Below are 71,150 nucleotides of genomic sequence, written 5' to 3'. Positions count from 1 at the left end.
ACCACGAAGCCATGATTAACTCTTCACCACAATTACCAGCAGTCATTTCTGAAGGCCTGTCAGCTCCTGGAGCCAGGAAGAGCAACATCAAACATGGCTCCTACGTGCACCAGAGGAAGTCTGGCCCATTAAGCAGGAGGTGGTTACTGGGTGAGGAGAGGAGAGGTGTGGATGGGGGTAAAGAGAGCTGAAGGTTCCAGGTTCAAGCCTCGGCTCTAGCCCTGTGTGGCCTGGGAAATGTAATTACCCATCCATGACTAGTGTGGGAGGCCCCTCTGGTATTAGCATCTTTTAATAACAAAAACAACAATTTCTTACCCTTGGAAAACCCTGGACCCTTTGGTCCAGAGTCACATCTATCTTGTTCATTGTTACATCCCCAGTACAAGGCCTGGTATACAGTAGGTGCTTAATAAATAATTGCTGAATGATGGGGTGGCCATGTCTTTTTACTTACACAAACTTTTACAAACCTCCTCGCATTTAATTTCATTTTCTCTTCTCCATGATTTCTTTTGCATTTGAATGCCTACACACACACACACACACACACACGTCATGGTGTCAACAGGGACAAACATGCCCATTGCTCCGAAAGAGTGAAGCTGCGTGTCCTCACAAAGAGAACATGGTGATGACTGGAAACGCCATATCACAAACTCCCTGGCATCCATTCTCCCTTCCTAATGGGACCCCAAATGTGCCAACCTGGTGTTTTGGGAGGAATGGACCCCAAATGTGCCAACCTGGTGTTTTGGGAGGAATGGCCCCCCCACACACAACTTCACAGGCAGGTGTCAATCGGTTTAAGTCATTCAACGTGTCACATCCTTCTGGCCACAGTCTTGATTGGGAGATGGACAGATGACCCAAGGCAGGCCAATTGGAGCCAAACACCCTCCAGAACTTTTTGGAGCCACCAGAGAAGTGAACTTTCTCTTTTCTGCTGCATTTGTAGCTAGAAACAGAGTCCCCAAAACTTCTTGAGCCATCTTAGGAACACAAGGGGAAAGACTGACTGAGCATGGAGCTAATATTGAGGCTACAGAACTGAGCATGAATGAGCTGCTGGATCAGGCTGCACCTGAAGGTTAACCTACCTTGGGCTTTTCAGTACCATGAGCCAATAAATTCCCTTCATTAGTTGAGTTGGGCTTTCTACAACTTGTCCCTGCTGAAAAGCAGCCTAACAAACATAAACAGTTTCAACAATATCACCGTGGTAAGCACTGGCCTGTTTTTATAGGACTCTCATGGCCCCCATTGTTATTGAGGTAGATTGTAGGAGAGCGAGAGCAGGGGGACTGCTCCTCATCCTCCAGCTCTACGCATAGTGCCACTTCTCTCCACAGTTTTGGCTGAATAATGACCTCAATGATACCCCCAAATGCAAATCTAGAGTGAAGCCCCAAAGGCTGCTGGGTAAGGGTGAAGACAGAGCTAAAGTATCCACCGTGGAGGACACTGGCCCGGGCCAGCCCAGTCTCCCCAGAAAGGAGCCACATGTCACAAACAAGCTCCTGCCTCTCGGTGGCCTTGAGAGAAAGACTGACTGCGTGGACAGCAGTGATACTTGAGCAGTCCAACGCCTCCATCCCAGCTTTGGCACTTCTGTCCTCCAACTAGTCATATCTCCTGAGTACCACCTACCTACTGAGACGTCTTAGTTTATAAAATGATGTTTTAATTTAGAAAGTTCCTGAAACCTTGGAGTGAACCTCACCCAGTCGATAGAAGTTACAACCAGAGTGGCAGAGGAATATAGTGGAAGAGGTCACTGGGATTTGGGTCTAGGGTTTGGGTTCAAGTCCTGGCTCTGCTGCCGCTGGATGGCGTGATTTGGGGCAGATCACTTAATCTTTCTGTGCTAAGCAAAAGAACGATTCCCCCAAACATATCCATGTCCTAATCCCCAGAACCTGTGACCATGGCAAAAGGAACTTTACAGATAGGATTGAAATTAGGGATCTTGAAATGGGGAGACTATCCTGGATGACCCAGTTGGGCCCAGTCTAATCACAGGAATCTTTCCCGGCTGTGGTCAGAGGGAGACATGACAACAGAAGGATCAGAGAGATGTAAACCACCGCTGACTTTGAAGCTGGAGAAAGGAGGCTATAAGCCAACAAATGTGGGTGGCCTCTAGAAACTGGACAAAGCAAGGACATGGAGCCTTCTGCAAAGAATGTTCACATTTTGATCTTTGCCCAGGGAGACTCACGTGGGAATTCTGACCTCCAGAATCACGAGATAATAAATTTGTATTATTCAGTCACCAACTTTATGGCAATTCGTTGCAGCAGCCGTGGGAAATGAAGATAAACACTAGGCCTCAGTTTCCTCATTTGGAAACTGACCCCCACCACCTCCTGGGAGAACCAGAAGCTGAGAGCCCAGTTCTGAAATCACGAAGTCAGGAGTTCAAATCCAGACTCACATGGGGGGGTGCTCCTCTCTAGCCAGGCTATGCAAGGGGCTCAGCCCTGCGCTTGCCCCTGGGGAAGCCTGTTCCCCACCTGAGTGAGCCATCTGGGCTTAGCACCACCCCAACTCTTCTTTTAGAGCTTTGATGTTGACGGGTCTCACCTGGCTGGGCCAAAGCAGTAAGGATTAAGGGAAGAGTCTTGGGAGGGGACGGAAGACACAGGGGCAGGGCGCAGGTCCTGGCCCAGGTGCCAGGTGCATCCTGTGTGTTAGAGGGATACAAGCTCTAGGAAGCTCAGTTCAGTGGGGCCGTCAGCCAGAGTGGCCATGGACGCTGGGGAGTCTATGATATTGCCCAATGGGGCCGTGACGGTGGAATTCCCAGAAAGGCAGTGAATCTCTCTGATCCTCAGTCGCCCCATATGGAAAATGGGGAGGAGTTCTAGAAACAACTAGCTCCCATTCATGCCTTGGGAAGTGCAGATCTCTTCGAGGTGCAAGGCTGAGTCCGAGGTCTGTGGGGAGGGGCCACGCACGCCCCCAGCCCGCTCTCCTGGGACCCAGGGAGGTGGCGGGGCCTCTCTCACTCTCTGGGAGCTCCGGCGTTTCTTCAGTGTCCCGGTGGCGAGGTGAGACCGGGCCTGGGATTGGAGGAGGGCGTGGCTGGGTCCCTCGGAGCTCGGGCGCCGGGGGCGGAGGCTCGGGCTGCGAATACGCGGCTTAGTCACTAATGCGTTTGTCGCCCGCCCTAATCCGGTGCTGATACCTCGCAAAGCCCTTGCTGCAGGCTCACTCTCGGGGCCGGGCCGGGCCGTCAAGGGTCACGGCCCGGCCGGCGCGCCTCTCTCGCCCAGCTCATGCCACGCGATTCACCCCTTCCCACTCCCAGGCTCCCAACAACTGCAGCCAACCCCTGTCCCACCTCGCAGGCCAGAGCAGGAAGGGCATCGCTGCCGGCGAAAACTGAGGACCAGCAGGAAGGAACTTGACCAAGCCAGCAGGGCTAGACTTCTCTGTGGAAGCCCTGGTCACCCGAGAGTCATCGCCTGCTCCCTTCTTAGACTTAGGCTAGGGCCTGGCACATAGGAGATGTTGAGTGAACCGGGGCTTTTGGGGTCATCCCAGAACTCCACATTGAATTCATGAAAAAGACAAGACTGCCCTGAAGAATTAAGGGGAGAAGTGAGGGGATACAATATGCTGAAGGTGTGGAACAGACCAGTAAAATGTGCCTGCTTTATATGAATATCGGCTGGAAATAGGGACACTAGTGTCTTTGGAACCAGAATCTGCCCATTTTTCATTTTCGTCTTTTACTCTGTAAACTGGAAACTCCTATTTTCAATGTCAAGCACCAGGCTGGCAATTTGCTTGCATATTTCATTTCATTTTTTAAGCTGGAGATTATATTATCCTTGTTTTACAGATAAAGAAACTGAATGGAATCAGAGAGGTTAAGTGACTTGCTGGAAGTCACACAGCTAGAAAGCGGTGGAGCTGAGATTTGAACCCAGGTCTGTGCCCTTTTTCCAGTTGAACTGAATTAAACATCTGTTGAGGGCTTTCAGACTTGAGGTTCTGTGGCTTTGATGTTACATTTAATGTTTTGAATTGATCTTTTTTTAAAAGGGCAAAGTCAGCTCTCCTGAGTCTATCGCCAGCCTCTCTGCCCAGGTCAGTCCGCAGCTTCCAGAAGGAGGCACCACTCTCATTCCCCAGCCTCCTCTGCAGGCTGTTCCTTTGCAGAAAATCTTCCAGGAAACATGAGAGATTTTGTGCACAAAACAGCCCCTTGTCCAGTTTTAAAAGAATGTGAAACTTGAGACTTGGGAGAACTGGGCTATTAGTTTCACGCAAATCAATTTGACAGACTTTTTCTGACACTGTGTGATAGATACTGTCCTGGGACTGGAGATAGAACAATACACAAGACAATTCCACTCTCTGTTCCTCAGCCTTCCCATCTATAAAATGACTAGGTCACAAATGGCAAGATGCATAGCACGCAGGCCATTGTGTCCATTCCAGCACTCATGGCAGACATTGCTAATTGATCACAGCACACTTTCCTTCGGGAACACATCTCAGCCTCAAATATGTAACTCTCAGCACCTGCTAAGCACCAAGGATGGAGGTGCCAGGGAAGATACAACATTTTGCCCTCTCTGGACTAAGGTGTCTCAGGTTCTGCCCAGCTCTGCCATTCAGCTCAATATCTTCCAATTCCCCCAGGACCCTCATCCCTGTGGCTTCCCTACTCCTGGAAAGAATCCTCCCTATGACAGGTGAAACTGTTGGGCCAAGCCAGACAGCGGCAGGACAGAGTCTCTTTGTGCCTCTTTCTTTGTGGTGCCAAGGAAACTTGACAAGCCCCCTAAAGACCTGCTCTTCCAGGCGGTGCCTCCTGACAGGGATGCTTCCCAGCCCTCCCCAAGGAGGCTCCACACATTGGCTACCTGCCCAGCAAGACATTGGCTCAGGCTACAGTTGGGAAAGGAAAGAAGTACTGAAAGTGCGCTGGGGTCCGCCAGACAAGAATCCCATGGAATCGTAGTTTTCCCATATCCATTGTCTTGTTGCGTCCCTCCAAACCTTTGCACATGCAGTTCCCTCTGCTACCCTGGCCCCTGTCTGTCCTATTCATTCCTTCAAACCCTATTCAGATGTCGTCTCCTTTGGAAACCCTTCCTTTCCCTCCCTCTAGGCAGCCAGTACTTCTTGGGTACAGTGTCTATGCTTTTTGTACAAACTTATTTCCCATAACCACTATAGTGGTTTGCATACTTGTCTCTCTCCCTTTCTGGACTATAAACTCCTTGAAAGCAGAACTCTGTCTTAGTCTATCAGGGCCTTGGGACAGAAAGGGATCCCACTAAATATCGGTGGATCTGTTGATCCAACCCCAAACCACCTGAAAAGTTTAAAAACACCCCAAGCTTATGAGCCAGGTGCTAACATCATTGTCCCCAATTTGGAAACGACTGAGTTCAGGCCAAGAGACACGCCAAAAAGTCACCTGCTCACGCCACTAGCCAAGTCAGGGCAAGGATCTGGAAGTCTGAGCTCCTCAGCATTCCAAGGAGGGGAAGTGGTCCCTCCCTTTGATTCTGCTGCTTATGAGTTGGGCAATACTAAGAGTCTATTAGTAATTTTTTCACTGTTTACATTCCGAGGCTGGAGCAGTTAATCCAAGTGGTTAGAGCTAGGTACTCACACTACCATATTCAAAAGTTTGCACCATTTGTTTCAGCAAACACCTCTTAAGAACTCAAAAGACCCAGTGCTAACATCCTTCACAAACAAAGAGCGCTTACAAATAAATAAGAGTAATACTTCAGAAAAATAGGTAAACGGTCTCAAAGAGGGAAGCCACCTAATTTAAAATCAATTCAACAAGTATTCATTGAACAACTACTGTATGTCAGGCGCTGTTCTAGACATTGGAGGTGCCTGGTGAACAAGACAAGGTCCCTGAACTCATGGAATGTCCTAGTTAAGGGAGGTAGGCACCAACAAACAGGTAAATACATCTCATACAGCCTCAGGCAGTGATAAGTGCTACGTGGCAAAGTGAAATAGGGTGATATGATAAAGGTGACAGAGCTGCTCTGGGAGGGTGGTCAGGAAAGGTCTCTTGAGGTGCTGATGTCTGAATGACAAAAACAGGCCAGCCATGCAACAGTCAGAGAGAAAAGCACCGTAGGGGAGGGTCCAGTAAGACAGTGCAAGGTCTCTAGGTAGGAATGAGCCTGAATGTTCAAGAAGCCACAAGAAAACCAGTGTGGCTAGAGAGAAGAGGGCAAGGAGAAAAGTGTCGCGTATGGAGGAGCCAGGGAGAGAGTTGAGATTTGAGTGAGGGGGGACGTCATCGGAAGGTGTGACGCAGCAGAGTGACGTGATCTGCTTGCAGTTTTAAAAGATCACTTTGGCCACTGTGGAGAGTTGACAACAGTGGGGCCAGAGCGGAAGCAGGGAGTCCGGTTAAGAGGCACGGGGTCCAGGGCCGAGTTGATGAGGATTTGGAATGAGGTGGACGCGTTGGGGGTTGGGCTGGGGGGGCAGGTGGAGGTGTAAGGATTCAGGATGTTTAGGGAGTAATTGACAAGGATTTGCTAATAAGGGACTGGATTTGGGGATGAGGGATGAAGAGGAGTGAGTCAAGGATACTGGATATATTTTGCCTTGAACACAGGGTAGACGGTGGTACTTTTTCTTAGATGGGAAAAATGGCAGGGAAGGGGCAGGAGCTAATTTGGACAGAATGTTTTTAATCATAGTCAGAGCTAACATGTATCGAGCTTTTACTCTGTGCCTGGCAGGCTTGCCATCAGGGGCTGTCGATCTTGGCACTATTGATATTGGGGGCTGGAGAATTCTTTGTCGTGGGGCTGTTTGTACATGGTAGGATGTTTAACAACCTCCCTGGCCTCTACCCACTAGATGCATGTACACACACACACACCACAGCTGGACAACTAAAAATGCCTCCAGATGTTGCCCACTGGCCCCTGGGTGGGAAAATGGCTCCTGAATGGAAACACTGCTCTACATGGATTCTCTCATATAACCTCACAAGCACCTTTTGAGGTCAGGCTGATTATCACCCCCATTTTACAGATGAGGAAAGTGAGGTCCAGAGTAGTTAAGTAACTTATCCAAAGTCACGCATTCTTTTTTGGCCAAGCTGGGCTTGAGTGCCCATTAACCATCCATGGGGAGATATCAAGCAGACAAGTGTATGGATGTGATTTGGGTTCAGGGGAGCAGTTAGGGTAAAGAAAGAGCCTCCCATTGGTGTCCAGATGGGATTTACACCATGAGACTAGAGGAGGTCACTTAAGGAGAATGTAATGTCCCCTCTCTTCTTTTGAAGGACTTCACTTCTCCTGTTATCTCTGCTGTCTCCTGCATCACCACTTTCTCTCCCTTTTACCAATTATCCCCATAAGCAAATGCAAGGAGTGTTCCCCTCTGGCACGCCCTCCCCCTCCTGCTCCTGCCCGCTCTGTTCCACTTCGTAGCAATTCCTGAAAGAGTGGGTATGGTTTCTCTCTTCAAAATTTCACTTCCCATTCTCCCCGCCACCCACTGTAATTAAGTTTCCATCCCAACACTAAGACTGTGGCCCCCATGCCACCAAACCCAGGGGTCTCTCCTCTGTCCTCATCTTACTGGCCCTTTCAGCAGACTGCCTTGGACACAACTGGCCTCCCTCCTTCTTAAAGCACTGTCTTTTTTCTTTTTTTCTTTTTTTTTCAACTTTCAACTTTTATTTATTTAAGTGTGTTTTCCAGGACCCATCAGCTCCAAGTCAAGTAGTTGTTTCAATCTAGTTATGGAGGGCGCAGCTCACTGGCCCATGTGGGGATTGAACCAGCAACCTTGTTAAGAGCACCACGCTCTAACCCACTGAGCCATCCAGCCGCCCAGCACTTTCTTTCCGTGGCATCCACAATACCACACTGTCTCAGTGTTGCTCAACTTCTCTGTCCCTCCTCCAAATGTTGAAGGGGCCCAGGGTCTGCTCCTGTGCCCCCTTCGCTTCCCCATTTACGGAGAACAGAAAATATAGATGGCCAGTACATTACATAAAGAAAAAGGCACTCGACCCCAGTTATAAGAAATGCCTAATAAAACAAGTGAGATACATTTGTAACCTATCACAGTGTCAAAGATTCAAAAGATGACTAATATTCAATATAGAGATGTGGGGACGAGCATTTTCATTCCCTCTTGGTGAGAAGGATAAATGGTCTCAGCTTCTTTTGGAAAGCAACTTCTCAGTATCTATCAATAAATAAGTAGAATAGAATGATCAATCCTATACTTTGTCCTAAGCCTTTTTAATAGACATAATTTCAGGTTAACAGAAAAATTGCAAGAATAATACGAAGAATTCCAAGATACCTTCCATCTAAATCACCCAGATTCCCCAATTGTTAACACCTTACTACGTTACTGCTCTCTTTCTCCCTCTCTATATTTTTTATACATTTATATTATTACATATTATATATTTATAATTTCCCCCCCAAACCACTTAGTAGTAAGTTGCCGGCATAAATACTTAATATGTTTCCTAAAAGTATGGAATTCTCTTACACAGCAACAGTACAATTATCCAAAGCAGGGAATTAACATTGATACAATACTATTATCTAATTCACAGATCTTATTGGGATTTCAGCAAAAGAAAATTCAAGATCATGTGTTGTATCCAGTCATCATGTCTTTTTAGTTTCCTTTCATTTGGAACGGTTCCTCAGACTTTCTTTGTGTTTCATGACATTGAAGTTTTTTTCATAGAATGTCCCTTAGTCTGGGTCTGTCTGGTGCTATCTCATGATTAGACATGGGTAGTGTACTTTGACATAATCACATTTGTGTTTCTTTTCCCTCTGCCTACAACGCTGGTTTCTTGGCTTTTCAGCTATTCCCTTCACCTCCTCCGCGAGTCTCACTTCAAATATCACTTCCTCTAAGGAGATTTCCCTGGTCATCCGACGTAAAGAGGTCTCATTTATTTTCTCTGTGATAGCATCCAGCTTCTTTCCTTCACAGTATAACTAGTGACCTGTAGTTACTTTATTTTTTCATGAGTTTGCTTGCTTATCATCTGTCTCTTTGTATAAAGTAAGCTCTATCTGAGCAATGATGACTTTGCCTGATCTATTCTTTGCTTTTTTATTCTGGAGCCTAGTACCATGCCTGGCATACAGTAAGTAGGTGCTCAATAAATATTTGTTGAACAAATAAACAGTGATAGCGAATTAAAGCAAGTGGCAGAATAAGATATATGCACTCAGTAGGATCCCATTTTTGCTGGAAAAATTCATACATAATACATATATTAGGGACGCTCTAGATAGATTGACATGAAAGGGCTAAAAGTAGTCCTCTGGGGAGAAGGATTGTGGGGGAAGGCAAGTTTGCACTTTTTTACTTTATAAAGTTCTGTGTTGATTTTTTCTTTTTTACAACATATATTATCTCTGCAATAATAATTTTTAAATGTTTCTTAAAATGACACACTCCCCCTGGGAAGAGTTCCCCAACTAGTTCCCCTTCCTCCAGTCCCTCCCTGAGAACAGTTCATGCTGTGCAGGGCAGACCTCATGCATTCTCAAGGCCAGGGGCTCCCAGCCCTCTCTCCTGGGGTCTCTCCCGCCCCACTCTCCACAGATGCTGTGGGTAAATAGCACGTGGCTAAATGAGCATGACTCTGGATCCAGGGCCAACGTGCCAGACTCATTCCTCAGAACATTCTGGATTGCTCACATGTCCAGACGGTGGGCTGCTTACACCATCCTTCTGCCTACAGCACCCTTCTCTGTGTTCTGCCTGGCAAACTCCTGCTTGCCCTTTAGGACCCAGTTCAAACAACACCTCCTCTGGGAAGCCATCCCAGCTTTCTCCTGTTGCTCTTTCCTTGGCGCTCCCTTCCTGCTCTAACAGGTCCTGAGTTGAAACCTCAGTTGGAGCGCCTTGAAGCCAGAACCTACCTGTATGTATTTCTGGATCGCAGGGTTCAGCACAATGTAAGCATTTCAGGTATTCTGCCATCAGCCACGAAACTGCAACAGGCAGCATATTCCCTTAAAGGCAAGGTAAGATCTCTGACCCTTCACGCGGTCCACACAATGAGCAAGCAGCACAGTACCCAGCCATAGGTGCATTGCCAGGGTTCGAGAGTAGGTACTCAGTGAGTTTAACTAAATGAACAGGTATGTTTTGGTAAGGATGATTGGCTGTATCCTCAAAGGGATGGGGAGTGGAAGTCCCCCTGAGAAAATAGACTTGAAATTCTCCCACAACTCCAGAGCCAGATGCAATTCCTTTGTGGAAACACCTTGTTCCCTTGTCCCCTTCCCAGGGAGCTCTGTACCCATAGGATTCACGTCACTCTTGGGAGAGGCAACTGGCCGTGGGCCCTAAGCATCTCCATGCCTTCTTGCTGCATATCCCTAAACTGTCAAGTCCTGACTGCTCTTTACCCAGGCCACACACACCATCCCTCAGCACTGTGTCTGAGGTAAGCAACCTGGAGGGTGAGGTGACATGGGCAGGCTTGCTTCCGCTGGCTATAAAAGCAGTGGGTCCCTCAGACTCAGTGTTTCTCCACTGAGGTGTGTGTCCCTCCCACTTCCTCTGGGGCCCCACTTCACAGCTAAGGTAACCGGGATTGGACTAAGAGACCCCAAAGCCAGCACACTGGTGAGGGGCATAGATGAGCTTCTACCCCCAACATCCAAGAGTGTACATGGTTGTGGGTTCCTGTTTGGCACAGTCCTGAAACCCTATCCGCCCCTGAGTTCCTCCCCTAGGGAGCTGAGCTGGGCCCCAGTATCCTAGCTAGACATTGAAAGCACCAGGAGCTCCCCTCCTCCGACAGAGATGTCAGCCAACGTGCATGAGGTGGCAGGAATTCTTCCCTGCTCACCTGGAGGCAAACCAACTCAGCCAGAGCAAATAGACTGCAAGTCCACGCATCCAATGACCGATTCCCCAAGGAATTATGGGAATCTCCAACCAAATTATGGGAAAATGTGATGTTTTAGACCAGGGGTCAGCAATCTGCAGCTCATGGCCACATCTGGCCCACTGCTTGTTTTTCTACAGCCCATGAGCTACGAATGGTTTCAACATTTCTAAGCGGCTGGGGGGAAATCGAAAGAGGAATATACCATGATGTGAAAATTGAATGAAATTCAGTTTCCAAGTTCATAAATAAGGCTTCATTAGAACATAAAGACTCCCATTCATTACCTACTGGCCATGGGTTCTCTCACCCAGTAACAGCCGAGTTGAGTAGTTACGGCAGAGACTCACCGCTTGCATCCCTTTGTATGGCTGCTTGCGCACGACATGTCACTGTGACACAGCTATGTGTTGACAGGGTGTGTATCTCCGTAGTTCAGCCTTTTATTTTTGTATTACCACTGCACATGCATCATGTCAAACAAGAAAAGTGGACTTCAAATGCTGCACTTTTTATTGTGGTGAAATACACAAAACATAAACGCTTGCCATCTTAACCATTTTTACAACAGACAGTAAAGTTCCTTTCGGTCCCCAGAACTCTTCCCCTTGCAAAACTGAAACTCTGTCTCTATTAAACACTAACTGCCCATTTCCGACTCCCCCACCCCCTGGCACCCACTATTCTACTTTCTGTCTCTGTGAATCGGACTACTCTAGGTGACTCGTTAAGTGGAGTTGTACAGTATTGGTCCTTTCGTGTCAGGGTTATTTCATCTAGATCAATGTCCTCAAGGTTCACCCATGATGTAGCGTGTGACAGGATTTCGTTCCTTTGTCAGGCTAAATAATGTTCCATTGAATGTATATGCTGCAATTTGTTTATCCATTCATCCGTTTATGGTCAAATGTTGCACTTTTAAGGTTCAGTGGAGTGTGTATTATTTTGTTATAGAATTAGATGGCAAAATGTTGTCCTTGTTAGGCAATGACAATATGTCTGTGCTAAAAGAATATATGTCTTGGTCCATAGCACCTGAAATAGTTACTATCTGATTGTCTATAGAAAAGGTTGGCCGACCCCGGTGTTGCTCAATCCTGGCTTCATAGCAGCCACGGGGCTGGACTGCAAATTTAACTTCATTTCATACTGAGGTGGGCATGGTTTCCTTTTCAAATACAAGTCCCAAAGCACGACCTTTTATCTGCAACTTTGTGTGGGCTTCCCACAAATGTGCGTGACTCCTTCCTCTTAACCGTGCCAACACAAACCCTGCACCTGGCCCAGAGCGAGCCCCGGCCTCCGCCCTCGCCCCCACCCCAAGCCATCCCTGTCCTTTCTTGCCCGGTCTGTCATTCTGCATATATTTCCTGATTCCCCTTCTGTACCCAGCCCTCGGGAAGCTGACGGGTTGAGAGGAGGTGGGGGGTGATGCTTAAGCACCAGGCCCCACCCACACACTCAGCATCTTCCTGAAATTAATCATAGAATCTGTAAATTACAGGGTCTGAAGCGCAAAGGATCTTCAGCAGGTGTGAATTAAAGAGCCTCCAAGCTTTTAAGCACTTGGGTTAGTAGAAACTTAGCATGAAGAAATGCAGGACATTAGACCATTAGTTAAAATGTTAGGATTAGGGGATCTTTGGGTACTAAATTGTTAATAAATAAAATTTTAAAAATTAACATGTTAAAATAGTGGACTTGTTTAACCTGGGTACATTAGAACCGCAGATTCCCTTTTTTTAAATTAAAGTTTATTGGGGTGACATTCGTTAGTAAACTTACATAGACTTCAGGTGTACAATTCTGTATCACATCATCTATAAATCACATTGTGTGTTCACCACCCAGAGTCAGTTCTCCTTCCATCACCATATATTTGTTCCCCTTTACCATCATCTCCCACCCCACACCCCCCTTACCCTCTGGTAACCACTAAACTATTGTCTGTGTCTATGGGTTCTTGTTTCTCATTTGTCTTATTCTTTTGTTGTTTTTGGTTTATATACCACATATCAGTGAAATCATATGAGAACCGCAGATTCTTAGGACAATGGAATGTCAGAGTGTTCTGGTGGAAGGGACATTCTAGATGGTCAGGAACCCACTTCTTACCTGGGGCAGGAATCCCTTACCGACCCTGAGAAAGCCCACCTGTCAGGGCTGCACTACGGAGGGTCAGCAGCCTTCCTCTCTCTGCCTGACTTCGCTCTCGGGGTCTCATTGCCTGAGCTTCTGCAATCAGCCCTGCTTTCCACCCACCCTCCACATGCTCCCTGAAGACACCCAGAGCTGTTTCTGTCTTCGAGCCTTGATCACATGGTCTCCTCTGTCCGGCTTGCATTTCCCCTCTCTCCTCACCTCCCTACCTCTCCCTATTGACAGACTAGTCACCCGTCACCTCCACCAGGATATGTCCCCTCCTTGCCCTGTGAGCAGACGTCACAGCCCCCCTCTATCCTGAGGTGAACCTCAAGCCTATACGTCACTTTCATTCTTGGGGCCTCGCTCTCAACCTCTGCAAAATGGGAAGAATGAAAGTACCCCCCTCTCAAAGGGTTGTCGTGGGAACGAAATCAGAGAAGACAGAAAACACTTGGTCTAGTCCCGGACGCATAATACTATTAGCCGAAGGTCCTGGGGGACAGTCTGGCTCCAGGGTACTTGCTGGCTGCTCCAGGCACACACAGCCTTCTTGGGCAAATGCAGAAACAATTGAACACGGTGTTGAACTTGAGCCCAGAAAAAGGCAGGGAGGTGCCGTCCTGGAAGACTCTCTGTTAGAAGATGGATTGCCTTTGCCAGGAACCATTTAGATGGTGATGAAAAATGAGGGTCAAGTGTTGGGTGAGGCCAGCACATGATTTCACCCCATCATTGGATGAGTGACAGGTTAGAGGGAGGGCCTGGGGTAGAAATGCTGGAGTGTTTTGTGCTGGTCTGGCTAGAAATACCTGGGGCACTCACCTGTCCCCTGTGAGCTTACCACATACATCCCCTTGGTCTAAACCAACGTTACGACTGGACCAGCCCTTGTGGTTCTTATTACAATCACAAGACACCCTTCAGCAACAACCATCAGGAAACTCTGAAAACCAAAAAAGATTTATCACTTCGAGGACCTGGAAATTACATGACACACCTGGGGCCACACAGTGAGGTCACAGGTACAGAGAGAACACAGGCCTGGGGTTCTGTTCATCAGGGTCGAGGTCGAGGGTGGGGACCTAGGGTTTCATGGGCTCACTCACTACTGGTGAACTTAAAACATAAGAGCTGGAATTTAAAGTGCAGGAAGAGTAAAAAACAAGTAGCCCAAAGGGTCAATTGTCGAAATCAACTAAGATTTCTAAAACCAAGGGGCCCAAAGCGGGGTGGGGGGGGGCCTGGCTTTTTATCTAGTCCTGTGTCTGGCCATGTGTTTCATGGAGATAGCCATCTTTGAAGTGGATGCCTCAGCAATCAAAGCTTCAGTCAGGCACTTGCATTACGAAAAAGAGAAAGCCCACCTGTCAGGGCTGCACTACGGAGGGTCAGTCTTCTAGTCCAGTGGAGGGTTAAGATTTGAGCTCTGAGAAGTCACCCCAACAAGCAAGGAAAGAAACTGCATTTATTGAGCACTTACTGTGTGCCTGCTGTTGCATTAATTACTTGACGTGGGTTGGTTTGGTCCTCACCAAAGCCCAGTGTTCAGATTGAAAATGTAACAGAAGAACTATGCAGACCTGGGTCCAAATCCAGCTCTACTACTCCATGGCTTGTGTGACCTCAGGCAGGTCACAGTTTCCTCTTCTGTAACACAAGGATAATAACATTAAGCTAAACCAACTAAATTTGTCAACGTTCGACTTTTTTTGGCCTATAAAAATAGCAATTTCACATGATTCAACCTATGAGTAAAATCTACCATGGCAGGTTACTGGGAGGATTAAATAAATTAATCCGTTTAATTTCCTTGACCCCAGTGCTTGGTACATAGTAAGTGCTTGAAAAACAGTAGCTCATCTTATTTAATTGTCTTCCTCGTCCTCATGGAACATGAAAATACTGAGGCTCAGAGAGGTTAAGTAACTTGTCCAAGGCCACCCAACTGGCAGGCAACAGAGCAAAGATTCAAACCCAGATGCAAATCCACCCCTCTCTGGAGTGGGTGGGACAGGGAGCAATGCCCAAGACGGTGCAGCTCAGGCCTTCCTTCCACATCGACCAGCTGGATGCCGGGAGCTGGGGCCCAAATTATTCCAGTTCCATTATCTATCTACTGGGTCCCCCACCCCACCTCCAGCTCCCTCCCCACAGGCCTGAGTCATAACCAGCTGAGAGCAGGTGACCACAGCCTGGAGGGCACCCTGGATGAACATGGGGGTGGGGTGGGGGAATCAGACAACCCGGCAGGCAGCGGAGGGATGAAGGCAGAGTGGGTCACGGTCAGAGCAATCTATAAGTGTTTCCAGACTCAGCTTCCTTTCCCGGCCCAAAGAACGTGAATGACTGTGCTGTGCATGGGAGACTGGGACAGTGAGTGTGTGCACAAGTGCACTCGTGTGTGGGTGTGTGCTCACCTGTGTGAGGATGAGTGTTGCCTTATGGATGGGGGAACTGGGGGTGGGGCATGAGTGCGTACGTGAGCCTGTGGGTGAGAATGCTAATGGAGATGCATGTTTCTCACGCATGTTTCATGTGTGTGTTTGCGTGTAGTGGTGGAAGTATGTAGGGTGTATGGAGTACAACCGATTAGCAGAGCAACTGGAGCACAGACTCTGGAGCAGAAGGCCTGGGTCTGAACCTTGACTCTGCCGCTTGCCAGCTGTGTGACCTTGGGCAAGTTACTCTCAAATAAAACCCAGCAATCCCAGACTTGGAAAGGAGAGACTTTATTCGAAAAGATTATCGCAGGGGAGGAAAGGGACTGCTGCATTGGGGGTGCGGGGTCTATGGCTCGGGGGAGGATGCTCTGACCAGAAATTCTGCAAGCGTCTCAAGAGTTGCGCCAAAGGGCGTTTTCTTTTATAGAGAGGAATAAACAGGGCTAGAAAAATCAGGTGTGGGAAAGTGGAGTGATCAAAAGGCAGATCAGAGGATGCCCCCCTATTTTCAGGAGCGGCTGTCTGCTGGCTCAGGCTGAGGGTGGGCCTGGAGCTCAGGAGCCTGGAGGAAGGAAAGAAGTTTAAGTGTGGTTAACAAGCATTTAGTTCTGATTGACAAGTGAGGACAAGCAGTTCAGCTAATCATTTATCAGGCAAAGAATGGGAGTTTGGAGGGTCTGTGTCTGGCCTGGTCATAGAGAAACGAGGGGTGCCTCCATGAGTCTTAGCTCACAAAGGTGGAGGGCTTCTTAACCTTCACTGTCAGGCTCACAGGGCTCAGGTAAATTCACCACTGTCTTCACTTATCCTCTTTGTGCCTCAGTTTCCGCTTCAGTAATGTGAGAGTAACAGTAATACCCACCTCAAAAGCTTGAGAGCACTGAGTTTGTACATGTAAAGAGGTTAAAGCAGTGCCTAGCACAAAGCAGGCACTTAATACGTAATCTTGTTGCTATGTAGGGACAAGATCTCTTATCTCACCCTTCATTAAATGGTTATTGAGCGCTTTTGAACCCCGTGCCGGGAGCTGGGGATAGAGATGAGTTAGAGGTCTCTGAATGCCAGGAGCTAACTGCCGGGGAGAGGGACAGACCCTGCCACACACACACACACACACACACACAATCTCTCACTCTTTTACTCCCACAGAGTTGTGACACAAGTCCAACCTGCCTCAAGCCCATGAACTCCATGGCACCTCCCCAGAAGCCTACTCGTGCCTTAAGCTTCTAATTTAAAAAAATTTTTCAGTTACAGTTGACATTCAATATTATATTAGTTTCACGTGTACAGCATAGTAGTTAGACATGTGTACGACTTACAAAGGGATCCCCCCCATAAGTCTAGTACCCACCTGGCACCATACATAGTTATTACAATATTACTGGCTATATTCCTTATGCTGTCTGCCCTTTAGCTTCTAATTTAAAATGCACAAATGACTTATTGATTTAGACCTGTGGTTTTTAAGTTGAAATCTTACTAAGTTTGTCAATAGAATTAGAATAGTTATGAGAATTTAAACTAAATATTTGTATATTTAGTTTACATATTTGTAAGTGCAAGTTGTTGGGTTTCTAAGAACTAGTTCAGTGCTTGGAAAAAAATATGTTTGTCATTAAGGCAAGCAAAGCAGTATTTTTTAAAAAGAAACTAAATGTATAAAGTTAGTTTCAAATGACTAAACCTGTTTAACCAAGATTGTAAACATTCACCTGATCTCCCTTAAAAATTATTTTAAAAGTTGCTATAGTCATAAAAAAAAGAATTTTAACCCTAATTCAAAAGCTGAAGTGGGGTTGTTGAATTTATAACTATAATAAACTGAATGTTAATTTTTGAAAACTAAAAGAGACTCTGAATAATTTTTTCTAGGCAGAAAAACCACCTTCAAGGGCACCAAAACTCATGTAACCATAGTTGTGGAAATTAAAATCAGGTCACCCACTCCCACCTTCCCCGTGCCTTGAAGTCCCCCTGGAGTCGCCAGACTGTCCTAATGGACTGGGCACTCTCGGGCAAGGCCCAGGGTCTTTGGACTGCTTGTGTCACCTACTCCGACAGACCAGCCTTTCTTGGTCAGCCTTTTGGCTTCAGCCCTCAAGGGCACTGGCTGTTTCCAGATCCTGCCCACTAGTAACAACAACTACTACCAATTTCTGAGCACCTACTATGTGCCAGGGGCTTTATATACTTTATCTTCTAACAATCATCTGAAGATGATACTTTCATCACCCATATTTTACAGGTGGGAAAATTGAAAGGTGAAAAACAGAAAGGTAAAGGCAGCGCTAGGATTCAAATCCAGGCCTGCCCAACTCCAGGTTTTTCCTGACTGTGACGTGCTAAAATAAATCTCAAGCTCTCCCCTAAAGCATGGAATCCATCTAATTAGCTGGCTGAGAGCCAGCCCCTTCTTCCTTCTTTGAGCACTAAGCGGCAATGAGCGTACCTTGTGTCAGTGGCGCCGCCTGCTGGAAGCTGAGCATATGGCATGGCCATACGCAGCCACTCAGGAGCTCACCTGAGGTTTCTGCCCAGGGTAGGGGGAAAAAAGGGCTCCAAACCCCAAGATTTCTAGGACCCGCCCCCAAAAGTCCTTAAACCTCCATTTTGCCTCTCTCTAAGGTCACTTCCACTGTTCCATTTGGGCCCTCATCACTTGTCACCTAAAGCACAGCCTCCCACCTGCTCTCAGAAGTCCTGCCCACCCGCCTTCACCAGCAGCCAGAGAGATCCTACCTTCCATGTGGTTCCCTACTGCCCAAAGAATCCAGCCACGATACTTTCTGGCCTGGCACTCTAGGCCTCCCAGCTTAGCTCCAGACTGTTTTCTTGGCCCTGTCCCTAAAATATCCCCCCACCATTTACCTACACTCCCTGAGCTTCTACATTCTCCTTCCTGGGCTGTGCTCTGCCTCCTGCCAAGAATGTCCTCCCCAACCTCTGCTTGTCAAATTCCTACCCATCGTTTGAAGGTAAGCCCAAAGATCACCTCTTCCATGAAGCCTTCCCGTCTTTCCTTAGCTTGAATTAACTTTACCTCCTCTGTTGAAGCAGAGGATGTATTATACATAGCAGCCAGGCTTCCAACAGCACCTGTATCTTTTTGCCTGAAGACTTTCTCTACAGCAGGCAACAGATGAGAAGTGCTGGGGAATTACCCCGGCAGGGGAGGCCAGCATGGCGGGCTGTACAAACTCAGAAACCAAAAGTAACCACATAGGATGGTCTGAACATAAAAATCCCTAACTAAAAGCGGGTCACGGCAGGTAGTCACATCCTAAGCCTGTAGCTTCCTTGACAAAGGTCAATCTTTACCTGAAGTGAGCCTGTCCATTGTCTTTTTGCATCTAAAATAATATACCTTTGAAGTGTCAGAGTACTCTCCTTTTCCAGACCCCTCTGGGCACACCATCCACACCAGAGCATTGCTGTCTTGTTCCCCGAATACCATCTCCATGTGCTGTAAATGTTAGTTACTAATTGTCTTGTACCCACTAATGTAGAAGAGGTGGTGTGATCATAAAACATGGTGAATTTTCAAATTTTAAAAAATACATTACAGTAAAAGACACTTTGCCATTAATCCCCCTCAAAATAGTCCCCCACACTTCGAACACACTTATCCCATCGTTCTTGCCACTTTCTGAAGCAGTTCTGGAAGTCCTATTTCATGAGTGTCTTTACTTGCACTATCGTAGCTGCCTCAATGTCCTGAATCATTTTGACTTTGGTGAAGAGCCAGGAGTCGCACGGCACCAGATCCAGTGAATAAGCTGGATGAGGATACACCGTAATGTTTTATTTGACAGAAACTGCCATATACCAGAAGCCATGTATGAGATGGAGCGTTGTCATGATGGAGGACGAAGTAAAGAAACTCACGAAAGAGGATTTCCAGAACTGCTTCACAAAGTGGCAAGAACGATGGAATAAGTGTGTTCTAAGTGAGAGGGAGTATTTTGAGGGGGATTAATGGCAATATGTCTTTTAGTGTAATAATTTTTTTAATTAAATATTCACCATATTATTTTATAACACCTCGTATGTCTCTCCATTTTACTTTTTATTCAATCCCAGAGATTCCACTTTGCTTTCCCCCGCCCCCTTAATCTACCACCAATGGATTTCATGTAACCCTCCGTAGTCTCCTCCTTTGATTCTAATGTATAAAATAAGCTGCAAAACTGCCATTCTCTGAAGCATTTTCTGAATCCATTGAGATTTTGCTTCCCAGCAATTGTTGTCATTTTGGCTCAAGTAACCTCATAGAGATGCTCTACAAGTTTGAATGGTTCTTACATCGACACATGCATTGCATGTGTCATTGTCATGTTTCAAGGTCCTTCCACGGCTTTCCTGTGACCTTAAGATAAAGCCAAAAGTCCTTCATGTGACTTACAAGGCACTGTGTGAACTGGCCATGGCCAGGCCAGCCTCTCCTCCACCCCCCTGCCTCATGGCTCTCCATTCTGCTCCCCTACACCACCACCACCACCACCAGCAGCCTGCCTTGGCTAGATGGGACTCACCTGTCCCTTGCACATGCACTTTCCTCTGTCTGGAACCCTCTCATCTCTCCTCCCGCCTCACATCCAGCCCACCCTCCAGGTTTCACCTTCGACACCCAGCTCCCTCCCCTCATTCTACAAGGCAGCCATGCTCCCCTCCTCTGGGCCCCCAAGGCTCTGGCTCAGTGGCCCCTCCAGAACTTCTATATAAGAGAGCCTTAGACAGGGCCATCTGCTTGGTTAGCTTTGGGGGGCCTGATGGTAATCACAAGCCCTCCCCTGAGCCTCCCCTCCCCCTGCCAAAATGGCCACAGCTTTACTGTGGCTGCTTTTCACATCTCAGACCCGTTGGTGCCTGGTACAGCCTGGCACACAGTGGTGCTTACTAAATATCATCACTCCTCCCCTGGGTCCCTCCATTTGCTGTTTGAATCATCCCTTCCCCTTTCTGAATCTCCTTGGCTAATTAGAACCTTGCTTTGATTTGCAAGCTCTGAAGTTCTGGACAATACAAAGGGGGATGATGATGGCACCTAGGAATGCATGCTCACGACACAGTACAGAGGTTTTTTAAGTACGTTATAAAATAGCATATACAACAAAAAGCCTATTTTTACAAAAATTAAAAATAACTGTATATATATAGAGGGAGAGGGGTAGGGAGTGGGAGAGGGACAGAGAATAATTACCGTCTGCTGGGACTTGTGTCAGCACCAGGCCCTAATATGCTAAGCATTATACTGTGTACCATCTCGTTATTCCTTACTACCCTCTGAGCTGGGTACTGCAAGTACAGTAGTTCCCCACTGACCCGCGGTTTCAGTTTCCGCGGTTTCAGTTACCCGCGGACAAGCACGGTCCAAAAATATTAAACGGAAAATTCCAGAAGTAAACCATTCATAATTTTTCAATTGCATGTTATTCTAAGTAGTGAGGGGGAGCAGAGTTTGCCACCCCCAAATATGTCTTTTTGGGGATATTGATTATTTTAGCTGGTTATTTTTAAGAAATGAAAGACTCAGGAAAAATCTTCGACCTGCCTGCTAACTGTCTAAAAGAATTTAGATAGAGGCCCTGCTCCAGGAAGGGAGCTATTTGCCTAGATATCTATCATTTAACATGAACTAATGTGTGATAGACGGGGAGGAACCTAGCAAATCCTGTTTGATCAAAATCCTCTGGGTGTCCCACTGTCAAACATTTGCTTCTCTATCTCTATGTGAATTGCCTTCCTGCCCTTTGAAGTCCCAAACCACCAGCCTCCCCTTTCTCCTTAGCTCAAGATGGCATAGAAGCTTCAACTTCCTGATTCGTCCGGAGGCCCCGTATTCTTATGGAATCCCCATAGGTACATACGTAATTAAATTTGCTTATTTTCTACTGTTAATTCGTCTCATGTTAATTTGACTGTTAGACCAGCCGGAAGAACTAAGAGGGAAAGGAGGGGAAATTTCCCCCTGCCCCACAGTAACAAAATGAAATCTCACGCCATCCTGCTCGGTCCTGCTTGGGGTCGTGAATCATCCTTTTGTCCAGCGTATCCATGCTACATGTGCTACCCGCCCGTTAGTCCGTTAGTAGTTGTCTTGGTTATCAGATTGACTGTCTTTGGTTATCAGATTGACTCTCACAGTATTGCAGTGCTTGTGTTCAAGTAACCCTTATTTTACTTACTAATACCACATTCACATAATTTTTGTTACAGTATATTGTTATAATTGTTTTATTTTATTTGTTGTTGTTCATCTCTTACTGTGCCTCATCTATGAAATAAACTTTCATGAAATAAATCATAGGCGTGTATGTATAGGAAAAATCATAGTTGTATATAGGGTTTGGTACTATCCACATTTTCAGGTATCCACTGGGGGTCTTGGAACATATCCCCCATGGATAAGGGGGTACTAGTCTATCTCCTATATGGAGGAAGAAGCCGAGGCCTGAGAGATTCCCCAGCCAGTGAGGGGCAGAGCTGGACTTGACCCCAGCTTTGCCAAGTCCAAACGCCATGTAAGCTCTTCATCAAAAGATGGTCGGAGGCGCTGTGCAAATTGGAGATAATAATAGCTCCCATCTGATAGGGCTTGGGAAAGATTAAATGAGCTTAGAGGTGTGAAGCCTTTAGATCAGCTCCTGGCACAGCCGGAGGGCTCGCCCACAGCAATATCAGACTGCCTCTGGGTAGCCCCTGCGAGGTCAGACTCCACGAAATGTTAACAGCGCTCTCTCTGGTCCTGGGATCAGGAGTGATGAGATTTTTAAAAATTTTCCACAATGATCAGGTGTTACTTGTATATTTCTTTCTTTTTAAATTCTTGCACATATGATGCCCTCAGTGAGCTGTTGTTCTCCTCGAAGCAGGTTTATGAGTTGTCTGAGTCACCTCCCAGGTTCCCCCAAGGGCCTGGCACAGAGAGACGCCCCCAGTAAAGGATCATAGCAGGGAACAGCGCAGACGAGACCCTCCCAGCCCAGGTTCTCTGGTCACATGCTTGGCAAAAGTCAGAATAGCGGGTTTGGGATGCAGGTCAGTGCCAGGAACCAGCTAGAGCTAAGCCAGCCCTTTGCTGGCACTCCCCAAAAGGCACAATGAAATGCCTTGGGATCTTTTGGGCCCCAGGGGAGCAGTCGGAGCAGCCTGAGACCTCCGGCCCTGAATCCACCAACAGCTGTGACCACTTCAGCTATTTTAAACCCTTGGGCACCAGGAGGTTCCCGTCACACCAAGCAGGCCCTGCAGCCCAACGTCTCGGGCCCTGAGCCAGCGGCAGGAACCCTGAGTGTGGGGTAGTCAGGTCCAGGTTAGATTGTTAAAGAGAGGGACCTTCATTTTTTGAGCCCTTGCTTTGTGCCAGACACTGCGCTAGTGTCTTCCGTGTGTTATCTCATTTAAAGTCATCCTTATATCTTTGCTGAGAGATCAGTTATTCACAGAGAAGGAAAATGAGGCTCTGAATGGCAGAGTGAATTGTCCAAGGCTTCACAAAGGCAGGGCTGGGACTAGAACTTGAGTTTGGTGACCTACTGATCAAGAGATAACGTTCCTTCTCTTTTCTTACCTGCTTTGTCCCCCTGTCCCTTCCCCCATGGTTGTGCAAGTTCCTATCCTGGCTCAACCACTCTTAGGAGTTATGGGATGAGGGCATATTCTTTAACCTTTCTGAGGCTCATTTTCTTCATCTGTAAAGTGGTGGGGACACGGGGAGGGTATAATGATCTCAGTCAAATACATGAAAAGTACCACTAGCACAGTGCCTGACATGCTGAAAGAACCCAGTAAGGGCCCGCTCTGATTCCTTCCGTCCTGGCGATCACCGCCTTGCTCCTGCTGTGACCTGCCTGGGCCTCTGTGGGGGTGTATAGTATTCCTTCCCTGACTCTGAGCTCCATTTTCCCAGTGGGTGAAATAGGGTGTCATGCTCTCCGATCTCCAGGAACCCTGGCATATACCCAGTATCTGCCACATAGTAGGGGCTCAAAAGTAATTCCTGGTAGAGGAGTGCTCAGACAGGAGCCCACCTCAGGGGCCTTGAAGTCAGCTCTGAGCTGCACCAGTCTAACCTCTTTGGCAGGTGGCCACCAGCGAGCTGTCTCCTGATTGGATGATGCACTCCTGCGGCAGCCAGGAGCCAATCAGAAATTACCAGCATCTCCCTGGGTCTGTGCGCCCTTTGGGGCAGATGTCCCCCTTGCCCGACTCAGGCTTTCCTCCTTCCCCGTCCACATTCCTCCCAGATCCTGGCCATCCAGGAGCAGCTGGGCTCTTCACCATCTGCTAATTTGGGCCGCCTCAAGGAGGCTACTGGGGTGTGTCTCAGCTCTGGGCACTTCTGAGCCTACACCGTCTTGTTCAGGGGCACCCTTCCCAGGGTTCCCATCCCTCCAGCAGCCCTACCCACTTCTCAAACATGCATCCCCTCCAGCCTGCCCTTTGCCTCTTATAGCCTCTGCCCATTTGCCCCCCAATTCGGGTCCCTAGCAAGCACCACTTACTCCCACGTGGCTGAATTATCTGAACGGGCGCTGGTTTGGCTTCAGAGCTGGAAGGGTCTAAGGATGACGTCTGGTTCATGCCCTTTCTGGATGCCGTCCTGAACCTGAGCCTCCACAAGACAAACTGATGTCTGCAGTGGCACCCTCCGGCACCCCCCTTCTCCCAGTGGCCCAGGCCCGAATGGTGCCCCCTAGTGTTTATCCAATGGAACACCAATATTTCTGCCCACAAACACTGGTCAGACCAATCCCCTTCTCTCCAGCCCTTTCAAGCAGCCCCAGCAGGGGTCTTCATTGACCTCCCCCAGGGGCACCTCCATCCACAGCATTCACAATGGCCCCTTTCACTTCCACACCTGACCACTCCTGAAGAAGACATGCCAAGGCCCCCACCAATGCCAAGACCCACCAATGCCTTGGCTTGGCATTTTGACCCTGTAGGCTGCTGGGTTCCCACTCCCACCCCTCTCGCCATTTCCTTCTGGTAATACCCATTTAAGTATGGGGGGGTAAGGGGTTCAGGCTATATCTGGCTTCCTGCCTTCGCTCAGGCAGCTCCCTCTTCTCACTTCTCCTTAGTTTGCAAACACCTCCTTTAAGAAGGCTCGGGTCCTGGACCCCGGGCTAGGTTATTGCACCTGTTGCCTCTGGGCTCCCACCACCTCCTACCCTCTCCGCTCTGGCAGCTCCACGCTTGCATTATCTACCGGGCAAGGCTGTGGGCGCCTGGAGGAGGCGCTCATCCTGCGTCCTGGCGCCCGGCAGCTGCTGAATGAATGAATGAGTAAACTAACCACGGAAAGGAGTAAATTGACCAGGGCTGACTTCACCCTGACCACAGGGGGGCCTGGAAGAGTTGAGGGCGTGCGCATACTTGACGGACGTGCCCTCAGTCCACTAGCAGAGGAGGAGGCGGGCCCTTCACCCACGCCCCGCCCACCGGGGGGCCAAATAAGGGCGCGCCAGGCAGCGTCTGGCAGCAGCGCCGGGCTCCAGCGGCTAGAGTCGGCGCACCTGCGACAGGTGCTCCGGGGGAACCTGAACAACGGAAGACCCGCACCGGGCCTGGCACTGTGGGGAGGATGCTGCGCGAGCGGACGGTGCGGCTACAATATGGGAGCCGCGTGGAAGCGGTGTACGTGCTGGGCACGCACCTCTGGACCGACGTCTACAGGTGAGCCGGGCCACCGCGCGGGCCAGACAGCCCCCGCCCCGGACCCCGGGGTTCCCGGGAGATCTCCACCCCAGAAATCCTTCGACCTTCCCAGGACGCCGGGACGCGGACAGCCTTGCTCCAGCCCGAGCAGCCCCTCATCCCGAGGCCTCCCGCGCCAGAAATCCTAAGAATTTCACCCAGAAACCTGACAGCCCCAAACCTTGTGTCAGCCTCCCCTAAATCCTGAGACCCTCCCAGACACCCTGACAGCCCAAGCGCCCATACTACCCCTTGCCCACATCCCCTCCTTTGCACCCCAGTCTTCCCACCTGGCCGTCTCCAGCACCCAGGGTGACCTCAGCACCCTGCAGCTTCCCCGCCAGCCTCTCCCCTTTCACTTCCCCTCCCCTCAGAACCACCCTTCTCCCTCATGCCCAGCTCTTCCCCTGAGACCCTCCTGGCTCACCACCCACCTCCGCCCAGCCCCTCAGCCACTCCCAGATCAGCTGAGCTTCCTGGGACTTGCTGGGGAGCTGCCCTGGGGTGGAATCTGGCCCTGGGGGTTGCTTAGGCTCCGATTTCGCCCTGTGGGGGCTGCTGATGGTTGCCTGTCCGCAGACGCTGGCTGTGAGCTCTATGTCCCCAAATGCCTTCCCCTTAACTTCACCCTGGGGTCAGGGAAGGACCTTCTACCACCCCACTGAGGGTGCAAAGCTGTGGAGTCTTTATCAGAAGAGCCCCCCATGCAGGATTCTGCTCCCTCACCCTTCTCCTGTCCACGAACTTGGTGGCGTCCAGGATTTCTGAGGTCAGGGCCCTACCTCCAGCCCCGAGGGAGCCGCCAAGTCCAATGATACCTCCCCCTATAGTGTGGGGCAGGCCTTGCCAAGGTGTGACTGGTGTAAATGAAGCAGTGGCGAGAGTCCAGGGGAGAATCACTCAGCCCTCTATTTCAAATATTTGAAATAGTCCTCATTGCCAGGGTGGGAGGGGTCTGTGCTGAGAGCGGGGAGCATACAGGACTGAGGTGGGACCCGTGCTGATAACCTTGGGTGGGTTTCCTAACCTCTCTGTGTCTTGAGCTGAGCTGGAGGTGCCAGTGTGGCTTATTGCTCCCAAATCATTGTCACCTGGAGTGCCCTGCCTTTCTCAGGCCCCCAACAAACCCCATCCCTGTGTCTTCCCACATCCCCTCCCAGCCCATTCTTTCTGGCCCCTTCAGTGACCGTGGCAACCCTGCCCAGCCAGTCTCCTACCACCTAGTCAGCAGGCACTGGCCACGAGGATACCATCAAAGCCCCTTCCCTGAAGGCAAAGGGCCCGGTCACCTGCAGACCAGGTACTCTCTCCACTCATCTGCCCCTGGCCTCAGTTGCTCCACATGGAAATCTCAAGGTGGTTTCCGAGGGTCATAACACAGCAGTGGGGTGTGGTTCAGTCCTCAGTGGCCTGGGCGAGCTCCCCTACTTTCCCCACCCCCAATCCTAAACTTGGGCACTGCCAGGGAGCGGGCCGGGAGCCAGGAGGCTCAAGTCTCTAAGCCTCAGCTGTCACCATACCCGCCTGTTTATTCACGGAGGCACTTTTGGCATGGTACCTCCGGGGGGGTAAAGGGTAAAGAAGAGGGCCTCAGCCACAGTGACCCACACCTCCGACCTGCACTTCACGTAAGACTCTCCACCACCCCCCAGAGAAGAAGCGCAGTCCAACAGAAACAGAATGCAAGTCACACATAGAGCCACATGTGTGATTTTAAATTTTCTAGTAGCCACATTTTTAAGGTTAAAATAAACAGGGGCAAATTAATTTTAATAATATATTTTATTGAATCCGATATATCCAAAATATTAGCATTTCGATCTATAATCAATATAAAACGATAAGATAGTTTGTATATTAAGTCTTTTTCATAGTAAGTCTTTGGAATTCAGTGTGTATTTTATACTGATGTCACATCTCTGTGCAGACTAACCGCATTCCATGTGCTCAGCAGCCACCTGTAGCTGTGGCCACTGTCCTGCACAGTGCAGGTCTGGAGCAGGGTGTCTTATCCTTGGCTCTATCGCATTGGGGGCCACATAATTCTTTGTTGTGGGGGCTGCCTTGTGCCCTGTAGGATGTTTAGCAGCACCCCTAGCTTCTAATCCCGAGATGCCAGTAGCAGCCCCTAATTGTGACAACCAGAAATGTCTCCAGGTAACGCCATCAGTCCCCTGGCAGATGGACAAAATCACCTCCAGATGAAAACCTCTGGTCTAATCAAAGAAGCCCCTTCTGGAACTAAGGAGACTGAGCCATTACTACTATTGTGTGACGGGCCAGCCGCCACAAATCGAACAGTACCCGAATGGGGGAGTGGGAATGAAAAAAGACACTCACACAAATGATGATGCGGCCGGTCTTCAGTGATCCTGAAGCACCGAGTTTACTTTCTTTCACCAATTTATACCATCTGTGTACATGCAGCTTAACAATCATGAGTATGCATTATCTCATTAAGAGTTAATTTATGACTTTTACATACAAACTACAAAATCCTTGAAACTTTCCCAAAGTCATTATCTCATGACAAAGCCCACCAATTAACCTGCTAGTCTTCAGTCCTCAGTGTCCGGGAACCGGTCACTCCCACCTCATTCCTCAGCAGCTTGCAAGCACCCTACAGGTGCAGGCAGAGATCATGCCTTAGAAGCTGAAACAAGTTAATCATAAACTGAGCCAGTCTGCAAGGCTTTAGAATAACAAGAAATCATGGCTCCCCACACTATTGTTACTCCTAATAGCTGTAGTGGTAAGAGCTCTTGTCCATATTAATAATCGCAGGAGATATTAGTGAACACTTATGAACCAAATGCATTATCTCCTATCTTCCTGACCATAGATCTTGGAGGGCCTGCTGGGATGAACCCATTTTGTAGATGAGAAAAGTGAGGCTCAGAGAGTTGATGCCATCTGCCCAGTGTCACACAGGACTCAGGTCCAGTTCTGACTCAGAACTCATACTCTTAACCACCACTCTATCTTGTGTGACCCTAAAACTAGCAGATTGAACTAGATGACCCCCTCAGCCTGTGTCCCTTCCATCTTCCACTCAGGCCATTAGCCCACGGCCCCCAGAAATTTCACCCACTTCCCACTGAGTCCTTCCTGACCCAGACGCAAGTCCTGACTTAAGACCCCACATGATGCCCCCCACAGTCTCTAAAGAGACACCAAGGGACAAGGCCTCATGGACCCTGGGCCGTTAGGGACTAGTATTTTGACACCTCACTCCTGAGTCACAAAGATGAGTGAATAGACCTCAACACCCACCCCCTTTCCCAAGAGCCCTGCGCCCCCACTCCTGAGATGCACACATAGCTTTGCTCCCCTCCAGACACAGCAGGGGCCTCACCTGCCCCCGCGAGCAGACCCTATGGTCCACCCACCCTCTTCCAGCCAAACTGGCCCCTTGGGGATGGATGCCCGCTCCCAGCCACATTCTCATCACCAGGCTCTAAGAAGCTATGAGCAGATCACAGAAAGAGGGAAGCGGGATTTTTTGTGTGTGATTTACATTGAGCTAGTCATTAAAGATACTTCCTTCTCCTACTCCCACGTGTACTTATATTCGGTTTGGCACATGGATGCCTTGTCCCCACAATCTCCCCCATTGTCACTTCTTCACTGGGTCTAGCTTGAGTCCCCATCTGATTCTGGCTTGAAGTTAGAGACGGGGCACAGAGTGAGTAGAGTCCCAGGTTGGGTTCACCCTCACCTTTGGTGAGCGATGTTTTCTTGCGTTGGAGCCAGGGACACCCACAGAATCTGGAGGGATTAGAGAAAGGGCAGCCTTGGAGTAAAATAATGGTGTGGGCACATTGCCCAGCTCTCCCACTGACCCACGAGCCGGCCATGGAGACAGCTTCTCCTTTCCCTCCTTCTGCTTATTCATCTGTCCAGGAGGGTGAGAGTTCCCAGTTGGGCAGGTGTCCCCTTGTCCCTGGTGGAGAGAGGTCAGGATCTGCCTTTGGAGGTCTGCAGGAGCTTCAGAGCAGAGATGTGTTAACCACTCTTTCTCTTGCCTCTGCAGACCAGCAGCCTGGTTACATTTGACCTCATGAGGAGCCCGTGAGGTGGGAGGTGGGGCTGATCCTCGCCCCCTTCTCTGGGAATCCCTAAGGCAGAGGCTGGCCCACCACTGTCTGGCAGAAGATAGGAAGAAGATAGCAGGGCAGGAGTTCCTAGACATTGCACAGGAAAATGATGGGAAAACCAGCAATGCAGTTATGTATCGTGGCTCGGAGAAGAGCCTGGAGAATCTAAATTCGTTCCCCGCTCACTCCCTCAACTTCCTTTCTCTGTGTCTTGGTTGGTGTGAGTGTTTTAGAAAGGAGCCTTTGGACAAAGGTCCAGTCTGAAACGATGGGGACTCGGGGTGCCATGGTCTCCCCTCCCAGACAGCGCCAGACCCCAGCTCACTGACCCTTCTCCGGCCGGCTCCCCTGCACAGGCTCCACTCTGGCCACATTGACTGGGGTGCTCTCGGCCCTTGAACGCACCAAGCTCACGCCCACCTCAGGGCCCTTGCAGGTGCCCTTTCCTCTAGAGCAATATCCCACAGACCCCTTTAAGTCTGACATTCATCTGTCACATCTTAGCTCAAATGTCGCCTCCTCCAAGCAGCTTCCTTGACTACCCCCATCTTGGGGTGCCCGACCCCAAACCCCGGGCACGCTCTACCTCATCTCAGTACTTTTTTCTTTGCAGATATTATTATTATTTCCTTAATATGCCTCACATTTATTGAACACTTATTCTGTACTAGGTAGACTTCTTTGCATCTTGCATGTTCATCTCGTGTTGTGAGATTTACCTGTGTTTAAATCTCACAACAACTTTATGAAGCAGGTACTATTAGGGGCCCCCTTTTACAGTTGGGGAAACTGAGGTAAGGAATGCTTGTCCAAGATGACACAGCTGCTTACTGGTGGTGGTGCAGATCCCGTGCCCCTGACCGCGCTGCCTTCGGCCGGCGGGGCTGCCTTCGGAGACCTGGGTTTTAGGCGGTCCTCCTCCCTGTTCACCGATTTCCTCGTTCCCACGCGGAAGTCAATGAAGGGCTCCTTGGGTGAGTGAATGAATGAATGATGTGGCCTGTGAGATGTGTGGACTGGCCTATCATTGGGCTGAGCTCTCCACCCCCAGCCTCCAGGGAAAAGCACTGTTGGATGGGCCAGTGGAAGGTCAAGGGCATGTGGCCGAGCATGGCCAGAAAAGCACTTGCTCTTGAGAGAATGATGGTAGGAGAAATCAGGCCAGGTCAGGTGGCCCCATAAATCAGAACAGCACCCACAGCTCTCAATCCTAAAGAGGAGGCCCTGCCAGGAGCTACTTCAGGGCTCAGGTTTCAAGCGAGTTCTCAGGGAGTGGTACCCTGTGGTTTAAGCCCACAGCCTCCTGCACACCTGGGGTCCCCAAGAGCCTGCCCTTCCTGCCCACAGAGCCCCAAGTCAGGACGGGAGCATGGTGGCAGGGCCTCACCCTAGTGCCCACCCCAAAGCTGGACAAGCAGCTCTCTCCTGCCCAGCCGTGCCAGACCCTGTGCCCAGGGATTTTGACTGGTTCAAACCTAATTATCTCAGTCATTCACCCAAGAGCCCAGAGCAGGAAGCCAGCCTTTGCTGTCCCCTTTCTGGGCGTCTGACTCCCACCTAAGAAATAGTAGGAGGCTCTAGATGTTCCTAAGAGCTTCTCATTTGATCCTCTCCTGAGCCAGGCTTGCTACTCACCCCACCTCCCACCAGGTATCCCTTCCAGGAGGACCTTTATGAGAGGACTGTAACCAAGAGATTCTCTCCTAGGAAGGGAGCAGCCAAGCCCAGAGCTCACCTCACATTCTGCCATTACTGTCCCTGAGACTTGGAGCAAGTGCTTGCCCTCTGTGGGCCTCAACATGCTCATCTGTGAAATGGGATGACATTAATACAGGCTTCGTGGGGTTATTGCAAGGATGGACTGAGATCATGTGCCAAAGTCTTGGAACAATACCTGGCACCTAGTACTCAGTTAAGTATTTATCATGAGTTAGTATTGGGTTCATTATATATTATGAAACAAATAATAATGAGATGCAGCCTAAAAGAGTTCAGTTCTCATGGAAGAGAAATGTGGAACAACATTTGTTAAGTGTTGTTTGAGGCACCAGCGAAAGGAGGGAGAGATGAGTCCTGCTGGGTGGGATCAGGGAAGACTTCCTGGAAGATGTGGCAACCAAGCTGAAGGATGGACAGGGGTTCCCAATGTGACCAGGAGGTACTACGCAGGAGCAAAGGTACCCAGCAGGAAAGTGGGGCCACGTGGGGGTGGGAAGGGCATAGTTTCTATGTCCTAGAATGTAAGGCTAGAGAGTCAATGAGCTCAGACCGGAGCTTTGAATGTCAGGCTCAGGCAGTGGATTTGGTTCTGTTGGCAATGGGGAGTCATTGGAGGTGTCTGGGGAGAGAGTGACCATAGATTAGATTGTTTCTTCCCGAAGGAGAGGGCCCGGGGCAGCTAGAGGCACCAGTGCCCAGTGAAAGAGGCTGCTGAGGTTACCAGACACAGAAGGAGGCTGGCTGAAGACAGACCTCATTGTTGCTTCTACCAATCCCTGTCTAGGAGCACCCATCCCCCTCAGAACTCCAGCCACCACCATGCCAGTTGTGAGGCCTTGCCTCCCTGCCCTTGTCCCTCTCCTTGAGGGTGCTTACCTGGGGTTGCATGCCAGGCTGGCACCCATGACCTCCCTCAGACTTCTGCAAAGCCCTGAGGACAGCGGTCCACACCCACACTCCCAGGAGCAGGGGTCACTGTGGGGCTGAGCCCCGGCTGGTGCTAACGAGCCTCAGGACAGGTGGAGAAGCTGGGAGAGCCAGATGCCAGCGAGGAGCAGGCACGTGATGCCCTCAGGTCTGGGGCTGAGTGAGGCCAAGTTGATGAACTCACCCCACTGACGGAGCGAAGACCAGAGAAGCTGGGTGCCTCCCCAGCATGTGTGTGGCCAGGCAGATGTTAGGTCTCAAAGCCCAGAATTCCGTTGGGTTGAACTCAGTGAACATCCCACTTCTATTAATACATCTGATTGCGCTTTCCGGTCTTGCTCAAAGTTCCTTTGTCTGACACCAACCGACCGGCCATTTCTCTCCATTCCCACAGCCACCACCTGCTCCCAGACCACCATCATCACTTACCTGGACAGGTGTAGTCACCTCCTTGCTGGTTCCCCTACGCCCACTATTGCTCTCCTGAAATCCATTCTCCACCCTGCACCCTGGGTCCTCTGTCTACAGCGTAGAAATGGCCATGCCACTCCTGCTTAGAAGCCTTCAGTGCTCTCAGGAGAAAGGCCAGCTCCTCACCATGACCCGGGTCCACTCCTCTCCCTCTCGCTCACAAAGTCCAGCCACACAGACCTCCTTCCAATTTCTCCAATGTGCTGGGCAAGCGTCCCCCTCAGGCCATCACCCCAGCGGTCGTTGCTGCTTGGAAATCTCTGCTCTGCTTCCTGTCCTCACTTTGGTCAGTTCTGTGGTTCTCAGACTGTGGTCCCTGGTCAGCAGCATCAGCATCTCCTGGGAGCTTGTTAGAAATTGGTCTTCTCATTCACAATGTATGTGTGTATCAAATCATCACGTGCTATACTTCACATATATACAATTAATTATATGTGTCAATTGTTCCTCAGCAAAGTTGGGGGAAAGAAGAAATACAGCTTCACAGGCCCCAGCCCACCCCGGCGGAATCAGAAATTCTGGGGGTGGTCACCACCTCCATCTTAACAGGTCCTCCAGGGGATGCTGACATTCGCTCAAATTTAAGGAGCACTGGTCTAATTAATGCTTGTCCTTCAGAGTGAAAAGTTTAGACCTTAGCTCAAATGCCACTTCCTCCAAAAATCCTTCCTTGACTGCCAGATCAGGTCCTCATGGCACCCCATACCTCTCCTTTATAGCAATTACCACACCTGTAATCACACAATTGTGTAATTCATTGAAAGTCTCTCCCACTAGAATATACGTTTGGTGGACGCAGGAAATATGTTGTTTTTCACCAGTCTACCCCCAGCACTTAGAACTCTGCCTGGCATACAGTAAGTGCTCAATAAACACATGTGGAATGAATGACTAACAACATAAGAACGCCCTCCTCTTCCAGCCCTTCCTGCAGCAAACATTTATATTGACCTTGTGCCTGTACGAGGCCAGGTGCTGAAACAAAAAGAAAAGGCGGTCCCTACCTCCAAGGAGCTAACTGTCACAAGGGAAAATAAACATGGGGACAAATCAACTGACTTGGGGCTTTAAGTCGGGATAGACAGTTGCCAGGCAGAGAAGTCAGGGAAAAGTATTACAAGTAAAAGGAACAGCATGTGCAAAATGCACGGTAAGATGGAACAATGCAGGGAGTTGAGAGGATGGAAGGAGTTGCAGAAAATGAGGCTGGAGAGTCAAGGTGAAATGTCACTGGGTGAGTACCAGGCTACAGAGTTTGGATTTTATAGTATGGGGAGGCACGGAGAGACCACTGAATAATTTCAAGCAGGCAAGTGACCTGACAACTTTTTTTAAAATTAAAGTTTATTGGGGTGACAGTTGTTAGTAAAGTTACATAGATTTCAGGCGTACAATTCTGTATTACATCATCTATAAATCCCATTGTGTGTTGACATTTGTTTGTTTTTTTTAATCACTTTAGTAATAGAGTTTAGGAAACCAAGAAGGGTGGATGCATTCATTCATGTATTCCCAAAGTGTATATGAGGCATAGCCGTGTGCCGAGTGCTGGGGTACAGTGGTGGGCAGGGCAGACGTGGTCCCAGGACTGAGTAGGCTGTCCTTCCGGCCACACGATCTTTGCCTCTTCCCCATAAGCAGGTGATCAAAGCCACCGCCAACACCCCCACTTTCTCACCCTGGATACTGTCCTGGGCCCCTCCCTGCCGCCTCCAGGGACAACAGATGCCTGCAGCCCCTGACTCTCGGGTTTCTGCGGTGGATTCTGAGAGGTTCTTCCTGGGGAGGGAGGCAGCCAGCAGGATCCGTGGGACACAATGGGCGCCTTTGTTGCTTCTGCCAGGGCCGCTCCAAGAATAGCTGTTTGCCCAGCTCTGAGCAGGGCTGGTACTGGGATAGTCAGAGGGTGTGGGGCCCTGGAGCTCCAGAGTGGGCCAGGCGTTAACCCCCGAGCCTCTGGGGCCTCTTCCAGTTTCCCACTAGTCTGGAGAAAGGAAAGTGACACAAAGCATCACTTACAGCACTATTGTCTGAATCCGGATCAAGGGATCCAAAGGACCCGCCTGCCCTGTGAGTTTGTAAAGCATTCTTTTCCTAAATAGAATTGTGTGTAAAAACCCAATGAAACAATAGTGGTTCTATTTATAGTTCAAGAGGGGGCAGGGCTCCAGCAGAGACATCCCCAGCTCTTCACTTCCACCCCATCCCTTTGCCCAAGACCTGCCCCCTCTGCACTGCCCGGACTCCAGCCACCTCTGACCTGGTACCATCCTTTCATTTGGTACTCGATGAAATGGAGGGAGGAGCAGCCCCTTGCTCAAGGTCACCCAGCAGGTCGATGGTCAAAACCGGGACTTATACTGGAGGAATATGTCCCGGACCCGAGCCCACAATTGCCCAGGTTCTCGTGAATGTATCGACAATGTAGTACTATTAACGTTTCTCCTTAGACCCACTCACATGTCTCTTTCAATTTGGTTTTAAATGGAAATCTTGTATCATTACCAAAAAGGGCAAGTCTTTATCAATTGCTATAAAAAGATAACACATTTAATCAACACATAAATCTTCTTTTAAACTGTTCGTCCAAGTGCCACCTAAAAGCGTCTTACACGTGTACCCACGCCTCGCTTTGGAAATGCCGCCTGGCGCTTCTAGAAGGCTCACCTCTGTCCTGCTCAGCTCCACACTCAAGGCTCCCTCAGCAAGTCAGTGGCACGAGGGGCTCGAACCCAGATCTTCTGCACATGCACCCCCCCAATCCAGGCTTTTGGCTTAGCCTCTGTGCTTCTCCTGTTAGTGGACAGAGGGCAACAGGCCAACGCCAACAAGTGTCCAGCCTCAGAGCAGCCCCGTGTCCCCATGATAGGCTGCGGAGTTTAGAAGGGGGCAGGTGGACAATAATCTGAGTCTCCTGGAGCTTCTTTATGGAGCTCCTTTCCCAGCACTGGGCATGAACTGCCGGACACTTGGCCACTCTCTCCTGCTGGTACCTACAAGCAGTGGCCTTGGCCAGTAGCCCCTGCAGTTTGTGGTCTGAGTCGGAGAGACCCTGCCTGGTGGCCTCAACAGACTCACACTTGTGACCTTGGCCACCCCTGGGCTCTAACCCCCAGACTGCCCTGTGGGACATCTAGACCAGGGGTTCTCTAGACCGCTGGACATGCAGCACCAACAGTTCCTGGAAACGTGGTAGAAATGCAAATTCTCAGTCTACCCCAGACCTACTGAATCTGAAACTCTGAGGAGGGGCCCGGCCATGTGTTTTGACCAGCCCTCTAGGTAGTGCTGCTGCTGCAGACCTTTGATAGCCCCTGGTCTAAACCTCTCTTTCAACCCCGGCCACTGTTCACATCTTCAGTTGCCCAGCCATACCTCAGTCCTGCCAGCTAGACTCTCCGGGGATGGGATCCACAAATCTGTCGCCTTAAAATAAACCCTGAAGATTTAAACAGCACCCCTGCTGATTATGACGCCCACACATAGCAGAGAACTGTTCTGGAACCCAGGAACACTGAGCCCTCAAAATCTCAGCTGTGCCTTTGAGGCGAACGCTCGGACCTATGTCTTAGTCCCAAATCCCATGAGAGTCCCACCTAAATCCCTCTGAGCTCTCTTTGGCTTTGGGGAACCTTCAGACCATGGGCTGGATGTTGCAAAACCATCAACTTGGGTACCTTCCTCCCCTAGCCTCCCTGTCCTTCCCAGTTACCTCCCCTTAAGCCAGTGTCAGGCAGCGCGAGCTGCTGTAGCAAAACACCATAGGCTGGTGGCTTAAAAGCAGAAATGTGTTTCTCACAGTTCTGGAGGCTGGAAGTCTGAGATCAGGGTGACCACATGATCAGGTTCTGGTGAGGCCTGTCTTCTTGGCTTGCAGACAGCTGCCTTCTCACTGCGAGCTCACCGGGCCTTCCTCAGTGAGCGTGGAGCCATCTCTCTCTCTTCCTCTTCTTATAAGGCGACCAATCCTATCAGATTAGGACCTCACTCTCATGACTTCATTCAACCTTAATTATCTTCTAAAAGCCCTATATCTTCAAGTACAATCACATTGGAAATTAGGGCTTCAACATGTGAATCTGGCAGGCGAACATTCAGTCCTTTGCAACCACATCAAACCACGTAGTTCCCTGCCCTGAAATCTTGATGGCTTTTCAAGAATTCCAAGGAGTGACTCTCAGCGGGCGGAATTCCAAGCCATGAAAGCTGTGGCGGGGGGGGGGGGGGGGGGGGGGGGGTCTTTGTGACGGAGCAGCTCACCCCTGCCCCTTTAAGAGCCAAGTTCCAGGTCTCATCCCTGTGCAAACCCAGCACCTTGACAACTGCCTTTTGGCCTCCAGCTCAGACACGGGCAGGATTTGGGAGACAGAGTTCTAGCCGTACGGCTGCGCTTGGAGCAAATTCACTCTTCTGTCTGGGCCTCAGCGCTCCACCCTTACAGTGCCACGTGGCTCCCAAAACTGGCTGCCCGTCAGAAACGCAAGGAATCTGTTAAAAATTCATATCTCCCATCCTCTCCCTCGAACATTCTGCTCAGTGTGTACGAGATTGGCCCAGGAATCTGTATTTTTAACAAGTATCCTCTTTACTACCAGGTGATTGCAGTACAGCTGGGTCCTTCGGGGTCCCCCAGACAGGGTGACCTAGGAGGGTCTTTGCAGCCTTGCCGCTCCACCTGTCCCAGGGGTCATCACAACTCACTCTCCTCTCTCCCTGCAGCGCAGCCCCAGCGGGGGCCGAAACCTTCAGCCTGAAGCACTCGGAGCACGTGCGGGTAGAGGTGGTGTGTGACGGGCAGGCCGAGGAGGTGGCCACCAATGGGAAACAGCGCTGGCCTCTCTCACCCAGCACCACGCTGCGGCTCTCCATGAGCCAGGCCAGCACCGAGGCCAGCAGCGACAAGGTACCATGACTGGGCCAGTCCGCCTCTGGGGGCCTCCGGAGCCAGGGGGGGCCATGCTGGCATCAAGACGGGCTACACCAGAGCTGTCCCATAGAGACAGAATGCGCGCCACTCGGGTCCTTTTCAGTTTCTAGTGGCCACGTTAAAAGAGAAAAGAGAAACGGGGGGATTTTATTACAATACTATATTTTGCTTAACTCCACATATCAAAATATTATCATTTCAATATGATATCAACACCAAAAAACATTGACAAGAGAGCTTACACACTTTTTCATACCAACTCTAAATCTGGTGTGTGTTTCATACTTACAGTACATCTCAATTTGAACTTGCCGCCTTTCAAGTACTCAGCCAGTAGCCACGTCCAGCTAGTAGCTATTGTATAAGACAGCTCAGGGTCAGACCATGGAATGATGGCTTCGTGGAAGGTTAGAGTTGTGAGCTGCTGGACAATGAAATATTAGAATCATTAGAAGTTACAGCCACAAACGTCCTTGTTTTCATTGTGAATAAAATGGGGTGCTGGGCACCCATGCAGCAAAGTGATTCGCCCAAGTGGTGCAGCCAAGACCAGACTCTCTCCTCACTGGGTTCTCTAATTATGAACTTCATGTGCCCCATGGCAGTGATCACACCGGGCCTTATCCAAAGGAAATTACCTCAGCCCTATTCCCTGGTTCCTTAGCGGGAGCTAGACATACACGTTGGTAGATGTGGGGCCCCACAGGCAGCAGAATACTCCAGAGGGCACAGGTAAGCAGACGTGACCCTGGATGCACTCTGAGAGGAGGGAGGTCCCCTACCTAGTTCAGTAATATGGGGAAGTAGCCCTCCAACCTGGGCGTGCTTCCTGGAGGAGAGGGTTAAGTTGTCTGGAGAAGATTGATTTGACAGGCTGTGAGGTGTGAGTCAGGGAAGGTCGTCACTAGATTTTCCTGCCTGTGATCTGTGATCTCTGCTCTTCTCTCCCTCCCAATGTACCCCCTCCCTACCAAGGTCACTGTCAACTACTATGAGCAGGACGGGAACACCCCCATCGACCAGGCTGGGCTCTTCCTTACAGCCATTGGTGAGTTGACAAGGCTGCCGCCTGGGTGCCTTCACCCCCCAGGGTCTGGCATTGCCACCCTTCTCAGCAGCACTTGGGCTGTTTTCAATGCTGCAGGCCTGGCACTTGGAGCTTCCTCTGAATAATGCAGGACCAAGGAGTGATGCCACAGGTGCCCAGACCCTTCTCTACTAGGGTGGGGGATGTCCTGCAGATGTGCCCTGGTCTGCCAGCGACTCACCCAATGCCGGGTCCCCCTCACAGGCTCTGTGGGTCATGGAGAAGAAAGAGCAAAGTCTGCTCCTCCCTCACTTCTCGCCTGCAGCCTGGAGAAGAGCTTGCCTAGAAACAGCCTACCCCCAAATCTGTGCTGTTCTTGACAATCCTAGCTACCCCTTTGCCCTCCCTAAGCCCATAGATGCAGCCTGGGTCCTTAATCACCTACTTCAAGTCCTTTGTTTAACTCGTGAGGGCAGTGAGACTCAGAGAGGTTAGGGAACTCATTCAAAGTTACACAGCAACTCGGTGGCTGGTTGAGTCCAGAACTCAGGATTATTTCCCTCCAAGGTTCTTTCTATCACACGGTCCTCCCCTGCCCTGGGTGCCAGGTGGTCAGGTAAAACCCAGTCTGGCTCAGCAAGGCCCAGGGATGTGGTCTTCTGAACCTTCAGTTACTCAACTCTTCTGCAGTTGAGGTGCTGATTATATATTTTTTAAAAAAATTTTAATTATACAATGTGATTATATTTCATATATCATATAATGATATATGATTATGTATCATGTGTCCGTCCAGCCATAGTTTAACAATGACAGAGCTGCTAATTGGTAAGGGGAGGGAACGATCAGTTACTGAGAGCCAACTATGTGCTAAGTGCTTCAAAACTAATCATGACGTCTTCCATTTATTGGCCACCTACTCTGTGTCCAGGGCTATGCTGGGTGTTTTGAGCAGGAAGAGAAACACCTGCCATTGAATGAGCACCTACAGTGTACCAGGCTCCGATACAGGATGTCTTACTGTCATGATCCCAATCTATTCTTGCCACTATTCCAAGGATAGACACTGTTAGTATTGTCCCCATTTTACAGATGAGAAAACCAAGGCTCATAAAAAGTAAAACACACAAACACTTGCCTGAGGCCACACACCTGGAAAGTGGTTTGTGGGACACCAAGTCATTTCAGTTATTGTATATTCTCTGGGGGTCTTAGAGCTCCCCCCGCCCCGCAAAAAAAAAAACAAAACAGCTGGCTCCCCAGCCAGCCCCTCCTTCTCCTGCCCTGTGCATTTAGCCTCCAGAATAGGCTCAACAGCAGCGCTCTTCTGCTCCTCAGCTTATTCCCAAACAGGCTTGATTGTTGGTCACTCCAACCATCTTTCTGCACCGAAGGGGTGCCCAGCCCTGGAGCGGGGTTCTCGGGACAACCTCAGAGACCCTTGAGAGATGGAAACGAAAGCCAACCTAGTTGCAGCTGAGAGCTGGCACCTGTGTGGACCTCACATGCACAGGTAGCCCCCAGGTTGTCTCAGGTGACCGTCCCTGAGAAAACCTGATCCCACAGAGATGGGACATCTGAGAACATAAGCAGGAAGGGCAGCGGCCAGGGACCTGTGAAATGAGGTGACCCCAGAGAGCTGACTGCACCATTAACGAGACTTCCACCAAAGCAAGGCACACTTGGAACAGATGGCAACTGACGCACTATTAGAAAGCAGGCCTAGACTGTCCCCTGCCCTGGAAGACTATAACGCTTGTGCTGTGCCCTCAGAAGATATAAAACATGTCCATGGTGAATAACCAGGCCCATCCTTCTGAGGTTCTGAGGTTGTACTTTCATTGAACAATTATTTACTTAACTGCGGCAAGTTCCAGATACTGAGGTTCTACAGGCCAGTGAAATGTCTACCCCAAAAAAACTAAATAAATAAGATGAACATCTTGGATGCTTGGCAAAAAAGACATTAATAAAATAACTTGTCATCAATTATCACCATCATTTCAACATCTGAACACCTAAAAAGTAGGCAGGGCATAATTTCAGAATAAAGGTTTATGAAAAACTCACCCCACTGAACTTATGTTTCCTGTTCCACCAGGGACCCTGGTGAAAATTTGGTTTCCCTTGGTACCCACTGGTCTATCTGACCCCTGCAGGCCTCGTCTCCCCTTGAGCATCCACCCCAAGAGTGCTTGAGCCCCACATCCTGAGCAATCATTCAGGGGCAGCACCTCAGAGCAGGAAAACCCTGAATGTCCCAAGATGGCGGGGCTGTCCCCCAAGAACATATCTGAGTCGGTCCCACCTTAGTTCTGTCCTGAGCCCACGCAGAGCAGAAAGAACCCTGGCTTCAGAGTAGACAGAAATAAATTTCAATTCTGGCTCTGTCCCCTCCAGCCACATTGTCACCATCATCCCTCAGAGTCTCAGTTTCCTCATCTGCAAAATGGGATCACAGTGCACTCTCACACAGTGCTTACAAGGAGTCAGTGGGATGGTATGTGCAAAGGGCCTGGCATGGAGTACGTGCTCAGTCAATACTTTCTTCTGTTCTCCTTTCCTCTTAGGGTAGCCACATTTTCTCTCTGCTGGGTGACATTGAAGAACCCTACTGTCCCTCAGTCTTCCTCTTGGGATTTGGGAATAAACGCATGGTACCCTGGGCCAGATCAGGTTCTGGGTCTTGGTCCCAGTCCTGCCAAGGACTTGCTGTGTGACCTTGACAAGTAGCCCAGCCCCTCTAGACCTCACTTTTTTCTAGCTATAAAATGAGGGGTTTGAGCTCATTGATCTCTGAGGGCATTTAAGACTCCAGTTAGGGCTGATTTGCAAAGCCCTCCCTGTTAAGGGGGACAGTGGGGGTAAAGAGGGAGGACAGTCGAGAGTCTCACCCTCTTTGCTGTAGTCCTAGCAACAAGAGCAGTACAAGTACATGAGCCTTGAGAAGTTTTAGCATCAACCTGGGGACCTCATTCCTATTGCCCCCTCCCCAGAGCCCAGGATGGCTGTGGGGGAGAGAATCCTTCTTCCCTACTACACCCCAGGCTGCCCGGTAAGGCAAGAAGGCCAGGTACCCTGTCACTGTCCATGCAGGCGGCAGCCCGCCAAAATGCTCATGGCTCTGTGTCAAAGCTGAGGCCTCAGTGGCTGGATTCTCTGGACAGACTACCTTGAACCCAATTTGACATTTCCCATTAATCTGCCCCACACCCCAGGCGCCACCTGACACTTTGGGGCTATTCCCAGGAGCTGAGGTAGGACTCAAAGCCTCTGGGAAATGTCATCTGGAACCCAGAGGCCCTGAAGCAGATGTCCTCTCCCTCCTCCCCCAGGAAGGCAGAGCCCTCCCAGGAGGGCGGAGCTCTGGACCAATCAGACCAGCCTTGCTCTTTGTCCGGACATGGATCATCCCATTGGAATCTAGTTAAATTGGACATTGGGAGAAGCTTTGAAAGGGAGAAGTCCTCAAGGGATGGCTTATCTTTGGAGGGGGTGGGGTCCCGAGTGAGGAAGGACGGGAGAGAGGCCATTTCAATTGACTGAAATGGGCCATAGCGCAAGAGAAAATGTAAAGCCCTGAGGGAGGTTGGAAGGTGGGTGATATGGGAGCACAATTACATAATGCCCGAATTGCATAACAGGAAGTCAATGAAACCTCTCCGAGTTTCATAAATCAAGAAAGAGCAATAAGCATATTATTTAGGAGTATTACGGAGATTGCCTCAGGCAGGTGAGGGGATGGGCCCGACAACAAACTGCTGTGTTTCTTTAGAAGCTGTTTGGTACTGTTTGATTTCTTTCGTACTATGTGCAAGTATTGCTCTCATATAATCTTTAAATTTAGAAAATTCATAATGAAGTAAAGCACAGGGAAGTGCTTTATCATTTGTCTCCGGGGACCCATCGCTCTCTTGGACACACCATGGGAGCCGAAGGTGGTGCCACCTTGCAGTGCAGAGTGGAAGGTCACAGGGCTGCCCTGGAGGGTGGGGTGGGGATGTGGCCTACTCCTCTGGGAATGATCTTTAGGGGAGCAAGTCTTGGGTGTTTGAAGGCAGACTTGGCTTTTGGAAACAGCCTAGGGCAGAGGTCAGCTGGACTCAGAGGCCCGAGAGGGACGCCTGGCTCTGCCCTGTCTGGGGACTTCCTGGTCGCTTCCCTGCAGGACGCCTCAGTTTCCTCATCTGTATAGTGGGGGTGGCTGAGTTGGGGAGAATCCTTCCTCCTGTTGGGATTGAAGTGAGAACATGCACGGAAGGTGCCTGCCGCTGGCAGAGTGAACTGTACACACGGGAGAGATTAGCTTGAAAGCAGAGCATGCGTGATTCCTTGAGGAGGCTGGGTCTGTGGCTGCTTCCCAGGGAGGAGCTTCCGGAAGCCAACCTCCCTGAGAGACAGTATGCAGTGGGGAGTGTCCAGCTGGAAAGTTCATGAAGGTCTGGGAGCCAACACCAATACTGTTCCTCCATCTGAGCCTTCAGCCTTTTTGACAGTTGGTGGTTCTGCCTTCCCCACTTTCTCCCTGAAATTCTTATCCTGCACTGGCCTCCCAGATTACCAGCCCAGTTTCCTCACAGGGGACGTCTCTGAGCCTGGGTTTGCTCACCTGTAAAATGAGAACAATAGCATTTACTTCATAGGACTGGGGATTCATCGAGAGCAGGCATTGTACCCTGGTGGCCCACACTAGGTCCCCGTGCCCAGGGTGCCAGGGACACAGCAGATGCCCAACAGGACTCGCTGAGTGAATGGGACTGCGGGGAGTGCATGTAATTATGGCTCATGGCATCTAACTGGCAGGAGGGCTGCTTCTCCCAAGCACCAGGCGCCCTCAAAGCCTCCTCTTTCCTGCCTCCTTCCAGACCCAGAAAAGCCACATTCAGGGTTGGGAGGGACGCGGACTGTGGGAAGAGGAAGGACTTGAATGTCATCCCCAGACTCAGGGTGAGCTGCCTGGGGAGGAATGACATCAGTGCCCATTCTGAGCCAGGACCCTCCTCGCCACCCAACCCAGGGCGAGGGCATGCCTGCCAAGGAGACTGACCAGCAACTTATTTATTCTCACCCAACTCCCATCTCTATCCAAGTCATGTCCGGCAGGAAGCCGAGCCCGCTGGGAGTTCCTGGCGGGGACCTAGCTCATCTCATTCTGTGTGATGCTCCCAAAACCTTCCCAACAACTCGTCTGCACACCCCCCCACCCCTGTTAGGCTCTAACACAGGGGGTCATTTTGCCTCCCAGGGACATTTAACACTATCTGTTGTCACAACTGGAAGATGTTACTAACATCCAGGGGGTAGAGACCAGGGATACTGCTAAACGTCCTACAATGCACAGGTTGGTCTCTTCAACACAGAAGTATCCAGCTCACAATGTCCTCTGTGCCTACTATTAAAATCAGTGCAACTCCTCTAACTGGAAAGGGCCCCATTTGCAGGTAAAGAAACTGGGTTCAGAGAGACTGTCTAAGCTGTCCAAAGTCACACAGCTTATAGGCAGAGAACCAGGGTTCAAATCCAGCACTGTCTGAGGCTGAATCTTGGGCTCATTTCACTGCCCCACACAGTTTTCACAAAGCCCGTCTCCATGGCAGGGCTAGTTCGGCTAGGATACTGAAGTTCCCTTTCCCAAGAGAAAGGATAAACAGGGACCCAGCCCTGGAATCCTCTATCTGGCAGCCTGGCCTTTTGGGCACCTTAGATCGATAGGTGTTGGAGACCAGTTTTCCACCCAAAGTAAAGCCCTCAGTCCTTGGAGGTGGGATCTAGACCACCAAGAATTCTGGGAGGAAAAAAAAAAAAAAAAAGAATTCTGGGAGAGATACACATGCGCAGACACATGTATGCATACAGGCCCAGGGCAGGCTGGGAAAAGCAGTTCAGGCATCCTATGACAGTTTTCTAAGTATGAGCTTCAAATCAGATCCACTGCAGTGTGTGCCCCAGTTCCGCTAATGCTCCCTGGGCATTAGCCTGGGCTGTGAGCCTGGGCAGTAATTTGGCCTCTCTGAACCGAGGCTCCCAGATTTGTTCAGTGAGGCTCATCCCACCCACCCCAGAACTATAACAACTGAGGAACCAGGAGGTGGTGGGAAACCCAGACCTACCTGACAGCACTTCTTGAAGCCGCAAGCTGCGAAGTCTGCAGCGTCTGCCCATGTTCTCCCTCGGGCAGTGGGGTATTGAAGTAAGGGGTTGGATAAGATGACCGTCCCCTCTGAGGACCAAGCAAACAGGTGAGCTGCATGCTAACTCCACAGGTCTTCCTCTGGTCCCTACCCCATCCTCTGGCAGACTCAGCAACACTCACCTGTGTGTCTGTTCCCAGAGATCTCCCTGGATGTGGATGCAGACCGGGATGGCATCGTGGAGAAGAACAACCCCAGAAAGGTACCTAGCTGCCAGGGCAGATGGCCCAGAACTGGGGGGCTTCTGGAGCAGAGCCCCAGGCTGGGTCCTACAGGCAAGGTCTTCCCAGCAAGGAGACTGTGGCCGAGACAGGCTCCCAGACACACAGCACACAGTGACAGACCCACAGAGGAGCCAAGGTCCTTATGGGAACAACTCTGGAGCAGGTTCCCAAGTCTCAGTTTCCCCACTCACAGGATGGGGACCCCCAGTTCATAGAGTTGTTGGAAATTGCCCCCAAAGTATTTGGTCTTATTTTGCCTATTTTCTTTTTTTTAATTTTAAATCTGACTGAGAGAGACCCTGCGGAGCAGAAGGCCACGCTAATCAAGGCATGTGATCCTTAATGGTGCATGCACAACCCCTCCTGCTTTGTTTATTTATTCATTCATTCATCACTCATTCATTCATTCATTTCATTCACTTATTCTCTTTTATCCCACAGTCCCTACTCCCATTCTGCTCCCCCACAAGGGACCATTTTAATGGGTTTAATGTGTCTGGTTGATGTGCATGTATTTTTAACTTGTGCAGCAGCAACTATTGTGTTCTCGGTCTCGTTCTGCTCTGTACTTTTCCATCAACCCAGTGTTTAAACTCCACTGGTTTTGCTCTGTGTACATCCAGGGTGTTGCTTCTAACTATTTTCTATAACAGTCTAAAAACTGGTTTACAGTACATATATAGATGGATACTTTACAAAGTTAAATAAATACAGCCCAGTGGGAAGCCTGGGGCCTAGTAGCCTGCTGCTGGGGGCGCTTCAGACTTGTTGGGGAGCCCCTCCTCCCAGGTTCCTCAGTGGGACTCTGTCCTGGTCCTGCATCCCCGAGGCAGCTGAGTCAGCCCCACAGACCGTTCTCTGTGTCAGTGGCCAAGTCACGTGACAACAGAAGGCTCTGAGGCATCCAGCCTCCCCGGGGAGTTTTGCAGCCTTGATGACTTCACAGCCCTTGTGGGCCTGAACTTACCCAGACTTTCTCCACGTGGGCCGGTGATGTTTCATGTTTTCTTCGTCACCCCATAAATATTTGTTGAACATCTTTTATATTCCAGGACTGGGTCAGGCCCTGGGGACACAGAAAGAACGCAAGAAACACAGTTCCACATTAAATAAGGAATGACAGGGGTGGCTGTTTCATCACAATTGTCCTAAGTCTGCCCCCAAAACAAATGTGTACAATGCCAAGTATAAACCCAAAGCGAGCTGCTCTGGTCTGGAGACTCAGAAAGGCTTCGGGAAAGAAGGGGCAGTTTTGCTGGGACCGGAAGGAGGGGAGGCGTTGGCTGGGAGACAGAACAGTGTCCAGGCAGAGAGCCCAGCACTGTGAAGGTCTGAGAGCTTGGAGTCTTTGGGGAGCAGAAAGGCAGCCAGTGTGGGAGGAGCCGAGTGAGTGAGGCAGAAGGGGAAGGGAACAGATGGAGGGTTGGGCAGGTCTCACTGGGGCTTGCGGGCCACCGTGAGGGACGGGGGCTTTATCCTAAGTCACCAGGGAGCCCCTGACAGGGCTAACGGCAGGAAAGCAACATGAGCTGGTTGGAGTTCGTCCCAAACTGCTCTGGTCACAGCGTAGAAAATGGATGACCTTGCAGGTCCCATTTGGGGCACTCAGAGAATGTCTGGAAACAGCTGGGTGTCTCTCCATCCAGGTGTTCGCATAAGCCCCTCTGGGGACTTCAGAGCCTGTCCTGGAATGTCTGTCTGCCCATTTCTCTGGCTCCCCTCTGTCTGCCTGCCTCCACTCTGCCCCAGGCACAGGCACACCAGACCTGAGGCTCATGAACGCCCCGTCAGCCATCCAGTCTCTGTGTCTGTCTGCCCCCATGCATTCCCCTCCCGAACTTGCCCTTGGTGCTTACACCAACCCTCTCTGGGCATCAGATGTGGGATTCACATTTTCCAGGTCACAGCTGCCCCAATGGGTGATGGCTGCTCTTTATTCTCATTCTGGGGATGGCTCCCCAGTGTCCTGTGAGGTCTGCATGGGGGCTGGGGATATCTGCCAAAAGGTCGAAAAGAGGGCACTGAACACTGACCTCTCTCCCTGCCAATGCAGACGTCCTGGACCTGGGGCCCTGAGGGCCAGGGGGCCATCCTGCTGGTGAACTGTGACCGAGACATACCCTGGTTGTCCAAGGAGGACTGCAGAGATGAGAAGGTCTACAGCAAGGAAGGTGCCAGCAGGACCCACACTCGGGGTTGGGGGCAGGGAGGAGCTAAGTCCTAGGCCGAAGGTGAGGCCGAAGTGACCTTGGGTCTCCTGGGGATGGTGGACTCGAATATCCACTCTTGCTGAAAAAAATCAGAAGACAAGACTATTCATATAGTTTAATTGGAACCATGCTTTTTAAGAAGTTACCTATGTATAGAAAAACAACTGGAAGGAAAGTCCCCAAAAGTTGTTAGAGATGACAGCCGTTAGAGATGACAGGTCTTAATGCTTTTCTATAGTTTCCATAATCCACGTATGTGGGGGTTTCTTTGTCCTGATTATAGAAAAGTAACCGTCATTTGTAAGCCGACGTCCCCTAATTGTAACTGCTTGTGTGTCCCACCCTCAGACCTCAAGGACATGTCCCAGATGATCCTACGGACCAAAGGCCCGGACCGCCTCCCCGCCGGATATGAGATCGTCCTGTACATCTCCATGTCGGACTCGGACAAAGTGGGCGTGTTCTACGTGGAGAGTGAGTGACCGGCTTAGCTCCCAGGCGGTTCCGATCCATGCAGCGCTCCTGAGCTACCCCACTGGGGCCCAGCTCTGCCCTCTAAGGTTCCCCACACCCCTCCCCTTAGGGGTGGTGGCCCCCAGCTGCAGGTGCTGGACAGGGCCAGGACTAGCCTCTTAGTAATATAACAGAACCACTCCTGCGAAGTCAGGAGGCCCCACAGGACAGATCTCACCTCTCTCAAAGCAGTCGGTAGTGACCCGGGTGTCCGGAGAACCCAGATGCCCTTGTTCCCCATGAACCAGGGCAGGAAGGGCTTTTGAGGTCCGTCTTCTCCAGAGTCATGTCCCCTTCATGCTACCTGAAGCAAGGACTCCCCAGGTGTTTTCTGTCCATCTCAGACTTTCTGACTTTTTTTTCAAGAGCCCCTGATGACACTATAGGGACCATGAAGGAGCTGACCCCTTGCTCTTCTTGATGGTGACGGGGGCATCCGGGCCCCCACTATGAGGGGAATGTGCTTCCACCCCTGAGCTAGTCCTCGCAGGGGGGTGCTCAGCCTCGTTCTTTCTATAAGCATGAGTCGAGTCCCCTCAGTGTCAGGTGCTCTTCTCAGCACTGGGGTCCCTGCAGGGAACTCTGCAATCACACCCTGCCCTGGGAGGTAATAGTCTGGTGAGGGAGACATAGTAAGTAGCATGCTTGGAGGAAATGACACAGACCACGGAATAGAAAGGCAGGGGCAGAGGTGAGGCACTGCTAGCCTGGGTGGTGTGGAAAGGCTTCTCTGAGCAGGTGACTTTTGAGCTGAGACCCAAACCAACAATGAGAAGGAACCAGCCATTCACAAGCTGAGGGAAGAGTATTCTAAGCAGAGAGAACAGCATGTACAAAGCATGGAAGCGGGAACCAGCTTGGAGGAGCAGAAAAAAGATCAGAGCAAGGGGATGTGTTGGAGTCAAGGTCAGCAAACTGGGTGGGGGGCGGGGCATTCAGAGAAGGCTTAGCTTTTATTCTGAGGGTATGGAAAGCCATGAAAAGGTTGCAAGCAAGGGACTGTCAAGACCTAATGTAAGTGTTAAAATGCTCTCTAAGCAAAACAGTTAACTTTGCAATTTGCCATGGGTACAGGGTGGGGCTTCCCCTGTGTGCCCAGGGTGTCCGCCCTAGCTCTGGGGCCCACCTCTAACAGGGCCCTGGACGCTCACCTCAGGGAGTCATTTAGCCAGGACAGCACTGGACAGCTGCCACCTGAAGCCAGCTGGTCCTCCTTCTGATCCACCCTGGGCTCAGGCAGTGACCTCACACAGATTGGAATGTCCCCAGAGTCAGGCTGGCTCTGCTGCCCCAGGGGGCTGGAGATTGGTGTTTACGCTTTTCTAGGCCAAGGTTACCACGGAGTGTGGGGCTGCCAGCGGGGGTGGGAGGGGTACAGGCAAGAACTCCACCTGGGCTTCTTGACCATGGCACTGAATTGTGCCATGTGACCTGTTGCTAATAGTGACACCTGGATATAGTCCAGAGGATTCTTTTTAGGGGGAGGGGGGAGAAAGGTTCATATCCGTACAGTGGAACTAAATTTTAAGAGATACTGGATGTCATGGCTTTGGATAGCATTAGTTTATTACAAAAGAGACATGGAGATTATTTGCATGATAAGATTTCCCAACATCAGTGGAACGGGCAGCTTCACGTGGTGCCATGTCAGTGCTGATTTATTTCCACCTACGTACTTCCCAAGAATGCCACCATCTCTAAATGAGAAACAATCCTTGCCGTCTAGAACTGCTTTGGTGCCTCCATATTCTGGAAGAACTTTATCTCCAACTTTCACGCTAACTCGTTGAATCTCTCTATCCTTTCCTTTAGAGCCTGGTCCAACAGCTGTTACTTACAGCACTTTTCCTTGAGATTTTTCTGGAAACATAATGCCTCCCTTGGTTACCGTTTCTGCAGCATTCCTTTCAACTAATACTGCATCAAAGGCGGGGAGAAACTTTCTAAAGGCCTGTCCTGCCATGACTCCACAGTAGGAGTTCCTACTCTGCCCGTGGCCGCAAGGGCTCCAGAGGGTTCTTTTTTTTTTTTTTTTTTTAATTGGGGAAGGGATACAGGACTTTAGTGGGGAACAGTGTGTACTTCCAGAACTTTCTTCCAAGTCAAGTTGTTGTCCTTTCAGTCTTAGTTGTGGAGGGCACAGCTCAGCTCCAGGTCCAGTTACTGTTGCTAGTTGCAGGGGGCACAGCCCACCATCCCTTGCGGGAGTTGAACTGGCAACCTTGTGGTTGAGGGCCCGCGCTCCAACCAACTGAACCATCCGGGAGGCAGCTCAGCTCAAGGTGCCGTGTTCAATTATAGTTGCAGGGGGCGGAGCCCACCATCCCTTGCGGGACTCGAGGAATTGAACTGGCAACCTTGTGCTTGAGAGCCCACTGGCCCATGTGGGAATCGAACAGGCAGCCTTCGGAGTTAGGAGCTCTAACTGCCTGAGCCACCGGGCCGGCCCCAGAGGGTTCTTTTTATTGTTGGGAGTGGATTGAGGTCTGGCCCGTAGTCACATCCCTCTCCTTTATTTGCCATCGGAGATGGGTCCTGAGCAAACAAGAAAAAGAGGAACCACTACTGCAGGCGTGGTCCTCAGTCTGTCTTCTCTGGGCTGCTGTCCTGCGGGTGGGGTCGGGGGGAGGCAGGGTCAGGGCACATTACTGATGCAGCAATGACCCCAGAATAGTCAGTTTCCCAGAAAATGTAGAATCCTGATTGAATACTCTGCATCACACTAAAGAACAGGATGAAGAAGAATCAATCTGTGGCACAGTTTTCTTCTATGCAATTATTTTGGGGTTTTGTCAAAATCCAAGTACACCCGTAGAGGAGAATGTACTATGTTACAAGAATGTCATGTGCCACCTGTGTCCCCCAAGGGCAGGGGGCTGGACGAGAGGCCGAGGGACCCCTAGAGGTAGATCTGGAGCCCAGGAGGTTCAAATCCTGGATCTGGGCACGTGTCCGCACAAACCCATGCCTTGGGTTCATCTGGGACGTGATGTGAGAGACCTGACTGTCCCACTGGTGAAGGGGATTAAAGAGGGACGTGTGTCAGACACTCAGCACAGTTGCCAGCCTGTGGAATGCTCTCTATAGATGGTGGGCTTATTTTTATGATTATTAATTACAATTATTGAATGGACAGAAGTTTCCAGTGCTGTTAGGAAGACCCAGGTATCTCTGCTCCAGTTTCAGCTTCTGCCCCAGGACCCCAAAGTTGGTGCCTCACCTCTTCCTACAAGGATACAGAGACCAGCCTGTCCCAGGGGGCCCAGGACTTTCCTGGGTTTTTTGCACTGAAAATTTCTCATCCAGAAATCCCCTCAGGCTCAGGCAAAACAGGACAAATGGTTACACCATCATATCAAGGCGTCTCCTTGGGAGGTGGAATGGCTCCAAAGTGACCAGAAGGTTTATGCCAAACCAAACCACATGACTGCCCGGGGCCAGTGCCCAGGGCTAAGGAGAGGTCAGGGTGGCCAGCAGGCCCAGCCCCAGGCACGTGGGCTGCTCAATGGAGGGGTATTGTTGGTTCCTGCAGGGAGAGCCAGCCATGCCCAGGCGGCCCTGCGCCCAGCTGGGGACCGGGGACAGGGGAAGGAGGCTCCTCGGGACAGTGGCTAGATTGTTCCCACCAAGGAATCAATCTGCCTGGAGCTGGCCCAAGCCACCAGAAAGAGAGACACATGTCCATTGCAGGCCACGGGAAGAAAACTGCATGCAGATGGGCAAGGTCATGTCCTTCCACCTAGCTCAGCTCCCCTGGCCAGACCCCTTGGCCTCTCCAGGCCCTGGTGGAGCCCCCGGCTGCCCGGAGCCCTGGGAAAGCTGTGGAGCTTTCTGCAAAGACAAGTTAGCGTCTAGGCCTGCAGTCTCTTTCCCTGAGCGTCAGCTCAAGTGCAGCCTGGGGTATGTGGGTGTGGGAGGGTCTGAGTGCCTGGAGAGAGCTTTTAAATTACCCATGCAGATCCTTCTGGGTGTACTTAGTGATTGGGACACAGGGCACATGCTGCCATTTCTGAATGAGAAGAACTTCACCTTCCGTGTCAGGCTGTGTAGTGTGCTTTGGAACATCTAGTGCCTGAGTATACATGCCTCGTTTCTTGGGACCACTCAAGGGAAGGTAACCCGAGGTATTATTTCTTTGCCTTTTGTTCATAAGCCATTCGATGAAAAGGTCATGAGTTTTGCAGTAAGGGGTGTGCTGACTCATTCACAGGCTCTCATGGTAGTAATACCAACAGGTCCCCGTCGTGTTACTGGTCCCCAGCTTGGTTACCCGTGGTTGCCAAGTTTACCAAAGTTACTGATGTTATGTCATTTTGTCTTGCAATGACCCTGTGGCGTAGGTATTATTACTCCCCCCTCCCATTTAACAGATGAGTAAACCGAGGCTCAGGGAGGTTAAGTGAATTCTCTGAGGTTTTACAGCTTGTAAAGCGAGAGTGGTATTTGAGCCCAGGACTCTGGAAGCCATAACCACTCAGGTAACCAGCCCTCAGTAAGTTATATGACTATAAGGTCTAGTTGAGCACACGGTCCTGCATGAGGGACTATCCTGAGCCTGGGCTTTGGTGGTTGCTCCATTCATTTTGCACGTTTTAATCCAGTACCCCATTCGTGCCAGAACTATTTCGGTTCCATGTTCTAACCCTTGCACGACTGGTTATTCACCATTACTGTTGTTGGCAGTAGTACTAAGCTGAGCCTGATTCTGCCCTTCCAGCTCTGCAGGGCATAAAGAAACTCCTTCTGGAACTGCATAGGGTCCTACCTTCCTGCCTTTGCCAATGCAAGTATCTCCTCTCCCCACTGCACCCCACCTCTGCCGCCCCAAAGGACACCTCACAGGCTGCCCTCTGCTCAAACGCTTCCCAGCCTGCCTCCTTCCCCGTGCTCCCCACCCCCGTAACCCTACAGGACCTCTCGCGTGTAGTTCTGTTAGGATGCTTCCCAGCTCCGCGCTCTCTTATCATCGGCTGAATACCGCTCGTAGACAGATAGAGATGGTGCATCTTCGCCATCTCTGTCTCCCCCAAAGTCCTTGCCCATGCAGGTCACAGAGTAGTAATTCAACACATTGCTCTGAATTGGCCTGAAAATTCTCCTACAGGGAGTGGTGTGGGAGCCATTGGTTCATTCAGGACATATTTACCAAACACCACCACTTGCTGGGCTGGCACTGGGTCCAGCTGGGCGTGTCTCTGCCCCCACAGGTGGCAGCCTCGGGGCCAACAACTAAACACTGAGAGCATACCCAGTTAGAAAGGCTGTGATGGGGAAGGAAAGGACGGGGGTTGCAGAAGCTCCAAACAGAGTCCCTGGCTTGGTCTCTGTGGGATCTAGTCACGATTCCCAGAAGCGACACAAATCAAGGCTTGAAAAAAGGAGGGAGACAACTGTTCCAAGCAGTGTGAGCAGCACTAGGAAGAGCTGGGAGATGGCAGAGGGACCAGAGTGCTGGAGAAACCTGCCTTTCCTCCCAGCCACAAAAATGTACAACCAGAGACCCACGCGTGGGTCTTTATGCCAATATGGCTTCCATTATATGGAGGGGAATTTGGGGTACAAATGGACACATTGGTGTTTAATTTATATAAAGGGGAAGGGAGCTTGGGGTTCAGAGTTAGATGTGAACTTGAGTCCTAGCACAGCCACTTACTGTCTATGTGACCTCAAACAAGCCGTTTCTCCTTTCTGAGAATTGGTTTCCTCATTTATAAAATAGGAACCATCATATCTTTCCTTGACACCACCAGCTGCTCAGCCATCTTCTGCTATCGTTGCGTGTGTGCTATTCCTGGAAGAGTCAGCTCATTTTATAGACGAGGAAGCCAGAAGCCAGAGAGGTTGTCCGGTTCACCGCCACGTGGCTAACACACAGCAGTGCAGGGACGATGACCAGGCCACGGCCCTTCTGGTGGCATTTTCTGCTTGTGCTTTTCTCTCTTCATCTGGAGGACAAGTTGCTCTGCCATCTTGTCCACCATCAGTGACCCCACCCCACTGACCTCTTCCTGGTGGGAATGGGGGCGTGACATTGGTCCTTCTCCCTCCAGACCCATTCTTCGGCCAACGTTACATCCATATCCTGGGCCGGCAGAAGCTGTACCATGTGGTCAAGTACACAGGTGGCTCTGCAGAGCTGCTGTTCTTCGTGGAAGGCCTACGTTTCCCCGACGAGGGCTTCTCAGGCCTGGTTTCCATCCACGTCAGCCTGCTGGAGTACATGGTTGAGGTGAGGGCTCCAGGCCTCCACCATGAGGGGCTGCCCCTGGGGGCCAGGTGGGGTTCCTTCCAGAAGGCCCCTCCCAGGAGCCCCCACAATGCTCCACTTCCCTCAAAGCACCAGCAGGGTATCCGGGCTTGGAGCCCTAGAAGCCCCCACCACCCACATTCAGGTGAGGATGGGTCTACCTTCGATTTATGAGGACAGGCTCTGGAATCAGACTGCCAGGTTCGAGCCCGTGAGACACTGAGCATGTGAATTGACTCCCTGTGCCTTAGTTTCCCCATCTGTAAAACAGAAACCACAAAAGCTCCTGCTTCCCGGGATGGTTGTGAGCATCCAAACTTGTAAGGACTCATTCCAAAGCCCCTTAAGTCCCTGGGAAAAGGGAAAGGCAGAAAATGTACAGCTAACAGCACTGGGGCGGGGCGGGGGGCTCCTGTTCCCGGTAGTACCTGCAGCACTCTGGCCAGCAGGTCTCTCCAACTGGCTCCTCCAGGGGCACCAGCAGCGACTCAAAGGGCAGACCTGGGCAAGAAAGGCCAGCACTGCCCACAGTCCCACCCACCATCCTCCCTGCTAAAGGCAGGGGCCAGTTTCCTGTAGCTTTTCAAAGCCAGTAGTGTAAAGGAACCCTGGAATCATACTTCATTTTCCCTTATGTTCCAGGCACGCTTCTTGGGACTTTTCCTTAAAGAACAATCTGGACATAGCAAAATATCCCTAAACGACGTTAAAAAAAGAAAAGGGCAAGTTGCCCAGAGCAAAAACAGAAGAAAGCCCGGGGCTGGCTCAGCCATCATGTGGGTCGATTTCAGGAAGAGAACTTTGATGGGGCAAGATCAGACAGTGGTTAAGAGTGTGGGCTCAGCAGCCAGGCTGCCTGGGTTTCAATCCAGGCTCTACCACCGACTAACCATGGTTACGTAAGAGTTCTGTGACTCAGGGCTCTGTGACTCAGTTTCCCTATCTGTAAAACAGGGATTATAATGTATCTATCCCCTGGGGTAAAGCAGAAATGAATTGGTGCATATAAAAACACCACAGGATCTAGCACAGAGTAAGTGCTCAATAAATGTACTGTTGTTATCAGTTTCACCTACTTTGTCAGTGAAAAGCACTCTGATAAGACTTTTTGATCCCTTCCCTTCTCTCCCACACCCAGGAGATTCCCCTGACACCCATCTTCACGGACACCGTGATATTCCGGATTGCTCCGTGGATCATGACCCCCAACACCCTGCCTCCCGTGTCGGTGTATGTGTGCTGGTAAGCAGTGGCCATGGCACATAGGGGCAGTGTGGCAGAGCAGCTAACGCTCCCAGGGCAGACAGACCTGAGATCAGATCCTGCCTCTGTCACTTACTAGATGCGTGACCTTGAGCAGCTCACTTGGCCTCTCTGTGCCTCCATTTCTCTGAAATGCTGACCTCACAAAGTCACTGGGAGGATTCAATGAGATGAAGCAGGCAAAGTATTCATCCATGGTTTTGGCAGCGTCTGTGTGCTCTAAAAATCATCGTTACCATTTCTTTTCTTATTCTTGACCCATACCATGGACTGGGGAACCTCCTATGCATTGGAAATTCATCTCATTCATTCAGCGGTTTTTTTATTGAGCACCTATTATGTGCTAGACGGCTGCAGCCAGATGAGAAGCAAGGGAAAGGAATGCCAGCAGATAGATACTGGCCACACCGAAAGGACTCCTGGGGTCCTGAGCCATCCCCTGCCTCTATGCCAGGCAGAGCTCCTCTCTGGAAATGGGGGAATCAGAGATGTAGGGCTTTGGGGCAGTGGGGGTGAGAGATCCCCTCCTTGTTTTATTTGTTCATGACCTTGGCAAACACCACATGAGTGGGTGAGTTTGCTCGGCCCTTGACGCCAGCGGTCTTTACAAAGGTGACTTGGAACCCAGATGTGGCCTCATCTGCCCAGTGCAGCCCAGAGGTGCCAGCTGCTGTTGCTATGTAGGCTGGCCCTCGACCCCCCTCACCCTTCCGCCTGGCCTCCTCCTTTTCCCTAAACTTCTCAGCATGAAAGACAATTACCTGTTCCTGAAAGAGGTGAAGAACCTGGTCGAGAAAACCAACTGCGAACTGAAGGTCTGCTTCCAGTACATAAACCGAGGCGACCGCTGGATCCAGGTGAGAAACCCCAGACTGGGAAGGATGTGGCCCAGGGCTCAGGCAAAAAGAGTTCACTTACCATCAATACCCTGGGAACCAGCAGTTCCATGTGTGGGAATTCTGCTGTCAGCTCATACGTGCACATGCACCCAGAGACATAAATGTATAAGGCAATTCACAGCAGCGTTGCTTCTTAGAGCAGCAAAAGACTGTAAAACAACCCAAATGTCCATCCACAGGGGGCTGGGTCAACATATGATGGGACAGCCTTACTATGGAGTACTATACAACCGCTACGAAGAAGCCAATCTATAAATACAGAATGCACTTCAAATTAAGGTAGTACTTGCAGGAAAATGTATACAGGAGGTTACCAATCAGGTTTTTAAAAATGGCATCAATATGCGTACAGACATGCTTGGGATGTACAGAGACTGCTGTGGAAGGATAAGTGAGACTCACAGCCACCACTTAATGCTGGGAGAATTGGGGTGGCTGGCCGGTATTCATCGGCAGCCCTCTGGGCTCATCTGATGACTCTTCTTGGTGTCCCCGCAGGATGAAATTGAGTTTGGCTACATTGAGGCCCCCCACAAAGGCTTCCCCGTGGTGCTAGACTCCCCCCGAGATGGAAACCTGAAGGACTTCCCAGTGAAGCAGCTCCTGGTGAGATGCTGAGGGCCACCTTGAGGTGGGGGTGGGTGGTGCAAGCCTGGGGACTTACAGGACAGAGTAATCAGGAGGCCTTGGGCACCCTTAACAAATTAGTCTGTTGCCCAGAGCCTTCATCTTCTCATCTGCAAAATGGGTCCATTGGGATGGTGACGTCTGAGGTCCTTTCCTGCTCTGATAACTGATGCTTTTCCAAAACATGGAGAGTGTTCTCATAGGAACTATCGGTAACAGGCAGGGCAGGGGCTCTGACTCGTGCCACCGCCACCTCCAACTTGCAGCAAAATAAGTTTCAAAGAGGAAAATTATAGTTAAGCAATTGTCAAAAAGTCATGATTCCAGCTTCAAAGCTCATTAAAGCTGTGGTTTGCAGAGTGTGTGCTTTTTAAAGCAATCTGAACTCTCCCCCCGAATTCTGGAGGCCATTTCCATTCCTCTTTGATGCCCTCCGCGATTGAGTCATGACAGCTACTGAGGCGACACCTTGCCAAGTTCACACCTGCCTCTTAAGGACATTCACTAACCTAGTCCCCTCATCACAGGGCGATGGTGGAGCCCATGGTGTGGCCACCAAGCTCTGGAATGTCAGGCAGACCTGGTCTTGAGTCCCAGTTCCACCACTTAGCATCAATGTGACCTTGGGCAAGCAACTCAACCTCCTCAAGCCTCAACTTGCTTATCTGTAAAATGGGGATAGAAACGGTATCCATCTCACAAGATCATTGTGAAGATCAAAGGCATTCTATGAGGCATCTGTGCTGCGCCTGATACAATGACCACTGTTAGCTGTTGGGATGATTACCGTAGCCCTGGACACTGTTCTCAGTGAGGACTGTCCACTTCCTCCAACAATGTGAGGAGTAGAATCCAACAGGCCACTAGCAGCGGCAGCCACAGTCATGAGAACCACGGCCTCCCAGATCCTGCCCTCTGCTTCCAAGGCCCTGGGCTGCATTGTTCCCAGAGGCCTGTGCCAAGTCCGGCTTTGTGCTGCATGCCAGCCTGCCTGTGTGGTGCTGTCACACCCCAGCTGCCCCAGCCTCCTGCAAATCTTATCTTGCCATCTGAGGCTCCCAGGCGAGGAAGCACTAATCTGCAGCCATCCACCCCGCCTGGCACAGCTGTCCCTAGAGCCTCTCAGCTGGGCACAGACTTTTTTAACAAGGATTTTTGTCGAGCAAGTTTAGTCCCAATCCCAGTGCAAGTTCCCAAGCAAAGCCCCTACTTATTTTTTACCAAAAACAAAAAATCATCAAAGGAACCTTAAAATTCAGGGAGTCACTGGCATTATATGAACTGGGGATCACTGGGATTATGCCAACTCCAGTCTGTTGGAGCTCTGTGCTAAGGACTGAGGCTACATCTGGGCTCAGAGAACAAATATGGTTGGTTAGGAATAGGTTGGAATGTCACATAGGTTCCATATCCGCCCTTCCTACACGTACCAGTCAGCCTTCACTAGGGAAGGCTACAGTAACTACCCCCAAATCTCAATGCCTAACAACAGCAGAGGTCCATTTCTTGCTTACACTTGTTTGTCTGCAGCTCTGCTTCCTTATGCCTTCCTCATTCTAGAGCCCAGACTGCAGGAGCTGCCCCAGTCTGGGATCTGCCACCCTCCTAGCACGAGAAGAGGAGAAAGAGAGTTGGCATACACAGTGGGTCTTATGGCTTCTGCTCTGAACTGGCATGGGTCACTTGTGCTCACATTTCATTGGCCAAAGCAAGTCACATGACCAAGTCTGCTACTGGGCAGGGAAGTATATTCCTTCTACAGAGCGATACCAGAAGTCACACAGCAGTAGCTCAGGATGCAAAATCTTACTGGAAGGGGGTAGCAAGTGTCTGGGAACAACGATACGATCTGCCATCCTGCCTCAGGTCACCTAATCCGACACCTCTTTGACAAATGGGGAAATGGAGGGTCAGAGAAATGCAGAGATGAGCGGGGATATCCATAGCACAAAATGAGGACTAACCCTGAAATCACCGGTGTGTCTCTGTTTGGGAAGTAGTTAGAGGCACATGTCGAGATTCAGATGCATACACACTCATGCACACTCCGACCAACGTGCTTACAAACTCAGCCTCCCTGTGCCAGGCCCTGCTCTTTGGTGGGAATAAGAAGACCACGGGCGACCCCCCCAGAACCTCAGTGTCCACAGTGCCAAAGCAAAAGCCGTCAAAGAGTGGTCATCAGAAGGTGGCTCGGTTGGGGCTAAGAACTGCTGGCGGCAGGGGACTAATGACGAGTGTATGCCCCCTGCCTAGGGCCCAGATTTCGGCTACGTGACCCGGGAGCCCCTCTTTGAGCCTGTCACCAGCCTTGATTCCTTTGGGAACCTGGAGGTCAGTCCCCCAGTGACTGTGAACGGCAAGACATACCCCCTGGGCCGGATCCTCATCGGGAGCAGCTTTCCTCTGTAAGAGAAGCCAGGGTGGGGCGGGGGGCAGGGGGTGGGGTGGTTGCTGTCTCTTTAGGAGTGGCCTGGGTTGCTCATACCTAGAGCGATTGGCTGGGAGAATTAGCTCCTCCCATGACTCTCAGGTAAGATACAGACACTCATGGAAAGAAAACCAAATCAGCCTTTACATCTTAGTATAAATCAGGACTGAATATAAAACGAAATAAATAACTCTCTTTCCAAAATGGGAGAGTATATAATGAGATTATAAGCCAGGGAGGGAAGGGACGAAGGAGTCCAGGGAAGGAATACTGAAGGAGGATGAGTGGGAGCTCACCAACAAATCCTTGGGGGTGGTTCCCATACACAAAACAGGCATGAGAAGGCATAGTCCTGCCCCAAAGCGTGAGTCCCTGCCTTCACGGCCTGTCCACAACTCCCTAATTCCATCCCCAGATGACCTACCAGTCAATGAAAAGGCACAGTCTTCCTTAGTCAGGGCAGTTGCTGGGGAGAGAGTACTGTGGGTGGGTCCTCACTTCACAAAGCGCTTTTAGGAACCTGCACACATAGGAGCAGCCAGGATGGGGGCTGAGCCACGGGGCCTGCTCATCGGTTCAGCAGGTGTTTCCAAGCAGCAGCCAAGGGCCGAGCCCTGCGTCAGGTATGGGGTTCCAAACATGAAGCCCAGCCCCCACATTCAACAAGATGATGGAGATCACAGGCAGGAAACAAGGGGGTGTCCACTGATAGAAAGAATGATAGGAAGCTGGGGGAACCCAAGGAAGGGTCCCGAACCCCTGTGGGGAGTTCAGGGAGGGCTTCTTGAGACAAATATATATTGAGGGCCTTCTCTGTGCCGGGCATTGTTCTGGACTCTGGGGATCGAGCAGTGAGCAAAACAAAGTTCCAGCTCTCAGGGAGTTTTCAATTAGGGTGGCGGAAGTCCACAAAATAAACATGGAAGCAAGAAAATACATGAGATACTTCCAGGTGCTAATACCATGTTTCCCCAAAAATAGGCAGACCATCAGCTCTAATGAGTCTTTTGGAGCAAAAATTAATATAAGACCCGGTCTTATTTTGCTATAATATAAGACCGGGTCTTTAATATAATATAATATAATGTAATATAATATAATATAATGCAAGGTCTTATATAAGACTGGGTCTTATATTAATTTTTGCTCCAAAAGACGCATTAGAGCTGATGGTCCAGCTAGGTCTTATTTTCAGGGAAACACAGTACGTGCAATGAAGAAGATAAAATAGAGTGGTGGGGCAAGGGTGCTTTAACTTTTGTGGTTTTGAGGAAGTGACTTTGGAATGGAGGCTTGAATGATGAGAAGGAGGCAGTCAGAAGATCGAAGGAAAAGAGCGTTCCTAATAGAAATAACAGCAAGCAAGGGCAAAGCCTTGAGGTGGTAACAAGTTTAGCAGGTGGCTGGAGCAAACAGAACAGGAGGAAGGAAAGGAGATGAGGTAGGAAGGCCAGGTAGGAGCCAGATCACAGAGGAATTTGTTGTCCACTGTAAAGACCTTGGGTTATATTCTGAGGACAATGGGGAGATTGAAGACGTCAGAGGGTCTAGAAATCAGGAAGGGCTTCCTGGAGGAGGTGTCACTTGAATTGATTAAAGATGACGTTGAGTAGAAGTTAATGTAGCAAATAGGCACATGGGCTATGGCAGATTTTGGAACCAGGCCTATGCCCTAGCCGCCTCCAGCAATCCAAGCACAGAAGCTTCTCAAACCCACTGGCACCCTTGGAGGCTGAAGGCTGGGCTTCATGCTATTCACACAGGCCATGGCTACAGCTAACATCTCCCTCTTTCCGCTTGGGCGCAAACGCCTTCCTGCCTGTCCCAGGGTCTGTCAGCCCTGTGCCTCAGGCTCCGTCCTGTGATTTCTCTCCTAATGCCACACTGGGTTCAGGCTGGGTTCCAGAGGCCGCAGGTCCTCTGGTGAGATAGGCACCGTGGGCAACCTTCTGAAAAGCTGCCTCCTCCTCAACCCTGCTCCAGGTCCGGCGGCCGGAGGATGACCAAGGTGGTGCGGGACTTCCTGCAGGCCCAGCAGGTGCAGGCGCCTGTGGAGCTCTACTCGGACTGGCTGACCGTGGGCCACGTGGATGAGTTTATGACCTTCATCCCCATACCAGGCACAAAGGTGAGCTGGCTCCTAGGCTGGACTGAACAGGATCGTGGAAAACCCGTTCACTATCAGCTCTTGTCAGCAGAGGGTGGGATGTAGAGGAAATGGACCGCATAAAGGAAGAAGGAAGTAGGCTGAAGCGGGTGTGTATGTTGGCGCTGTAGCAGGTCTATTTTGAACCCAATATATCCAAAATGTTAGTATTTTAACATGTAACCAATACAAAAATTATTAATGAGGATTTTACATTCTTTTTTTTCATACTTTAACTTTTTTTCATCCTTTTTCATAAATTTTTAAAATCTGGTGTGTATTTTACTCTTGCCAGTACCTGTCAATTCAGACTAGCCACAATTCAAGTGTCTACTAATCACACAGGGCTAGTGGCTATTGTACTGGCCGTAACGTGTCCTAGAGAGCGTCGGGTATGGGCCTCTGGGCTCTGGAAAGAAGTTCTTTTCACTTTCTGAAGTGAAAGGAATGGCTGCAACCTCCTACCCTGGAAATTTTGTGCAAATGGCCTGGCCTGTCCGCAACGTGGCGAAGCTCTTCCCCTTTGTCCAAAGCCACCTTTGACTCAGTTTTGACGCGATGGCATTGCTGAGGTGGAGGAATTTCTATAGCCGGAAGGGTGAGAAATATTCCTCTGAAACCCTGCCAGGCAGCCTTGGCGTCTCCGCGGGGGGAGGCTTGAGACGATATGCAGACAGGGCTCTGGATCCCCGAGGTAGGGGATCCCTCATGCTCCGTGGCCACTTCCCCTCTGCTGACACTGTCCCTCTGGACGGTCTCTTGCAGGAATTCCGGTTGCTCATGGCGAGCACCTCAGCCTGCTACAAGCTCTTCCGAGAGAAGCAGAAGGAAGGCCATGGGGAGGCCATCATGTTCAAAGGTGAGTGCCCACAGGGCCCTGGCAGAAAGCAGGGGCCTGAGCCCCCAGAGGCACTCAGGAGGATGGGGCAGATGAACACTTTGTGAGCACCCAGCTCTACGTCCCTGGGTGTCTGGCCCGCTCCGGGGCTGTCAGCATGTGGGAAGCAGCCCCAGCTTCTTGTGACCCTTGCTATGGCGGCTGGACCCTGGAGCTGCCCACTGCTCCTTATTGTCGTCCACAGTGCCACATGCTTCTTCAGGACCTAGTGTGCACTTTCCGTGGCACCAGACCCAGAGGAGAGGTACATGGTTCAAAACTGACGTACGATCTGCATTCAAGGAGCTCATGTTTTAGAAAGGGAGAGAAAGAAATACACATCATGCAGTTTAGAGACAGGAAGGAAAGTAGGAGTCAACAGACGTCGTAGACAGCCAGACACCATCACTGTCAGTCCCAGAACGAGAAGTTACCTGTGCAAGTGAGACATCCACAGAACTGGGACAGGCATAGATGGGAGTGAGGTTTGCTCTTAAATTAATCATGGAAAGAGGGAAAGCTGATCAGGCGGAGACAGTGAGCCAGGGTAGAGAGGCCGTGACAGCTCCTGATGTTTTGCTTAAATTACTTTTTGTCACTTTCAGGTAGGTTTCTCCAATCTATAATACCTACTTCCAAAAGTCTGCATGCGGAAGGCTGGTTGACATATACATTACTGCCCTTCATGTCCAAAAGCAGTGCTGCGACTGGTGACTGGTGTCTAGGGCGGACAAGACGAGTTTAAGACCACTGTCCTTTTTGAACTCCTCACCGATGGGAAGTTTTATCTTGGATTGGCAGGCATTAGTCTTGACTTTCTGGAGGCTTCTTTCTATATTAAACATACCTCCAAAGGTACCCACAGGATCTATAACCATTATCTTGGTACAACTAGGGACAGTGGTGGTGTGGAGACAGCTCAGGTATAGGGTTTGACAGCCCCAATCTGTTTGCCACCGACAGGCTCTAAGACTGGGAAGTACAGCAGACTCTTCCCAGATCAGGTTGTTCCACTAGTTATAAGATCTTGGACAACTCACGTAACTTCTCTGTGCCTCAGTTTCTTCATCTTTAATGCTAGAGGCTACCTCATAGAAATATGGGGAAGATTACTGAGTGAATCCATGTAAAACATCTAGAAGAACACCTGCCACGTAGTAGGTGCTTGATGAGTATTACTAATCAGGACAGAAGCCACATGGGCCACCATAGTGGAATATGAAGGAGGCAGATGTCAGCATAGACCAGGGCAGGGGGCAAGCATGAGGCAGGCCTGGAAAACAGGAAGGTGACACCTCTGGGCATCCTGCTTCTGCTATGCTCACCCTGACCATCTGCTCATCCTTAGAAGTAGGCTCCAGGTAGGAGATTCAGGTGGCTAATTGTGTACCCCAATCTCTGGCCAGAGAGAGGGCAAAGCAGCTGCCACACCTTCCCAGGTGACATGGGCAACCCTGAGGAAAAGAGTGTATGCTGCCCTCCCCAGGCAGAGAGGGCTTTGTTTCTGCTGGGGTTGTCCCCCTACGCCCCAGCCTACTCCCAGCCCCAGTTCCCTCATCCTAGCAGTTAGCCCAGAAGCTGGTGGGCCTTGGCAGAGGGGAGCACCCTGGCTGGGTACCTAAGGCTAGACTGTTCCCTGTCCTCTGACCCCCACAGGCTTGGGCGGGATGAGCAACAAGCGAATTACCATCAACAAGATTCTGTCCAATGAGAACCTCGTGCAGGAGAACCAGTACTTCCAGGTGAGGTGGGGCCAGCGCCCAGCTGCTGCTGGGGGACTGGGGCAGAGGGTCCCTGGGGGGATGAGGATGTGCCCAATGTCACTTCTCACATCCTTGGGGCTTCCATGGGGAATGGCCAAGGGTTCAGGACACATGACAGAGGGAAGGGTTTCATTCGATGAGCATTGAGTTCAGCCTCCATGCTTTACTCCTGTGCTAAAGCTGGGGACGAAATAGGCACAATGTGCAGGTTGGCAGAGGCTAGAAGCAGACAGAGGACTTGGAAAGGAAAGCATATCAGGCAGTGCTAAAGAGGCAAGGGCTCTGTAAGGCTAGAGTTTGGGGAGACACACCCCTTTAAAATACGATGAAAGTGACAGATCTGCTCTCCAGAAAAATGCATATAATAAGTATATGCCCTGAATTTTTATTTGTTTCAGGGGCTCAGAGATCCCTGAAATTTTCTCTCTGTGAGTGGATCCCACCTTCTGAGTCCCTAAATCTCAAAGGTTGTATCCAGAAGTAGGGTCAACAGGGTGGTCTTTACTTGAATTAAATCCCTCTTTATTTGCATGGGCATTTTTAAAGTACTGTTAATACACACAGACCCGGGGGGAGGTCCCAAGACTGAAAGTCTACCTCCATAAGCGTAGAGCAGGGAAAGACCGGAGAAAGAGGTGGGTCACTCTGATCTGGTAATTAGTAGAGTTTATTAAGGGAAACTTACATGTGCACGTCTTGAGAGACTGCAAGATGAAGTGGATCCCGGCGCCACTTGGCAGGCGCCAAAAAATTATATGGGTAAAGGGGGGAATTCTACCAGGTCTGGAAAATTACATGCTTCATGAAGTCAGGACAACAACCTGGTCCAGGAACTAGCACGTAACGGGAGGCAGGGGAGGGGTGCTGATTTGTGTCAGAATGAACATCAGTTACTATCAGACAGCCTCGAAGGGGGTTTTGCAGTGAACCAATCTCTGTTCTGGCCCCTGTCCAGCTCACGGGTCTAGCAAAAGTCACGTCATGGAAGAGTCTCTCCTCCTCAAGTACCAAGTTAAAGAACAAAACAAAACAAAACCAGAAAGGCATGATTGTCTCATATGTGGGAAAAGTCCAGCAATGGTGTGGATTTCAGGCACAGGTTGATCAGGGCTCCAGCTCAATTTCTCTGCACTTCTTGGGCTCTGCAGGGATTCTCATGGGTAGGAGCACAGCTGCTACAGTTCAAGGTCTCATGTCTACCCACCACACACCATCCCCAAGGGGAGAGGTCTTATATGCCCCAGACAATTAAACGAAAGCCTTGCCATTTCACTCTGTGCTAATCTCAACCAGTTACCACGCAGTGATTGCCTTAAACCTGGTTTATTGCCCATCTGTGAACCAATCACTGGGGTGAGGAGGTAGGGACAAGAGTCCACTAATCAGCTCTCACCAGATGGTGGGAGTGTGATTAATCCAACCCAACAACATGCTGCTGCATTGCAGGGGGAAGGGTGGGGTGGATGCTGGAGAAGCGACTACAGGGTTTCCCAAAGATCACAAAACGCTGCACTGGCTTTTGAAAGTTGACTCCATTATATTAATAACTATGTGCTCCCTGGTCATTTTTTGGCATCGGGTAGCTCTGAGGTCAAATCATGACCCCCCACTTTTGGCAGTAGGAGCTTGGGCAACTCACTAAGGACTCCGCGTCCTCAGTTCCCTCATCTCTAATAAGGGATACTAACAGTGTCTACTGTGGGGTTGAGGATTAAGTAATACATGTCAAGTACACTTAGGGCACTTATACATGTTAGATGTTATGGGTATTAATCAAAATCACCGTCACTGTTATTCTCCCCTCATGGCGTGGCCTGATGATTCAATGAGATACTGTGTAGCAAGCACCTAGCCCAGGGCTGGCTCCTAGTATTATTTCTGTGCTCTTCTCTCTCATTCTCTTTATGACTGCTGTACTGAGTCCTGGTGAAAGGGGCCCTGGAGAGGTGGCAGGGGCGCTAGACGAGCACTGGAAGTCTCCCTGGAGTGCCAGGGCCCTGGGTCTGACGCTGCTGACAGGAATGGGGTTAACAAAGATGGCGGAGTTGCCCCTCACTTGCCTGCCCTCCCTTCTTCCCCCTCTCCCAGCGCTGTCTGGACTGGAACCGTGACATCCTCAAGAAGGAGCTGGGGCTGACGGAGCAGGACATCATCGATCTGCCTGCTCTGTTCAAGATGGACGAGGACCGGCAGGCCAGAGCCTACTTCCCAAATATGGTGAGGCGCTCCGGACCCCAAAGCTCATCCAGGCCAATCAGGGGGCAGCCAGATCCAGAAGGACCCCTTGGCTGAGGCCCTCCGATCGGGAGGCCCAGGTCCCAGTCCTGGCTAAACTGCTGTGTGGCCCTACCCACCCACCTGCCCTCTCTGGGCTTCATTCCCTCTGAGGGTGGTATGCTTATCCTAGCTGCCTTGCTGGGGTTCTGGGAAATCCTTTACCTTAACAGGGAGGAAAGGGCTGTTAAGTAAATAGTAAAGGCCTTTACAGGCAGGAGGGATTCTTGTTATCATAGAGTGGAGCCTTCTATGAGCTAGAAAGAGGTTAGAACATACACACGTAGATACATATATATACGCATACGCATATATCCACGCGTGTACACATTAATACACGTGTGTGTCCATGCACATGCTGATGTGTATATAAATAGCCACGTGTACATGCATGTAACATACACATGCATTCAGAGGTAGGTTGCCTGCTTTCCCACTTCAGCTCTGCCCTGTATGAGTGACTTAGTCTCCTCTGTGCCTCAGTTTCCTCATCTGTAAAGTGGGGATAGATCACAACACCTATTTCATAGGGTTGCTGGGAGGGTCCCATGAGCTCAGAACAGGGCCGGGTGCTTAGTAGGTGCTCACTAAACAGAAGCTGTTGCCCCGCCCCCTCCCCATCACAGGTGAACATGATTGTGCTCAACAGGGACCTGGGCATCCCCAAGCCGTTCGGGCCCCAGGTTGAGGAGGTGTGCTGCCTGGAGACGCACGTGCGCTCTCTGCTGGAGCCCTTGGGCCTCTGCTGCACCTTCATCGATGACATTTCCGCCTACCACAAGTTTCTGGGGGAAGTCCACTGCGGCACCAACGTCCGCAGGAAGCCCTTCACCTTCAAGTGGTGGCACATGGTGCCCTGACCTACAGGTGCTGCTGTGGGTGGTCTCAGTCTATCAATAACCAGTGTTGTGGCTGGACCACCCTTGTGGTTTTTATTATAATCACAAGACACCCTTCAGTGATAACCATCAGGAAACTTTGGAAAACAATTTTTTTTATTACTTACAGGACCTGGAAATTACACAGCACACCTGGGGCCACACAGTGAGGTTTGAGAGAGAGAGAGAGAGAGAGAGAGAGAGAGAGAGAGAGAGAGAGAACGTGCACGAGCCTGAGAATCTGCTTTTATTGGGGTCAAGGGTGGAAGCCTAGGGGCTTTCCCAGGCTCACTCACTATTGGCAAATTTAAAATATAAGAGCGGGAATTTAAAGCCTGGGAAGAGACAAAATGAGTAGCCCAAATGATCAGTTGTCGAAACCAACCAAGATTTCTAAAGCCAAAGAGCCTGGGAGGAGGGTGCGGTGCAGCCTGGCTCTTTAGCTAGCCCTGTGGCTGGCAGTGAATTTATTGGAGATAGCCATCTTTGAAGCAGATGCCATCTTTGAAGTGGATGCCTCAACAATCAAAGCTTCAGTCAGGCACTAGCTCTACAAAAATGAGCAAACCCAACTGTCAGAGCTACACTACAGGGGCATTGACCGTCCCTCCTTCCCTGAGTTTTCCGGACTCCTTGCATCCTCCCAGAACTTCCCCCTGCGTGACCTGGCCTGGGAAACCTCCCACTGGGAGACATTGGAGGGATTTGGGATATCTGTGCCTTGCTCTCGTTCAGAAGGGCCCCAGCGTCCACTAAGTCACCCACAGTGAGCCTCAACTCTGTCCTTCCTGAAAATAGCCACTGTCTATATAGCCCTGACATGAAAAAACAAAACAAAGCAAAACCAAAACCCATGTACCCAAACCAATCCCCAAAGAAGCCTTAGTCTCTTGTCCAAAATTGAAGGAAAGTGAAAGGAAGGACGTTCTGGGCTCACCAGTTCTCCCGGTAGCCATGCTCTGAAGGTCAAGGTAGATCGCATGGAAAGGGACCCTGGGACCCTGAACTGCCATCATCATTTCAAATTCACCTCCCATGGGGTGTCCAGGTGGCTGCCCCAATTATTCCTTCCTTCCCAGCCTCTCTCAGATCTCCTTGGCTTTCTCTCTACAGTGTAGACACCATTGGCTAGCCTCCCCATTCCCTGAGGGTCCAATAATATAGTTCAGAACCTTTCCTGGAAGCAAATTTTATCAGAGCCGCCTTCTCCATTTTCAAGATGCTCTTTATGTCCCATCTTTCTCATGGACACAGGCTCTCGCAGATGCTTGGGGGTTTCTCCCCAGACCAGCATCCGTATGCCTGAGAGTTCAGTGTGTAAAGATGCCCCGGGATCAGCCACACCTATCTTCTCTCGCCTGGTCTTCAATCCTAGGGCCAGGCCCTGACCTCCCTCCTCTCACGGTGCCTCAACTTCCTATCCCTGATGCCACCTCTCCAAGCAGCTAGACAAGGACTTGTTCACCACCAGCCAGGCTCAGACCTTCCCCCAGGATATAACTAAAGACATTTCCCTCTTCCCCAGACATCAGACCCAACACATAAGGACCCCGGCCTGGCCTCCCGCCAGAACAGCCAGTTCTGGGTCAGCTGCTAGCCTTAGGGATGGATCGATATCCCATTGAAGTTCACCAGTGCATTTGCCGAAGACCCTCTCGTGTGGACATAACCAAATTAGTTCCCTGGCTCCCACTGAAAACACTCAGCATCAACTCAAGAAAGTTCCGTTAGGGCCTGCTGATGTCAGAAGAAGAAGTGAATTGTAAGTCCACGTTGAGGGTTAAAAAGAACCTATGAAAAGGTTATAAATTTGTATTCTTGAGCAAATGGGATTTTCTTCTTGGATGATTTCATTCACTCAACAAACATGTTGTGTGCCTACTAAGTGACTAAGTGTCAGGCATGGGGCTGGGCTCTGAGGCCACCGTGGTTAGTAGCAAACCGGACCTGGTCCCTGCCTCATGACAGGTCAAGGGAACTTGGGAGTCAGTTCCCAAGAGGCAACACCCACCTTTAAATAGCCGGCATTTGTCCTTTCAGTGGTGTGCTCTTTAGATATGCCAAGCTGCTGTATTCAGAAAAATACACAGGGCACAGAGCTTCCCGAAGGTCATTGTCTCAATGACATGGGAGGGGCGGGGGTCTTCATTAAACAGGCCTCCTTCGGGTCCAGCTGGGTCAGGACTACCTGACAAATCAGATCCCAGAGGCTTTAGAAGTTGCTGTGCCCCCGGTGGGGACAGTGGCCCCTGCCTTTGGAGGACAAAGCCCCAGATCTTCTCCCCAACCCCCGAGCTGGAGATGCCAGGTGCCTATTTGAGGGTGTTTATCTGGAGACTTTGAGTTTGTCATGTGTGTGTGTTTGGTTAATGTGGATTTTCGGGCTTTCTTTCATTTTTTTCTATCGTAGTCTATTTTCAGGGGAAGTAAGTACCCCCCACGTGAAGACAGTGTGTGTTTATAGATTTTTTAAGGCTCTCCCCATCTATAAGGCGATAATTCCTGATGATTCTGGAGCCCCCAGGACTCGGACACCCGTTCCCTTCTTGCTTGCTCACCCAGTATGACTACCCTCGGTGTGGACACCTCCGCTCCCCAGGCCCACGGACTCATTGCTCTTCCCCACCCCCACTTCCTATAAATGTAGGCCTAGAATACACTTGGGTGTTGCAAAACTCAGCAATGTTCCTGTTTCAATCTTTATTTTGAAATATTTTTTGTAAGAGGGCAAAGGTGTCATGAAGATGGCACAGTTTCAACGTTCTGAACAACATGCCATGATGGAGATCAAAAGATGTATGGGGAAGAGCCTGATTAAACAGCAACAAAATAAATGGTCAGAGGGGAAGTCACATGGCTACTGATGTGATGATCATTGCTACTTTTAATAAACACAGCCTAGAGTGATGCAGACCACACACGGGCCCTCTCCTGGTCCTACAGCCCCTGCTCTTCTGGGCATAGGGTCAGGGCTCTCTGCAAGGGTGTCTGTCTTAAGAGTTTGGAATCCCTCGCACACTCAGTGGATGTGTATTATGTGGCCACCACGCAAAGTCAAGACCAACACCCACAATAAAGTCTATGTTTTTTCTGGTGGGGTTCCCCAGAAGCAGACCCTGAGATGAGTATGTGGAGACAAGTGATTTATTAAGGAAGTGGCTCTAGGAGAAACCAGGAAGGAAGTGGAGGGAGCAGAGTGGAAAAAGAGAAGAAGCCAAACAAGAATGTGATTTCAGGTGTGGCCTCAGCCTAGTCACTGGAGAGCACTGGAGCATATGTGACAGATTAGAGTTGTTGCATCTGGAGGTGGAGTTTTGCACCAGTCAGTCAATGGCTTATGGGGACTATGGTTCTCTGAATGGGCCCAGGGGCACCAGTAACCTACAGGTAATCATCTAAAAAGGATCAGAGCTATAGTTATTAGCAGTAAAGTCACAGGAGCTGGGGATGGGCTCACAGACCCAGAAAAGGATCTGGGCAGGGCACCAATAATGTCCACTGCTCTGGGTAATATGTTCTCGTAATATGGAATTGTTACACATAGGTATTTGAGACTTGACCCTTGATATAAAAATCCATACAACACAGCTATGGTCTAACAGGGTCTTTGTGAACAGACTCCTGAGGCCCTCAAATAAAGCCACCTCATTGATTGCTGAGCCTAGAAGCCACTTCCAAGCTTTTTGGGATGTACCTGGGGGCTGCCTACCCCTCAGCCCTACCTTGGTATTCTGGACTGATGTTTTGGTGCAGCCTTTTTAAGGTGATCACTGCAAAATGAAAATTACTAGTTCTCTTACTCCCAGACTTAACTCATCGGTCCAGCCCTCCGAAGTCACTCTTCTCTTTCATACCCAGCTAACGTGGCCCAACCCACTGTAAAGCCAATCTTCAATGGGGTTTCCTAACCCACCTATTTCTGAGACTCCCCAAAGGATGCTGATGTGTTAAATCCACCCTGGTAGTGTTTTCACATCTTGGCCACTGACCCACCTAAGAATAGCTGAAAGTCACCCTGAGACTTCTAGAACAGTACTTTCCAATAGAAATATAATGTATGCCACACATATGTAATTTTAAGTTTCCTAGTACAAACATTTTAAAAAGTAAAAATATTAGTGAAGTTAACTTTAATAATGTTTTCATTAACCTAATATATCTAGATTATTATCATTTCAACATATAATAAAACTTTTAAAATATTAATGAAATATTTTACATTCTTTTTTTGGTAGTAAGTCTTTTAAA

At 50.2% G+C, this 71,150-nt stretch overlaps 1 protein-coding gene and 1 pseudogene across 1 annotated transcript; one reads left to right on the top strand and one right to left on the bottom strand.

Annotated features, from left to right (window-relative positions):
- Positions 1–24,944: 24,944 nt before the first annotated feature.
- PADI2 (peptidyl arginine deiminase 2) lies at positions 24,945–68,864 on the top strand. The gene is made up of 16 exons (XM_033114451.1): positions 24,945–25,170; positions 37,125–37,308; positions 38,308–38,380; positions 44,691–44,752; positions 46,828–46,945; positions 47,333–47,458; positions 53,548–53,726; positions 54,883–54,986; positions 55,753–55,864; positions 56,405–56,512; positions 58,790–58,941; positions 60,948–61,092; positions 61,876–61,969; positions 63,644–63,729; positions 65,839–65,967; positions 66,651–68,864. The coding sequence occupies exons 1-16, from the start codon at positions 25,079–25,081 to the stop codon at positions 66,882–66,884; spliced, it is 1,998 nt and encodes a 665-aa protein (XP_032970342.1). The 5' UTR covers positions 24,945–25,078; the 3' UTR covers positions 66,885–68,864.
- On the bottom strand, positions 49,065–49,460 carry LOC117026695 (10 kDa heat shock protein, mitochondrial-like; annotated as a pseudogene).
- Positions 68,865–71,150: the final 2,286 nt, after the last annotated feature.

This window comes from Rhinolophus ferrumequinum, chromosome 9 (assembly GCF_004115265.2).
Source record: "Rhinolophus ferrumequinum isolate MPI-CBG mRhiFer1 chromosome 9, mRhiFer1_v1.p, whole genome shotgun sequence".
Taxonomy (NCBI): Eukaryota; Metazoa; Chordata; class Mammalia; order Chiroptera; family Rhinolophidae; genus Rhinolophus; species Rhinolophus ferrumequinum.
Note: the sequence above shows the minus strand (reverse complement) of the source record. Positions and strands in the feature narration are given on the sequence as shown.

Bases quoted from the DNA above. Each gene is read 5' to 3' on its own strand.
- PADI2 (XM_033114451.1), top strand. From the start codon at position 25,079: ATGCTGCGCGAGCGGACGGTGCGGCTACAATATGGGAGCCGCGTGGAA. The intron at 44,753-46,827 runs GTACCTAGCTGC...CTGCCAATGCAG, and splicing joins AGAAGAACAACCCCAGAAAG to ACGTCCTGGACCTGGGGCCC. The intron at 46,946-47,332 runs GTGCCAGCAGGA...TCCCACCCTCAG, and splicing joins GAAGGTCTACAGCAAGGAAG to ACCTCAAGGACATGTCCCAG.